Here is a 72,089-nt window from a genome sequence, read left to right on the forward strand (position 1 = left end):
ATAAAAATCATTTTTACACTTTTTTAAAAAGACAAATTGGAAGTAGAAGACGATCTAAAAATAATTGACAATGAAGTAATAACAAATGGAATGAATAATACTACATACCTTAAAGAAAAAGAACTCTTATTAAAACTCAAAAATCTTCTTACAAAAGAAGAATTTTTTTGGAAACATAATCCCAAGAAACTAGGCTACTAGAAGGGGACCGCAATACTAAATTATTTCACAATAGCACTATAAGCAACATAAATACAAATAAGATCTCAAAGTTTAAAAATGAGGATGAGACATGGGCAGGAAACTTGACACAAATTATAGAAACATTCATGAACTACTTGACAAGAAGATTAAATAACTATGGATATTCAAAACACTTAGCTCAAAAAACTATGCTAAACATTGTCCTAGAAATGATAACTAAAGAAGATAAAAATTTGTTATATTTGTCATTCACACTATTGCCCCACTTTTGTTTTGTAACTAGTTGAAAAAAGCGAGTATTGTTTAGAAAGAGAAGTGATTCAAATCCTTGATCATGTTTGAGTCTAGGTCTAAGTCCCTAAGGTTAGGTGATCTCTATCAGAATTTTCCTTTTTACCTTCTCTTTTCTTCTTGGCAGGTGGGTTTTTATTTTACCATGTACTAGTTAGTTAAGTTAGTACCTAGTATGATAGAGATCAAATTTACTAATTTGATGATCAATCATGTCTCATATTCACTCACGAAGTACCACTCTTTGATAAATAGGCATTGGTAGAAATTTGAAAAAACATCTTCTCCTCGACGGGTTCTATACCCACAAAGATGATTTCCCATAATAACCACTTGAAGACATGTATGTATTAGAAACATGAAAAGGCAAAGGGTTCTAATCTAAATAAACATTTGAATCTACGTTTCCTCAATAGAAAAATGAAAATTGTCTTCTCCTCAGCGCATTTTCAACCCATGAAGACATTTTTCTACAAAATGGTTTGAGGTGAAAAAAAAGATGTTTTATGACTCTTAAACAAGTCCTCAAACCTCAACCAAGTATTCCCAACTTCTAGAAATATTGATGTCAAAGATTTTATTTAGAAGGAAGCAATGGTGGAAAAATGGAAAACATCTTCTTTTTAGAAGGTTTTCAACCCATGAAGATAGTTTTTTGATTTTTCAAGGAAATCAAGTTAACAATTAAATCCAACCCCAATATTGGATGCGGAGGATGTCAAGATGATATTGGAATGGATCAAATCATTAAAAATGAAGAAACATAGCAAGGATCTCATCTAGTGGATTTTCTTCAATAGGGTATCCTAGTGGTAACTTTTCGAAACTTAAAGGAAAATGAAAATGTAAGTAGTAGAAATATAGAAAGTTATCATTGAGCTCAATGGAATAGTGAAAAGACCTCTATATGTCTATTGAACTCTCACATTTACTATCCAATGGGTATTTTCCTAAATTCATTTGTGTGGCGTGAATTTTGAAGATCAACGGATGAATTGAGGCTCTCATATAAAGATAGATAAGCAGTTTAATAAATTACCACTTTTCTTTGATTTTTATTTCTATCCATACATATAACTTTTGAAAAACCAATGACTATTGGACTCTTTGTCTCATTCACTTTCTCAATTTGAAATCTTGTTCACAAACTCATGGCAACCAAGTTTGCAGGTTTTGATGGGTTAACTAGGATCAAGTTTGGATTGGAAAACTTCATAGATACTTCTCTTCACTTCTTTGACATGATCGACTTTTAGAAAAGGTTGAGAGTTGAATGAATTCATCCCATTACTAAGAAGCTCTGATGATGTGGTTTAGTTGAGGCAGCTGGTTTCCTAGTTGTGGTCCAAGCCCTTAAGTTGATTTCTGAATGCATTTATCACTATAATCTAGAAACCAGAAAAATTGTGCTACCTAATGATACAATGATAATCTCAATAGATAGGAAAATAGTAGTGAACTACTTTTAGATGCTAGAGTCAGAGGAGTTCTCTAATTTACATATTGGCAGAGTCATCTTAGATTTTTAAGCTAAAAAGATGATCTAGAGGAAAGAAATCATGAGGACATGGTTCCAAAAACAATGAAGTTATAAGAGTAAAGTTCCCAAAACCTTGTTCTGGACAATCCTCAAGCTAGAAATCATTGATATTTTGGTCCTATTGCATAGGTTGAAAGGTGAGGTAGAGGCTTTGAATTTCATCAAGCAGTATTTCCTTTTAGTTCAAGTAATTTTCTCAAATACCCAATACATTAATTGGGCTCAAGAGTTATAGAATAGTTATTCAAATTATGTTAAGGTGAATGATGCATTTGACTATAGAGATTGCTAAGCCCACTAAGGAAGGGAGGATTGAAGACATGTCTGTAGAGGACTTCACCTTACATTATGTGGATCTCAATGAAGTTAGAAGTGACACTAAGGTGGGCCTGTGGAAGTCAAAAAATTATGTAATAGAAGGACAACTCAAAAGTATCAAGCTAGCTAAAGTCAAAATGAAGGCAAAGATTCTAAACTTAATTGCTTTATCAGGTAATTAGTCACCCTGCTAGAAAGTATCTTGGGAGTGTCAACCACCAGCAACCCTATGACCACAAACAATCAAGCTATGATTTCCTAGCTACAAGAACACAAGCACTTTGGGCAGATTGGTAGGGAATTGAGCAAAAAAATCAAGTTTGAAGTTCTTGCAGTCATTGAGAAACTCACTAATGCAGTATTGAGACTTAAAATGACCATCCACATGAAGGCTAAGGAAGCTATAGAGGAAATGATTTTTCCTAAGGGAGACAAGCCCTTATTTGAATGGCTACAGAGCATGCAACTCAAATTTGAAATAATCTTAGTAGTAGAAGAAGGATTAAAGGAAATTGAGGTCAAAGATTAGAAAAATTAAGATAGAGACTATGAATTACTAAGAGGCCCACATACGGATTCCCAATCAAGTGGACAAGGAAAAGGGATAGTTGGATTTTCTATGATGAAAAAGAATTTCTCAAATTATCTAGGTAACTTAACAAAAAAATCTTCTAATCACCAGAATAGAGTGTCAAAGCTCCAAAAGCTTGGTGGGTGTGTACAAATGGCTATGGAAGAAATGTAGGAGATGTTGAATTGCATCAAAGATATAGCTAGAGAGTATTCCAAGTAGCTTCTAAGATTCACTAATATTCATGTTCATAGGCATGAAGAGTTGATCCCAATCATTGTTGCTACCAAAGCCTATGGGGAAAAGTTAGAAAAGGGAGAGAAGACAAAGTGATTCTTATCCTACCCTTTCATATTTTGATGTAATGATTGTAACTAACAATTGACTCCTTGCCATTTGTCAATTTTGAGGAGATGAACCAATTTGAATCTCACTTTTTAATTGTCATCTCAGAATTCTATATGTACCTAATTGAAAGATTAATAGAAGGTCAGCTAATTTTTGGCGTGAGATACTTCATATTGTAGAGACAAGTTGAATGTATTTTGTTTCGATTATTTACTGTTCCATAGTTTTGTGATAGCTTAGGATATCTCTTTCCATTGAATTGAGTTGAGGAATAAATAGAGCTTTGTTCAATTGTTCAATGCAGCAAGCTGTAGATAATAATAGTATTATTGAAAGTTTAAAGAGATTATGTTTTGTGTTTTTCTTCAAATTAGTCTCTTCCTTATTAGAGTTAGAAGCTTTTAGTTAAGTAGTTAAATCATAAATAGAATTCATTAGCATTTCATCAATTTGTGTGAGTTCATAAGATGTGAGTTGATGGACTTGATTAGTTTTAAGACCCAAATCTTCACCTAAGTTAGTTCCCATCTAGACCTAACTTTGTTTCCCTCTCCTATTCTTTGGTCAAGAACAAACACCATTTAGATTTAGGAATAAACGAGATTCATTTTAAATCACAAAATCTGAGGGAGTTGTACCTAAGAATTCGAGGGAAGTTAATCACTTAGCTATGATTTTCAAAATTTCGTAATCAAATATTTTTTAGGAGTATTGGGCATTCAAGAGTAGAATAAAAGAGCAATCTGTTTACCAACAAAATTTTGGCAACTCTACTAGGGAGTTGAATAGTTGCTAGACGAATAGACCTGTAACATGAGGAAAGATGGTGCTACATCATGAAAACATAGTCCAAGTGCTCCCCAGGATTCCATGATGATCAGGAAGATATAATCTCATCCTTTAATACATTCATTTGGAGGAATAGGAGAAATACAAATCACTACAAAAATGCTAGCCAAGTGTTAGAAGAAGAAGAAGCTAGAGTTGAAGCATTGGAAAGATTCATTCAGAGGAGAGAACTCCATAGGGTAGAAAGGCAAGAAAATCATGAAGCTCAGAGGCAAAATTAACTCAACACCTTAGAAAAAACAATGTTACTTAGAAGCACCAAAGACCAAGGTGGGCAAGACCCTATTTTTAAAAAACTTATAGAACTTGGTTTTCCCATCCTTGAAGTACCTCGATGAAAGGGTGATAAGAAGAGTAGGAGAAGGCCACCTTCACCCCCCAAAAATAAAATTTTTTTGCATACCACTTGCAAGGTATTAGCCTTACATGGCGTATCTACTCCTCTAGTTGTCAATTTTTTGCCATATCTTGCTAGGACAATTATGGCCACCCCCTAGGCCACATCAATGGATCCACTAGTGCTTATGGTGTATCATCCACTCCTGTTTGGTTCAAGAAAGAACATTCCCATATTCTTAGGCAATGGAAGAGTCACCACTGATGAACATATCAAACCCTTTTTCACAGTGACTCACATCCTAGGAGTAGCACACAAAGACATAGCCATAAGATTGTTTGTAGAAACTCTAATAGAGAATGTAGTAGATAGCTTTTATCATTTGGCCAATGCCTCAATCACAGACTAGAATATAATGAGAATGACATTCAAAAAAAGATTCAAAGGGTATGTGCAGGATCATGGTGTGCCAAAAAGTGGCAATGTGAAAAAAAAAGAGTTTGAAGATGCCTAAAAGCGCTTCAAAATCTGCTCTGATTTTTTTTACCTATCTAGGAACCAAACCTGGAAGGTTAAGCCGAGCCTTATCGGATATCCGATTTTAAATCAAATATCCGACTAATAATTAAAATCATATAATAGTATGATATATTATTTAATATTATTATTATAATTATTATTATACTATAATATAATAATAATATTATTATTATATTATAATCGTATAATATTATACTATAATAATAATATTATAATAACATATTATATTATAGTAATATAATATAATATTTCATATATTATAATATATAGTAATGTAATATAATATATATATATAAAAGATATAATATAATAATAAAGAAGTATAATGTATTATAAATTACAATAATATAATATAATAATAATATTTTATATTATAATATATAGTAAATTAATATAATAAATATAAAATATAATATAAAAATATATAAAATGTAATATATATTATATATTATATGTTATATTATATATATTGTAATGTCATGTCAGATATCCGATGTTATATCAGATATCCGATACCTGTGCATTGGATTAAACAAAATCACAGACCCGCGGCCCTTATTTTACACAAATTTGGGCTAGTATTGCAATCGCGGATCGGATATTAGATACCAAATCAGATATCAGATATCAGGTATGTTTTTTCCCCCCTGACTCATTTTTAACCTAAATTTAATAGATTTTAACATGATTTTGTTTGTTTTAGTTGAATCTAGGGTTTTTTTGACAAAAATGGTTAAAATTTAGATTTTTTTTTAAATATATATTACGTTGTGCAATTCAATAGGAATGGCTGATCAAAATGATGACACTGAGGCAGGGAATAATATTCCTCGCAACCCACCACCAAATGATCCAGTATCCCCACAAAACCATCCACCAAATGATCCTCTACCTCCTCAAAACCCTCCTCGAATCGAGGATTTGATAAATGAAAATCTCACTGAGTTGAGAGGCCTGCATAGAACATACAATAATGTACCTGCACTGGCTCCTATGTTATCCACGTTAAACACCATAGTGGATAACATTGAAACCCTTACAAACCAACAAAATGCCGCTCTTTGTTGGTGTGATGAAATGCACCAGATGTTTGATGATGGTTTGGATTATAATGAGGTCGCGGCCCTCAACATAACCAAAGACAATTTGGCAAGCCTTTTTGCTAACCCAAAAATGAGTATACCAGTTGACCCAAAATAAACCAAACTATCGATTAAATGGTGCACAAATGATGCCATACGTGCAAATTTTTGGGACCGTTGGTGGATGGTCTTTGATATCCCTCCACATGGCAATTTAGACATACCATTTTATTTCCTTAGAAAATTATATGCAGAATTTGTGTTGAAACTTAAAGTGAACTATTGGAGCATGAAGCCCAACATGGGCTTAGGACTAGGAGCTCCTTAGGATAGACCCTCTTCCCAATGGAAGAAACTTGGCACTTTTTTCCCCCCCTCCTCGAGTGCAACATCCAAATATTATGGAAGAGGCTAGCTCTCAGACCATCAGAGCCATTCATAGGCTGAGTAGCCTAATGATATCTTAGGCTAGGTCAGTCCTGCCTCCTCGTATTGATGATGTTGGTGCCAGTTCATCATTGGCTAGCTCATCACACGTTTGTGTGCCTCACACTTGCATTACATGGAAGAATATTTTCCTGGGTCCCATAGGTGATCTTCCTGAGTATCATTTTGTATTAGACAAGGATACACCAGATGCACGTGCAGAGGCTACAGACCCTGATGTGAGAGAGGAGGGGAATGCAGAGGCATGGACTCCTTTGATGTCGGTACATGTATACATTTTTTTGTTATGACATATGTGATTTAAAGTTAATTTTTATAATAGAGTAATTTTAATTTTTAAGCCATACTGACTTTTACATGTATGTGATCTTCATTCATGTTTAGTTGATGACCGAGGAGGAGCTCAGACAGATAGATGATGCTACACTCTTGGCCATTTCATTTGGCCTTGAGACATCTATGGTACATTATATTGTGTTCGCATTTCTTTTTTCTACTTGATATTGTAGCATATATGGTTGCTAATCTTTCTTTTATCTTGCAGATACCACTTATCCCGAGGGGACAAAGTGTGGGGGGTGAGCCAGCATGCATTGACAAAGGAAAGGTAATTAGATGTTTTCTAATTGATTAAATATTGATACATTATTGTAAAATGTTTGTGGTAATCTCATTTAATTACATTATTTATTGTATATAGGGTGTGGCTACTGGCGATGAGCCTGTACAGATTCGGCATCCTAGATCATCAGGGATTTTCATTCGCACAGAGAGCCCCATTGTATGTATAAGTATCATTTATTTTTTATTTTTTTAATTGATGCAGAGGAAAGTATGATTGTTGTTCTATACAATTTCTATGATTTTTACTGTATCAATAATGATTCATGTCTTGCATATGTTCATTACAACTTAAATAGGCTTATATGCACCTGTCCAACCGACCAAGTTGCAAAGGTTTATTTAATCAAACAAATACCAAATTACTACTTTCCCTCCAAAACTAATATGACCGTTTGAATTTGAAATTCAAATTTCAAACTACAGTTTTTATGCATTCCCTAACTTTCTAAACTATTCCATTGACTCAAAATTGGTCATATGGATTTATTAAATGCAGCTAAGTAAATTTCCAGAAAATTGAAGTTTTTATTGTTTTTTCTCCAAACCATCGTACACTATGATCTCCCCCTTTCAACTGAGATCACATATGACATATATAAAGGTCTACATGACCGTTGGAACAACCATATAGGCGTTCCCAACCATAAAACAAACAAACAACCACTTTTTGCTAATACTGTTTAGACTCTAAATACCCTATTCTAAGGCCTTTTGGTCCCATGGAGTCACTTGGTTTATAACCACACCAAAATTCTTTTTGGCCTTACATGTGCCTTTATTACAAAACATAGACCAACTTGTAAAATATGGACCAAACCTTTATTCCAACTTCCTAATCTACTTGAATCCTTGCTTTCATGGAGTGGCAAGGTGTCCGACAATAGAGATACTTGTTCCCCCCTGCCACATAGGTTAGGTGCCCTACACCACCTTTCCTCTCTCTCATTCTGAACACTAGTCCACCAAGTGAGTGATGTTCCTCTTAGTCTTGTTGTTGCTACTTTTACCTTCTTATCTACCTCTATGTCTTCAAGATCAAAGTAGTTCTCAAGGGCCTCTATCCACCCTAGCACTTCTTCACTATCCATTTTACCCTGGTATATTGGAAAATCAATATGGTTCTTCCCACCATTACCTTGTATTGCCTTAATGATTCTCATAAATCTCCTTTCTTCAAGATCATCTGTTGTCTCATGCTCTTGCCTTGCATTACCAACCTCTTCTTCTTCATGGTTCTCTCCATGATTTCTTCCTCTAACCTCTTCTCCTCTAGGTTCTTGCCTTTCCTTTTCTAAGGATTCTATCCTTACAATAAGCTTCAACCTCTCTCTTCTCATCTGTCTTTCTTCCCTCACTCTAGATGCTTCAAGTTCTCTCCTCTCTCTTTTCTCTTTTGCCAACTCTTCTCTCAATTCTTCAAGTTCTCTAGCCATTTGATTTTTAGGAGGCATTTTCACAACAAGTTTTCTTCCTTCCCAAGGGCCAACTCATTGATTCTCTTTCTTTCCTCACCAAGAAATCTCTGGACACCACTTATGTACCTTTCAACTCTGGGACACACAAGGAGGAATTAGACACACCAAGGCTTCAACAAAGGGACTAGCACACTAAGGATTTTCAAGATTATAGGTCTTGGTCACACTCCTAAACACCCAAACTTCAAAACCCTCCTTAAAATGGCTTAAAAACTAGGGCTTGCTTGTTCAAACCCCAAAACTCAATTCTAGAACGTTTTGGCTTGTCTAATGACAAGATATGATCATGACAACCTACATGAACCTATCAAATGACTCATCTACCATATGAAATCCTAAAATCCTATCTCATGCCCAATTACTACTTTCTTCCACATATGAGTCCAACATTATAACTTTGTATGCTTCCATGAGCCATAATTGGTGCAAGGGTTTCCCAATTGACTTCAAGAGATGTTCCATGACCTCTGTAATGCCTTGGATCTTCAATGTTCCCCTGATGAGCATGGGATGCTCTTGCATCACTTATCTTCATAAATAAATTCAAAACTAATTTCCGTGATATTAACAACTACTATTTTGTATCTCATAGGAGACTCCTAGTGCACATGAGGTTCGATGGGACAGTTATGTAGATTTGATGACACAGCCACTCACTCCTGAGGAGGAGCCTACAATAGTAAGTTGTAGTTTGAATTCATGATTAAATATGTTATAAATTTAGCATGCTATGAATTATAATGTTATAGTTTAAATTGTAGATTCATCTAACAAAGGTATTTGAACATATACAGCCCACAATCATAGAGGTACCAGCATTTTCGAGGGCATACGAGAGGACTCCTGACCGGCGTAGGAGGTCGACGAGAGAGGTATTTATTATGAAATTTTGATAGTATTAATCTCCAATATGGAAAAGATCATTATGCATTTGAGTAATTCAATGTTAGATACGTAGAATCATATAAATTTAGTAGTCTAACTTTGGGTTTTCCTTTTTTGTTTATGTAGGAGGCATCCGATCCACCTAACACATTTTGATGGCAGGATCAACCACATTTTGTATATGGATCTATGTATTTTGATATATATATATATATATTTGAGTACTTTGTCTATGGATACATGATCTTTGATATATATTTGTGTAAAATTTTGTCTATGGATACATGTATTTTGATATATATTTTTGTCATTTACGTGCACAATGATATACATATTAATTTAGTATCTAGTATTGTTCAATTTATCATGGATCATGTGTCATGCCCTAGATTTTACTAGTAAAAAGACAACAATTTTTTATTTTTTTTGTAGCTTATGAAGTCGCATAAGAAATTACATATTGTAAAACAAGATTATCATTGAATAGGAGTTAAAGACTCATGTGAATAGTGTGAAGGTGTTAACATTTTAGTCACAGGTGGTTTTCAAATAGATTGGATGACAGTCTAGTTCAAGTTAGTGTCACGAGTCAAATGAGCAAGTTCAAGATACAACACTCATAAATTAGTGAGGTAATTCATATCCTAACAAGCCTCTGATACTAATATTCTATTAGGGTCTGTCGGTTGTATCATATGGACTAGGTCATGATTCTAGCATGTAAGGGAAGGGGATCAGAATTACTTATTATCCTCATTACCAATGTACACACATTCATTAATCATTACAATATATATTAATGTGAAAATTACTATATTACTATATCCTCATTATCTATCAACATTGCTTCCTCACCAAACTAGCACTCACTATAGTTTTCTAAACACAAAAATTACTATTTCAATACATAAATTAAACTCACTCTAACAAAAGACAATTACTAACTATCTAGCTCATCAACTACTAACTAATCTAGCTACATTGCCATGCTTTTACATTTACTATTTTAATTACTATAATTACTATACTATTACATTTACTTTTTACATTAAATTACATCTAACTATTCACCATAAGCTCACTTTCTCACTATCAATATTATTATTATCAAAGCATGTTAAGATTCAAAGTAGTTTCATAGTACGAATTAGTAAGCACATAAAATGAGGAAATCTTAGTAAGTCTAAGGGCCAATTCAAAGTACTTAACTAAATAATAATTCATGATCTATATTTAAACACATCCTACTACACCATCGTATTGAGTGTGTCAATTTAAATTTGTTACATGAATTGTTTATGCAAGGATTAGGTGCAAGCATATAAATAAGGTTTGTATATAACATACCTTGTCATTCTGACATATATGTATCAATGTATCAATGTGCTTTATTGACTAGATAAAACTAGATTTGAGTTATTATTTTAATCCACCATCTATCCTTATCCTTGATTCTCCAATCCCATCATCCCGACAACTTACTTCATATTAAAACCCTATTATATATACATCCAATCAATCTTGGCTTTTATTTTATTTTTGAGTTAAATATTTAAATTTGCCATATTCTCTAACATGCACACTAATATGCCTTTATTTATTTAATTACTAATTTATTATTTGAGTGTTGGATGTGACTTAGAGGTCACAAGATTGTAATGTGTACCATTCTGTCACTTAGAAAATATATTAGTCTAGGACACTCATTAGTGTCTATATGCTATTATTATTTTTATTTTTATTGGATAGCAGTCTAGAATCTAGGAATATTCTTTAATATTTTATTGCTCTGTATTAAGGAAGGGATTTATTTTCCTTTACCATACATTTTCTACAGAGGAAAATGCATGCCTATAGCAATGTATCTCATAGATTTTATTATGTCTTCTCTTAAAACAAACTTCATTTTGTTATATCATAAAATTAATTTGATGATTTTCTTACTTAGAATTGCATTAAGCTTGGTAATTACAATCAATGTTATCCATGCATGTGATATGAACATAAAAATTTCCTTCCAAATTATTTAGTGCACAACAAGATTGTAAGCAATCTACTAAGTTTTAAATTTATACAATCAATGGTATCACATAACATCTATGGATTGTTATTATCAACTAGTCATTTACAATACCACAAGGAGAAAACTTTCTTTCACATTTTCAAATGATAACAATGATGTCAAAGCAAATCTGTGACTCATACCAATGCTTTCATAACAATATAAACTCCAAATGGAACATGCATATACAACCTTATCAATTATTTCTTCTACACGTACATTAGGTAACAATGATACAATCTCCTTCCATCACAATGGGGCAACATAAGAGACTTTTCAAAATCATAAGGAACATGGACATTGAAAGATATGGACAATGAGTAGCATGAGCATTGTCCAACATGATCGTTGAGAACATGAACAAGCTGGTGAATCCTCCTTCACAAATGAGGGCAAAATGTCAAGTTTTCTCATCCAACATCAATCTGCAAGATGATCATTCCAAGCCATTTCCATTGCTCCCTTGGACACAAATCTGCATATGCAACACAACAAAATAAGAAGGACCATGGGTGCTTTCCACCCAACCATAGGCCTCAAAGAGACCACCCCCGCGCTAGGGAACAAGGCTCAAACTGGGATACACATACAATCTTTTAATGCATAAACATTACATTTCAAACTTGAACAATTTCCCCCCAAGACTATTTCACAATGGCTTCACAGATGGAACCATTAACATAGGGTGAAGGTGTGTTCTAAAATGGAGACTTGCCATACCAAACCATATTTTCAATAAAAAAATTTCATGCCCTCTCGGGGCTATCATAAATGAACCATTTAATGCCCTCTCGGGGGCTCCACATTTCCTCCAAACCCACTACCATCAGCTGTAACTCCTCAAACTTCCTTTCTACACCATACTTTCCTTATCACCCCCAGCAAGATATGAAATGTTATGGCATACAATGGAGCCCATACTCCAAGGTTCTCAATACATTTTTCGAACCCAACTTAAGCCCTTCACCCTGGACTTCTCTTCCCTTCCCAAAAGGGTGAGTGTAAGTCCCATGCCCATAACAATACTCAAGCACAAAACAAGAAAACAAAACCAAGTAGAAATAAAACAAGAAATTTTCAAGAGCACATCAGATTTTCACAACACAATATCAACACCCATAATACAACAAGGAAATAGATGAAATCCAAACCTCATACTCACAATACTCCACACAATACAACAAGATGCACAATGGTGTCACACTAACCTACATGGAATGAACACCATTCAAGCACTCACATGAATGCTACTCCACAATGCAATGCAATGCATACTCCATTGATAAACTCCACACTTGCATATTTGGTTAACCATGCTAAAAGAAAGAAATGGAAAAGAAGCAAATTTGAGATACCAACCTTGATCCAAGCTAGGGTAAGGATAGTTGTAGTAGAGCTCCCCTAATCTCCCTCCAAAACCTACGTGTCTCTAAAATTAGAGAGTGGGCAAACACCCAACTAGTTTGGCCAAGACCCTCTAATAAAGCCTTCCCACTAACTTATTTTAGCAAAATAACTAAGCCACTCCATCCTTACAAACTGGTCTCCTCTAACAGGTCATCGATAGCCCTCACGAGCTCTGAGTTATGACCCTCGAAGGATCGATCTCAAAATGCACTTAGAGCACCTTGAAGACTCCTCAGTATGGGGTGGCCGCAAATGATGGATGGTCTTCGTGGCTAGAACAAGGGTGTGACTAGGGTTCACCCACCCATCTAGAGCTAATGGTATTGACGATTCAATGCCAAGATCAGTGGTTTCAAAGTTACGCTGTGGTGCACCTATGAACTGAGGCACACTACGAGTTTTGGCATCGAGCGAGATTGCTGTGTTGAATCCAAAGAGAATATGATCTCTCAAAAATGAGATAGGTTATTTTAGGCCTCAGTATCACCGTCTTGTAGCATTTGACAGTTCATTGATATCCCTCACGAGCTTTGAGTTATGAACCTCGAAAGATCAACCTTAAAATGCACTTAGAGCACCTTGGAGACTCCTCGGTACGGGGTGGCCGCAAATGATGGATGGTCTTCGTGGCCAGAACAAGGGTGTGACTAGGGTTCACCCACCCATCCGGAGCTAATGGTACTGATGATTCGATGCCAAGATCAGCGGTTTCAAAGTTACGTTGTGGTGCATGTATGAACTGAGGCACACTACGAGTTTTGGCATCGAGTGAGATTGTTGTGCTGAATCCAAAAGGAATGTGATCTCTTGAAAATGAGATAGGTTATTTTAGGCCTCAAGATCACCGTCCTATAGCATTTGATAGTTCATCAATAGCCCTCACGAGCTCTGAGTTATGACCCTCAAAAGATTGACCTCAAAATGCACTTAGAGCACCTTGGAGACTCCTCAGTACGAGGTGGCCGCAAATGATGGATTGTCTTCGTGGCCAGAACAAGGGTGTGACTAGGGTTCACCTACCCATCCAAAGCTAATGGCATTGACAATTTGATGCCAATATCAACAGTTTCAAAGTTACGCTATGGTGCACCTATGAACTAAGGCACACTGCGAGTTTTGGCATCGAGCGAGATTGTTGTGCTGAATCCAAATAGAAAAATGAGATAGGTTATTTTAGGCCTCAAAATCACCGTCTTGTAGCATTTGACAATTCATCGATAGCCCTCACGAGCTCTGAGGTATGACCCTTGAAAGATTGACCTCAAAATGCACTTAGAGCACCTTGGAGACTCCTCGGTACGGGGTGGTCGCAAATGATGGATGGGATTCGTGGAAAAAACAAGGGTGTGGCTAAGGTTCTCCCACCCATCCAGAGCTAATGGCACTGACAATTCGATGCCAAGATCAGCGGTTTCAAAGTTACGTTGTGGTGCACCTATGAACTGAGGCACACTACGAGTTTTGGCATCGAGCGAGATCGTTGTGATGAATCCAAATGGAATGTGATAGTTTATTTTAGGCCTCAGCATCACTGTCTTGTAGCATTTAATAGTTCATCGATAGCCCTCACGAGCTCTGAGTTATGACCCTTGAAAGATCGACCTCCAAATGCACTTAGAGCACCTTGGAGACTCCTCGGTACGAGGTGGCCGCAAATGATGGATGGTCTTCGTGGCCAGAACAAGGGTGTGTCTAGGGTTCACCCACCCATCCAGAGCTAATGGCACTGATGATTCGATGCCAAGATCAGTGGTTTCAAAGTTACGCTGTGGTGCACCTATGAACTGAGGCACACTGTGAGTTTTGGCATCGAGCGAGATCATTGTGCTGAATCCAAATAGAATGTTATCTCTCAAAAATGAGATAGGTTATTTTAGGCCTCAGCATCACCATCCTGTAGCATTTGACAGTTCATTGATAGCCCTCACGAGCTCTGAGTTATGACCCTCGAAAGATTGACCTCCAAATGCGCTTAGAGCACCTTGGAGACTCCTCGGTATGAGGTGGCCACAAATGATGGATGGTCTTCATGGCTAGAACAAGGGTGTGACTAGGGTTCACCCGCCCATCTGGAGCTAATGGCACTGATCATTCAATGCCAAGATTGGTGATTTCAAAGTTACGCTATGGTGCACCTATGAACTGAGGCACACTGTGAGTTTTGGCATCGAGCGAGATCGATGTGCTGAATCCAAACGGAATGTGATCTCTCAAAAATGAGATAGGCTATTTTAGGCCCAAGTATCACCGTCTTGTAGCATTTGATAGTTCATCGATAGCCCTCATGAGCTCTGAGTTATGACCCTCAAAAAATTGACCTCAAAATGCACTTAGAGCACCTTGGAGACTCCTCGGTACTAGGTGGCCACAGACGATCGAGGGTCTACGTGGTTGGAACAAGGGTGTCACTATGGTTCACCCATCCACTCGGAGCTAATGGCACTGACTTGTAGCCATTAGGAGTTAGATTTTGAAAAGTTGTCAAGAAAGGTTGACCCCTTTGACTTGTATCATGAGAGGTTGTTTTGTGCCTTGCTTGATTGTTTGAAGACTACTCCATGTGTCACTATCTTTCTTGAAAAAAAAAATTCTTTTGAAAATCAAGCTTGCAATATTATCAATTATTATCAAACTTTTTCAACCAAGTCAAAACGTCAAATGCAAATATTTGTTTGCATTTTGCTAAGGGGAGTTTCATAAATTGACTTTGATTTTCTATGTCTCTAGTGCTTGAACATGCTTAAAATGGCTCTTTGGTCTTAGAGCTATTGGTATTTTCTAACTTCATGGTCTATGATATGCATACTAAGAATTTCTTTCACTAAATGATTTCCTTGATCTATTGACTACACTTAAATTTGTTCACTTGTCATCTCTCTTTCTATATGTTCAATACAAAGAGCTAGAAGAGAGAAATAATCTTTCTTACCTTCATCTCTCTAAGAACATGATAGAAATCAATTCTAAACTTGAGAAAAGGTTAGAGGAGAATATTGCATTCTTAAATTAATCTCCCTTAAGACCTTTACATACACACGGGGCATTCTTAAATTAATCTCCATGGAAGAAAATTTCATAAAACTAAAGATTCCATAGTGTTGAAATATAAAATCCAAGATCTCATTTATGATGGGATTGTTGATACCTCTAATGACTCATCCACTCATAGCCTTCATGTCCAACTTCATATCATGTCATTATGCATGTGCTATCTTGCGTATTGGCTTTAATTGCTTATCCTACATGCTATCTTCTTTCATGGATTTCATGGCTTATCCCAAATGTGCTTCATACAACTTTTCAATATGAAAGTCTTTCAAAACATTATACAATATTATGACTCTTTATGCTTTCAAATGCTATGATTGGTTGCAAAATGGAAGAAATCAAGTATTCTAATTGTTCATCCGTACTTACTAGATTTTTCCTATTTGATTAGTTTGATAAAAATAGTTTTAATAATCATAATGTCAGCTTTATGTCAAATAAGGAAAAAACCAAATTTGTAATAAGATATCTGCATGCAATTATCTTTCATATAATTATAAATGCTCTTAAAATTGTCATTATAGCCTTGTATCACATGCAAATATGATTTGGAAGAACTTGTTCAATATCTTCCTCTTATAATTCCTTACAAAGAACCTACCAAAATACAAAAACCATATACAAAAAACTACACATTTTACATCATAATACATCATAAATTTTAGAAATTCTCCCCAATACCACCCCCCTCCAACTCTTCATGATGTACCTACATTCCAATATCATACAAAAATTAGTAACTTATTGTATTAAACAAGATAATCATCAATTCATTAAATCATTATGAAGAAAATAACATAAGAAGTATATATACCTAGTCGAGTATTCCAATAGGGTCCTCTCTCTATTTTAGGGTCTCCAACAAGGCTTCATGATCAGCATTAGCAATGATAAAAAGTTCTTTTACTTTTGGTCTTCCTTGATGCTTCAATAACTTTACGTTTGTTGCTATAATAAGATGCAAATATGTATGTATGTCCGCAACCATGTTGCAGCAACAACCACTAAACCAGTAGGATACGTGAATCCATCATCATCTGTGATTGGTTGTGCAAATTTTTGTTTGCCTCTTACACAATGTGCTAACCAATAATCAGATTTCTCATCATTCCCCTGTGGTGCAACCAATGCAAAGACATGTCCTGGCTGAAGTAGATCTGATAGATGGTTATGCTCAAGTGAACTTTCCATGTTATCATTTTTGATAGAGGGTATCATAGACAATGGAGTAAGATAATTTGGAGCCCATGTTTCCACCCACTCACTTGACTCACAGTGATCCCAATCACACTGAAAATAAGTATGACAAAAACAAGCTAGTTGTCATGTCCAAATGGTCCATGTACTAGAATTAGAGCTCCGAAATGAATGCATTTTTGATGAGTCTCTCACTATAGCACAATCTGATCTATCACCCATGGACCCTTCCTCAACCAACCAAAAGAACCTGCGTACCACTAAATTAAGAGTCTCCCCCTGTGATAATGCTAAACTACACCAATCAACAATGCTACGAGCATCAAGAAGCTCTGTTGTTGAAATCTTCAGTTGCTCCTTAACTAGAGCTCTCTTCACACATGCCCCTGCTCCATCATGTTCCCATTTTCCATGGCCAGACTCAAAAAAACTCAAAATATGAGACACCCCTCTCTCTACGTGCATCCTACACAACTAATAAAACATGCGAGCATTCTTGAATTGACTTGTACAATTATCTGACCAAATGATATGTCTATCCATAGCAATTGCATGCTTGTGTAAGAAATCAAAAAAATTCTCGATACAATGTTGCACAAACTTGTGAGAGTGAGATCTATCATCACTCATATAAAAATGATACTCTCTAATAATATTTCGATTATCTTTCGCACTATCAAGGGCATGTCTATATGTTATGTGAACAAAAATTGCAATCTGAATAGAGTTGTAATATTGAGATTGTGTCTCATTTTGAGGTTGCAATGTGTAGTTCTCAGTAAAATCAACAACTGATATAATAGTTCCAATGGGAAAAGTCTCCTTACACATTCTAAATTGTTGATCCAACCACTGAGACCTATGACTATGTCTTGCATACTTGTAAAAAAGATTTGCCTTGAAATCTAAAATAAAATTAGCCACATTGATATTTTTTCCAACCAATTCACATCTAGAGCTCTCACTCCCACTCTTCAATGTGTATTTCACCATTTCATAGACCCTTTTTTTTCACTATTGTCTTTCCAAGATCTTGTTCACACCCCTCATGGAAACATGTGTCAAACTTGGATAAGCCACCACATTCTGAACACTTCTCATTTAAGCAAGCATTTTTATAAAAGGAACAACCTTCAACTCTACAACATAAGAGTTGATCTAACAAGTCTCTTGATGATTTTGGAAGCCCACTAGCCCCACAATCCTCCAACATTTATTTACTATGCAAAGTAGAACGGATGGAGCGTAATAGTTTATGGTGCATAGAAAACTCAACATGATATTTGCAACAACATGTATTTCAAATTTTGAGTGGCACACATTAAAATGGCTTCAAAGATTCAAAAGCCCTTTGTGATCTTTGAACACTTGGATGACTCTCTCTAAATTGTTTGAACAACATAGTTTGACTTACCTCCAAATAGTGTTTAGGATGTGGCGTGCGGTCTCTGATGCCAATTCTCAACTTTAAGACATCTTTAGCATTGGATGATACTCATGAGTTAGAGTGCCAAAATTGTATAATTTCTTCCTTCACATCGTCAAATAGCTTCTTGTCAAAACGTGGAAGTCTCCCACCAAATGCCCATATTTCATTTTGAAGAGGATCATCAATTTTCTCTGGTCGACTAAGTGCTCTTCTTGAAGTAGTACGATTTAGATTCAAATCAATACAAGTTTGTCTCATATATCTACCCTTTCTCAAATGATGACTTACCAAAGAGGTTGTAATAACCCTTCGAGCAGCTCTATTATCCTTCTCTCTGCTATTTTTCCCAACGCTATTGAGAGCATTAAAAAGATTCTTCACAATAATGGCATTTCTTTCCAACTTTTTATTGACACAAATTTTCAATTTAGAAAGCATAGGTCTCATCTTTTGCATCTTTAACAAGTGCATGAAAAGCTGACATTGCTCTACCACTGTCTTGTTGCCGAAAAACATCTGATATAGTCTTGAAGCCCATAACTGAATGGTTCTTTCTGATTTTTTTCCTTCCAAACTAGTCATAATCATTTCATCAATTTCAATTATCCATTTTGGTGTTTTAGAACCTTCATGTCGATTATAATTAGGAGATATGTAAGGTTCTTCTGCATTAGGTTCCTGTGCATTTTCATCTTCGACATGGTCAATTATGCAATTTGGATTATGACTTGGTGGCATTTCTTCTTCAAAATTTTCAATCTCTACATTTAAAATTTCTGCATTATCATTTTCAATAGGTAGATTTTCATTCCCCAACTGTACATTTTCATTATCTGACTCTATGATTTCACCTTCTATTAATTCATAGTCAACTTGATTGATATTTAGCATACCTTATCTTTTTTTTCGGTGTTTCATTTTGTCCCTTTCCCTATATGCTGCAATGTCTTCATTGGATATCTTCCTTTTACGTTTATCCTTTCGACAACTGCTGCTCCCCATTCAGATGACAAATTTGAACACCTAAGGTTATATTTTTGAATTCTTTTCGATTGGTTGGACCCCAAAACACGACTTTTTACAAATACCGTGAAAAAAAAGGTAAAAAAGTAATGTTGTCCAGTCTGTAGGGACAGTCAAATATTGGAAATTGATGCCAGTAAAATCGAATATCCGATATAGGAAAAGGACTTTTGGGGGGAAAACTTGCTAAGGTTTTTCACCTTCGCCACAATAACATTAATATTATGAAAATATTTGGAGGCAAACGACTTTCATTTATAACTAAGTTAATAGTATATTGGTATTAGTATAAAGTATCAATAATATTAATATATAATAGTATTAATATACCTATAGTATCAATATTATTATACTACCTATAATAGTATTAATATTATTAATATAGATATAATAGTGTAAATATATAGTGTTTATTTATATTAAGCTATAATATATAGTATTAATATATATTATTATTATAGCTATAATAGTATTATTATTATTACTATAGATATAATAATATTAATATTTAGTGTTTATTTATATTATAATTATAATCCTAAAACAGTATAAATAGTATATCCTAAAATATTATGTTATTATATAGATATATTAATAACATACATATTAATATAATAATATTTATAATATATATTATATTTAATAAAAAAATTACGTTGTTATATATATATATATATATATAATATTATTATACATATTAATATAATAATATATAATACAAAGAGGGTCATCGTTTAATGGGTCAAAGAGGGTCATAGGTCACCCTATGACCCCATTTGACCCATATGAACGATTCGACTATGTCCCTAGGGGTCCTAGGACCCCTAGGGACATATGTTGTAGTTAAATGGGTCAAAGGGGGTCATAGGTCACCCTATTACCCCCTTTGATCCATATGAACAATTCGAATATGTCCCTAGGGACATATGTCATCGTTTAATGGGTCAAAGAGGGTCATAGCTCATAGGTCACCCTATGACCCCCTTTGACCCATATTACCCATTCGAATATGTCCGTAGGGGTCTTAGGACCCCTAGGGACATATGCCATCGTTTAATGGGTTAAAGAGGGTCATAGGTCACCCTATGATCACCTTTGACCCATATGAACGATTCGACTATGTCCCTAGGGGTCCTAAGACCCCTAGGGACATATGTTTTCGTTTAATGGGTCAAAGGGGGTCATAGGTCATAGGTCACCCTATCACCCCCATTTGACCCATATTACCCATTCGAATATGTGCCTAGAGGTCCTAGGACCCCTAGGGACATATGTCATCATTTAATGGGTGAAAGGGGGTCATAGGTCACGCTATGACCCCCTTTGACCCATATGAATGATTTGAATATGTCACTAGGGGTCCTAGGACCCCTAGGGACATATGTCATTCTTTAATGGGTCAAAGGGGGTAAGAGTTAACCCTGTGACCCCCTTTGATCCATATTACGCATTCGAATATGTCCCTAGGGGTCCTAGGACCCCTAGAGACATATATAATCATTTAATGGGTAAAAGAGGGTCATAGGTTACCCCATGACCCCCTTTGACCCATACGAACGATTTGACTATGTCCCTAAGGGTTGTAGGACTCGTAGGGACATATGTAGTCGTTTAATGGGTCAAAGGGGGTTATAGGTTACCCTATGACCCCCTTTGACCAATATGAACGATTAAAATATGTCCCTAGGGGTCCTAGGACTCCTAGGGACATAAGTCATCATTTAATGGGTCAAAAAGGGTCATAGGTCACCCTATGACCCCCTTTGACCCATATTACTCATTTAAATATGTCCCTAGGGGTCCTAGGACACCTAGGGACATATGTCATCATTTAATGGGACCCATATGAACAATTCGACTATGTCCTTAGGGGTCCTAGGACCCCAAGGGACATATGTCATTGTTTACTGTGTCAAAGGGGGTCATAGGTCACCCTATGGCCCCCTTTAACCCATATGAACGATTTGAATATGTCCCTAGGAGTCCTAGGACCCCTAGGGACATATGTCATCATTTAATGAGTCAAAGAGGGTCATAGGTCACCCTATGACCCCCTTTGACCCATAGTACCCATTCGAATATGTCCCTAGGGGTCCTAGGACCCCTAGAGACATATATTGTTGTTTAATGGGTCAAAGAGGGTCATAGGTCACCCTATGACCCCCTTTGACCCATATGAACGATTAGACTATCTCCCTAGGGGTCCTAGGACCCCTAGGGACATATGTCATCATTTAATGTGTGAAAGGTGGTCATAGGTCATCCTATGACCCCCTTTGACCCATATGAACGATTCGAATATGTTCTTAGGGGTCCTAGGACCCCTATGGACATATGTCATCATAATATGGGTCAAAGAGGGTCATAGGTCACCCTATGACCCCCTTTGACCCATATTACCCATTCAAATATGTCCCTAGGGGTCCTAGGATCCCTAGAGACATATATCGTCGTTTAATGGGTCAAAGAGGGTCACGGGTCACCCTATGACCCCTTTTGACTTTTATATATTAATAATATACATATATATTAATAATATGCATATTAATATAATTATATATATATATATTACATTATTATATTTAATAAAAATATTACGTTATTATATAGATATATTAATGACATACATATTAATATAATAATATTTGTAATATATATTATATTTAATAAAAATATTACGTTGTTATATATATATTATATTATTATACATATTAATATAATAATATATAATACATATTACATTTAATAAAAATATTACGTTGTTGTATATATTAATAACATACGTATTAATATAATAATATATAATACGCATTTTATATATATATAAATTACGTTATTATATTTAGTAAAAATAATAATAATATAAATTATATTTATAGATTGTAATAAGATTAACATAAGATATTATTATATATTACTAGATTATATCTTGTATTTTTACATTACGTTATTATATATATAATATATTAAAATATGCCTTTACATATTAATATAAGTGAAATAATTTTAAAATAAAAAACTAGAACGGTTAAATCGAATTTCCCTCCAAAATTTGAAATTTTTTGAAATTTGACTAGTGAGCTATATCGGATATCCGATTTGGAATCGAATATTCGATCAGGCTTGGTATTTACCAAGCTTGCCCGGTCAACCCCAAGGATGTGTTTACAGAGAGTTTTAGTGATACTCAGACTTTGGGTAGCCGTCTGACAATGTTATTTTGATCGAAATTGAATGAAACGAAATGAGTTTCTTAATATCGCTCTCTAGATTCCATCAATATAATTTCTGTCAAATTCTGAGTTTGATAAGTATTTATTAGTTAATTATCAATGAAGATTATTGTGAAGTGTTGATTGACATACTGAATGAAAAATAGCTATAACTTTCAAACTGTATAACATTTTTTAAATCTAAAAGTTGTGTCACATTCTATACTTTGCCTAGTATAAGAAAAAAGAAAAAATTAAATTTGGTCAAATTTTCTATTAGTTAGGGTGGTCAAACACGGGACGTTTTTTAATCCAAAATTTTTTTGGTAGAAAATTCATATTTAATTATTTATTTGGAATAAAAATATCAAAAAATTTGCGTCACATCTGGGCATGAGTCTAGCTTTCATATCTATAATTATATTGAAAAAATATTATGATTTGATTTTGATTAAGGTGGTTAGACATACACCTACTTTTATTTTTGCCCTAAAATTTTCTTAGTACTACATTAAAATTCAAACTTTTGACCAATCAATTATTTTTTTCTCTTGATAAGGCCTAGTAGTTTAGAAACTACATTCAATTTTCTACAAATTATTTTCTTACAACTTTTTGATATAAAGTCCATAACCACTTCAAAATTATGTATCAAGTTGACATAAACCTGATTTGCTGATTTTTCACTGCCACTTAAGGCCATAGTTTGGTACACCATGATCCTGTACATACCCCAAAACTGTAGAAGATGAAAACATCCTGTTAACACAATCGATGTCTATAAAGAAGCAACCTATTGTAAGTATGAGGTATTTTGTTGGTAATTTCAAAAAGATCAATAGTAGAATCCCTACTACTGATAGACCTACTATGGGTAATTTGAAATTTTTTACCATAATCTTGATGCCACCAGATATCAACTATGACCTAGGGAGATCCTATCCCATTAACTTGGAAGATACTCAAAAGAAGGCAATGGAACTAGAAGATGACTTAACCTCCGCTAAAAAATGGAAACAAGAGCTCCAACAAAGGTCCCCTAGGGACATATGTGGTCGTTTAATGGGTCAAAGAGGGTCATAGGTCACCCTATCACTCCCTTTGACCCATATGAACGATTCAAATATGTCTCTAGGGGTCTACGGACCCCTAGGGACATATGTCATCGTTTAATGGGTCAAAGAGGGTCATAGGTCACCCTATGACCCCCTTTGACCCATATTACCCATTTGAATATGTCGTTAGGGGTCCGAGGACCCCTAGGGACATATGTCATCATTTAATAGGTCAAAGAGGGTCATAGGTTACCCTATGACCCCCTTTGACCAATATTACCCATTCGAATATCTCTTTAGGGGTCCTAGAACCCCTAGAGACATATATCGTTGTTTAATGGGTCAAAGTGACCTGTGACCCCCTTTAACGCATATGAACGATTTGACTAAGTCGCTACGGGTCCTAGGACCCCTAGGGACATATGTCATCGTTTAATGGGTCAAAGGGGGTCATAGGGTGACCCATATGAACGATTCGAATATGTCCCTAGGGCTCCTAGGACCCCTAAGGACATATGTCATCATTTAATGGGTCAAAGAGGGTCATACCTCACACTCTGACCACCTTTAACCCATATTACCCATTCGAATATGTCTCTAAGGGTTTTAGGACCCCAAGAGACATATATCGTCACTTAATGGGTCAAAGGGGGTCATAGCTTACCCTATGACCCCCTTTGACCCATATGAACTATTTGACTATGTCCCTAGGGGTCCTAGGACCCCTAGGAATATATGTCATCATTTAATGGGTCAAAGGAGGTCATAGGTCACCCTATGACCTTCTTTGACCCATATGAATGATTCGAATATGTCACTAGGCGTTCCAAGACCCCTAGGAACATATGACATCGTTTAATGGGTCAAAGAGGGTCATAGGTCACCCTATGACCCCTTTTGACCCATAATACCCATTTGAATATGTGCCTAGGAGTCCTAGGACCCCTAGAGACATATATCATCGTTTAATGGGTCAAAGAGGGTCATAGGTCACCCTATAACGCCCTTTGACCCATATGAACAATTCGAATATGTCCCTAGAGTTTCTAGGACCCCTAGGGACATATGTCATCATTTAATGGGTCAAAGAGAGTCATAGGTTACCCTATGACCTTATTTTAACCATATTACCCATTTGAATATGTCCCTAGGGGTCCTAGGACCCCTAGGGACATATGTCGTCATTTAATGGGTCAAAGGAGGTCATAGGTCACCCTATGACCCCCTTTGATCAATATGAACGATTCCAATATGTCGCTAGGGGTCTTAGAACCCCTAGAGACATATGTCATCGTTTCATGGGTCAAAGAGGGTCATAGGTCACCCTATGATCCTCTTTGACTCATATGAACGATTCGAATATGTTCCTAAGTGTCCTAGGACCCCTAGGAAGATATGTCATCGTTTAATGGGTCAAAGAGGGTCATAGGTCACCTTATGACCCCCTTTGACCCATATTACCTATTCGAATATGTTCCTAGGGGTCCTAGGGACATATGTCATCGTTTAATGGGTCAAAGAGGGTCATAGTCACCCTATGACCCCCTTTGACCAATATGAACGATTCAAATATGTCCCTAGGGGTCCTAGGACCCCTAGGGACATATGTCATCATTTAATGGGTCAAAGAGGGTCATAGATTATCCTATGACCCCAATTGACCCATATTACCCATTCAAATATGTCTTTAGGGGTCCTAGGACCCCTAGGGACATATGTCATCGTTTAATGTGTCAAAGGTGGTCATAGGTCACCCTATGACCCCCTTTGGCCCATATGAACAATTCGAATATGTCCGTAGGGGTCATAGGAGCCCTAGGGACATATGTCATCGTTTCATTGGTCAAAGAGGGTCATAGGTCACCCTATGCCCCCCTTTGACCCCTATGAATGATTCAAATATGTTTCTAGGGGTCCTAGGACCCCTAGGGACATATGTCATCGTTTAATGGGTCAAAGAGGGTCATAAGTCACCCTATGACCCCCTTTGACCCATATTACCCATTCGAATGTCCCTAGGGCTCCTAGGACCCCTAGAGACATATATTATCATTTAAATGGTCGAAGAGTGTCATATGTCACCCTATGACCCCCTGCGACCCATATGAATTATTTGACTATGTCGCTAGGAGTCCTAGGACCCCTAAGAACATATGTCATCATTTAATGGGTCAAAGGGGGTCATAGGTCACCCTATGACCCCCTTTGACCCATATGAACGATTCGAGTATGTCCCTAGGGGTCGTAGGACCCCTAGGGGCATATGTCGTCGTTTAATGGGTCAAAGAGGGTCATAAGTCACCCTATGACTCCCTTTGAACCATATTACCCATTCGAATATGTCCCTAGGGGCCCTAGGACCCCTAGGGACATATGTCATCGTTTAATGGATCAAAGAGGGTCAGAGGTCACCCTATAACCCCCTTTGACCCATATTACCCATTTGAATATGTCCTTAGGGGTCTTAGGACCCCTAGAGACATATATCGTTGTTTAATGGGTCAAAGAGGGTAATAGGTCACTCTATGACACCCTTTGACCCATATGAATGACTCGAATATGTCCTTAGGGGTCCTAGGACCCCTAGGGACATATGTCATCGTTTAATGGGTCCAAAAGGGTCATAGGTTACGCTATGACCCCATTTGACCCATATTACCCATTCGAATATGTCCCTAGGGGTCCTAGGACCTCTAAGGACATATGTCATCGTTCAATGGGTGAAAGGGGGTCACCCTATGGCCCCCTTTGACCCATATGTAAGATTCGAATATGTCCCTAGGGGTCCTAGGACCCCTAGGGACATATGTCGTCGTTTAATGGGTCAAAGGGGGTTATTGGTTACCCTATGACCCCCTTTGACCAATATTACACATTTGAATATGTCCCTAGGGTTCCTAGGACCCAAAGAGACATATATGATCATTTAATGGGTCAAAGATGGTCATAGGTCACCCTATGGCCTCCTTTGACCTATATGAACGATTCGAGTATGTCTCTAGGAGTCATAGGACCCGTAGGGACATATGTCGTCGTTTAATGGGTCAAAGGGGGTTATAAGTCACCCTATCACCCCCTTTGACCAATATGAATGATTCCAATATGTCCCTAGGGGTCCTAGGACCCCTAGGGACATATGTCGTCATTTAATGGGTCAAAGAGGGTCATAGGTCACCCTATGACCCCCTTTGACCCATATTACTCATTCGAATGTGTCCCTAGGGGTCCTAGGAACCCTAGGGACATATGTCATCATTTAATGGGTCAAAGGGGGTTATAGGTCACCTATGACCCACTTTGACCCATATGAACGATTCGACTTTGTCCCTAGGGCTCCTAGGACCCCTAGGGACAAATGTCGTTGTTTAGTGTGTCAAAGGGGGTCAGAGGTCACGCTATGGCCCCCTTTGACCCATATGAACGATTCAAATATGTCCTTAGGGATCCTAGGACCCCTAGGGACATATTTCGTCGTTTAATGAGTCAAAGAGCGTCATAGGTCACCCTATGACCCCCTTTGACCGATAGTACCCATTCCAATATGTCCTTAGGGGTCCTAGGACCGTTAGGGACATATGTCGTCATTTAATGGGTCAAAGAGGGTCATAGTCACCCTATGAGCCCCTTTGACCCATATGAACGATTCGAATATGTCCCTAGGGGTCCTAGGACCCCTAGGGACATATATCGTCATTTCGTGGGTCAAAGAGGGTCATAGGTTACCCTATGACCCCATTTGACCCATATTACCCATTCAAATATGTCTCTAGGGGTCCTAGGACCCGTAGGGACATATGTTGTTGTTTAATGGGTCAAAGGTGTTCATAGGTCACCCTATGACCCCCTTTGGCCCATATGAACAATTCGAATATGTCTGTAGGGGTCATAGGACTGCTAAGGACATATGTCATCATTTCATTGGTCATAGAGGGTCATAGGTCACCCTATGACCCCCTTTGACCCCTATGAACGATTAGAATATGTCCCTGGGGGTCGTAGGAACCGTAGGGACATATGTCATTTTTTAATGGGTCAAAGAGGAACATAGGTCACCTTATGACCCCCTTTGACCCATATTACCCATTTGAATATGTCCCTAAGGGTCTTAGGAGCCCTAGGAACATATGTCGTCATTTAATGTGTCATAGAGGGTCATAGGTGACTCTATGATCCCCTTTGACCCATATTACCGATTCAAATATATCCCTAGGCATCCTAGGACCCTTAGAGACATATATCATCATTTAATGGGTCAAAGAGGGTTATAAGTCACCCTATGACCCCCTGCGACCCATATGAATGATTTCACTATGTCGCTAGGGGTCCTAGGACCCCTAGGGACATATCTCGTCGTTTAATAGGTCAAAGGGGGTCATAGGTCATGCTATGACCCCCTTTTACCCATATGAACGATTCAAATATGTCCTTAGGGGTCTTAAGACCCCTAAGACCCCTAGGGGCATATGTCATCGTTTAATGGGTCAAAGAGCATCATAGGTCACCCTATGACCCCCTTTGACCTATATTACCCATTCGAATATCTTCCTAGGGGTCCTAGGAACGCTAGGGACATATGTCATCGATTAATTGGTCAAAGTGGGTCAGAGGTCACCCTATGACCCCCTTTGACCCATATTACCCATTCGAATATGTCCCTAAGGATTCTAAGACCCTTAGAGACATATATCATCGTTTAATCGGTCAAAGCGGGTCATAGGTCACCGTATGACCTCCTTTGACACATATGAACGATTGGAGTATGTCTCTAGGGGTCCTAGGAGCCCTAGGGATATATGTCATGATTTAATAGGTCAAAGGGGGTCATAGGTCACCCTATGACCCCCTTTGACGCATATGAACAATTTGAATATGTCCCTAGGGGTCCTAAGACTCCTACGAACATATGTCGTCGTTTAATGGGTCAAAGAGGGTCATAGGATTTGACCCATATTACGGACCTCTGACACATATTACCCATTCGAATATGTCCCTAGGGGTCCTAGGACCCTTAGGGACATATGTCATCGTTTAATGGGTCAAAGAGAGTCATAGGTCACCCTATGACCCCTTTTGACCCATATTACCCATTCGAATATCTTCTTATTGGTCCTAGAAACCCTAGAGACATATATTATCGTTTAATGGGTCAAAGAGGGTCATAGGTGACCTATGATCCCCTTTGACCCATTTTACTCATTCGAATATGTCCTTAGGGGTCTCAGGACCCTTAGAGACATATATCGTGGTTTAATGGGTCAAAGAGGGTCATAGGTTACCCTATGACCCCCTTTGACCCATATGAATGACTTGAATATGTCCCTAGGGGTCCTAGGACTCCTAGGGACATATGTCATCGTTTAATGTGTCAAAGAGGGTCATAGGTTACCCTATGACCCCATTTGACCCATATTACCCATTCAAATATGTGCCTAAGGGTCCTAGGATCCCTAGGGACATATGTCATCGTTTAATGGGTGAAAGGGGGTCATAGGTCACCCTATGACCCCCTTTAACCCATATGAATGATTCGAATATGTCCCTAGGGGTCCTAGGACCCCTAGGGACATATGTCGTTGTCTAATGGGTCAAAGGGGGTGAGAGGTCACCCTATGACCCCCTTTGATCCATATTACACATTCGAATATGTCCCTAGGGGTCATAGGACCCCTACAGACATATATAATCATTTAATGGGTCAAAGAGGGTCATAGGTTACCCTATGACCCCCTTTGACCCATACGAACGATTCGACTATGTCCCTAGGGGTCGTAGGACCCGTAGGGACATATGTCATCGTTTAATGGGTCAAAGGGGGTTATAGGTTACCCTTTGACCCCCTTTGACCAATATGAACGATTCAAATATGTCCTTATGGGTCCTAGGACCCCTAGGGACATAAGTCATCATTTAATGGGTCAAAAAGACCTATGACCCCCTTTGACCCATATTACTCATTCAAATATGTCCCTAGGGGTCCTAGGACACCTATGGACATATGTCATCATTTAATGGGTCAAAGGGGGTCATAGGTCACCCTATGAACCCCTTTGACCCATATGAACGATTTGACTATGTCCTTAGGGGTCCTAGGACCCCAAGGGACATATGTCGTCGTTTAATGTGTCAAAGGGGGTCATAGGTCACCCTATGGCCCCCTTGAACCCATATGAACGATTTGAATATGTCCCTAGGGGTCCTAGGACCCCTAGGGACATATGTCATCATTTAATGAGTCAAAGAGGGTCATAGGTCACCCTATGACCCCCTTTGACCCATAGTACCCATTCGAATATGTCCCTAGGGGTCCTAGGACCCCTAGAGACATATATCGTTGTTTAATGGGTCAAAGAGGGTCATAGGTCACCCTATGACCCCCTTTGACCCATATGAACGATTAGACTATGTCCCTAGCGGTCCTAGGACCCCTAGGGACATATGTCATCATTTAATGTGTGCCATATGAACGATTCGAATATGTTCCTAGGGGTCCTAGGACCCCTATGGACATATGTCATCGTTTAATGGGTCAAAGAGGGTCATAGGGTCCCTTTGACCCATATTACCCATTCAAATATGTCCCTAGGGGTCCTAGGATCCCTAGAGACATATATCGTCGTTTAATGGGTCAAAGAGGGTCATAGGTCACCCTATGACCCCCTTTGACTTTTATATATTAATAATATACATATATATTAATAATATGCATATTAATATAATTATATATATATATATATATATATATATATTACATTATTATATTTAATGAAAATATTACGTTATTATATAGATATATTAATAACATACATATTAATATAATAATATTTGTAATATATATTATATTTAATAAAAATATTACGTTGTTATATATATATTATATTATTATACATATTAATATAATAATATATAATACATATTACATTTAATGAAAATATTACGTTATTGTATATATTAATAACATACGTATTAATATAATAATATATAATACGAATTTTATATATATATAAATTACGTTATTATATTTAGTAAAAATAATAATAATATAAATTATATTTATAGATTGTAATAAGATTAACATAAGATATTATTATATATTACTAGATTATATCTTGTATTTTTACATTACGTTATTATATATATATATATATATATATATATAATATTAAAATATGCCTTTACATATTAATATAAGTGAAATAATTTAAAAATAAAAAACTAGAACGTTTAAATTGAATTTCCCTCCAAAATTTGAAATTTTTTGAAATTTGACTAGTGAACCATATCGGATATCTAATTTGGAATCGGATATCCGATCAGGCATGGTATTTACCAAGCCTGCCCGGTCAACCCCAAAGATGTGTTTATAGAGAGTTTTAGTGATACTCAGACTTTGGGTAGCCGTCTGACAATGTTATTTTGATCGAAATTGAATGAAATGAAATGAGTTTTTTAATATCGCTCTCTAAATTCCATCAATATAATTTCTGTCAAATTCTGAGTTCGATAAGTATTTATTAGTTAATTATCAATGAAGATTATTGTAAAGTGCTGATTGACATACTGAATGAAAAATAGCTATAACTTTCAAACAGTATAACATTTTTTAAATCTAAAAGTTGTGTCACATTCTATACTTTGCCTAGTATAAGAAAAAAGAAAATATTAAATTTGGTCAAATTTTCTATTAGTTAGGGTGGTCAGACACGGGACGTTTTTTAATCCGAATTTTTTTTGGTAGAAAATTCATATTTAATTATTTATTTGGAATAAAAATATCAAAAAATTTGCGTCACATCTGGGCATGAGTCTAGTTTTCATATCTATAATTATATTGAAAAAATATTATGATTTGATTTTGATTAAGGTTGTTAGACATACACTTACTTTTTATTTTCGCCCTAAAATTTGCTTAGTACTACATTAAAATTCAAACTTTTGACCAATCAATTATTTTTCTCTTGATAAGGCCTAGTAGTTTAGAAACTACATTCAATTTTCTACAAATTATTTTCTTACAACTTTTTGATATAAAGTCCATAACCACTTCAAAATTATGTGTCAAGTTGACATAAACCTGATTTGCTAATTTTTCACTGCCACTTAAGGCCATAGTTTGGTACACCATGATCCTGCACATACCCCAAAACTGTAGAAGATGAAAACATCCTGTTAACACAATCGATGTCTATAAAGAAGCAACCTATTGTATGTATGAGGGATTTTTTTGTTAATTTCAAAAAGATCAATACTAGAATCCCTACTACTGATAGACCTACTATGGGTAATTTGAAATTTTTTACGATAATCTTGATGCCACCAGATATCAACTATGACCTAGGAAGATCCTATCCCATTAACTTGGAAGATACTCAAAAGAAGTCAATGGAACTAGAAGATGATGTAACCTCCGCTAGAAAATGGAAACAAGAGCTCCAACAAAGGGAGTTCTAGTAATATTGCTTCATTAGATGATATGTTGCAAAAGTTGTAAACAAACATGTTGCTATGAAGAGGCAACTTCTCGAATTCAACCATTCTTACCAATGGAATTACAAAACTTAGCCAAGAAGGAAAATCGATGGAAAGTTTCCATAGCTTACTAGTCCACCACAAAGATTAGCTATAGAAGTTGCATGTGAGAAAGGAAACATGTTTGTTTTCCACTTCACAATAGATCATGATAATGAAAGTTGTCTCAAAATAGCCCGTATGATGTAATTGTTTTTTACTAATGAGTTGAATATTGCAAATTCTGGTTGTAAGTTAGATTTGTACTGAAATGTTGACTCTAGAAAACTATTTTTAGAGTATTAGTCAAACTTAGAAAGACAATGTGAGTGTTATGCAACAATTAATGGAGCCTCATACACAGTACTAACTAGGAGCCAAAAACACAAAAATCAGTCTTCCAATCATAGCCCAAGAAGTGACAGTGCCTCTCCTTTGGGCACTAATCATATTGATGAAGGAACCACAACCTCTTAATCAGGTAAGGAAAAAAATCCTTTTGATTTCATTAAATTTTGTAAAGACTCTAGGATTCAAATTTCACCAATGGACTATTTGAAATCTCATCCTTCCAAGTGAAAAGATTGGTAAAGCATTTCAAAGAAGATAATTTGACCTTGAACCACAATGTTATCACTGAAAAGGAAGATGAGTCATTAACATCTAGCATTTTTTTATCAAGAAGAGTTCATATTTGTAGTGACTTTCCCTAGATAGAAACCAAATCCATTCTATGTATCAATATATATTAATAGGTGCAAGTTAAGAAATTGTATAATCGATTCGAGTGCCTCAAACAATGTAGCTAAAGGTCTAGACATCACTCTTACTAAAGTGCATGGGAGATATTATTCTATGGATGCCAAATAGGTCCCCCTACTTGATAAAATCAAGGATGCTCAAGTAGCAATGGCCTCCCATCCAAAAAAGAAATTACTACTGACTATCCTTGTTGCACATATTTTAGCCAGCTATAGATTGCTTCTAAGAAGAAGTTTCTACAGTAACCTATGAGGAGAAATAAAAATGGATTGGTCTTAGGCAGTCATACCCATAGGAATCAAGAAAATAAAGTTAGAACTTGAGGAGAAAGCCAAGTTTACAGTTCTAAAGTTAGATGACCCCAAAGCTGAAATTCTCTACTAGGAATTAGAATTTGGTAACTATATGTTTTTCACTAAAGATGTATCAAGTGACCAAAAGGTTGAAGACCAAGAAGATCAAATTCTTATGGAAGGAAAAGAATTATCACTAGTATGGATGCTAGAATTTGATGGAAGTTTTTCCTTATCCAGTTTCTACACAAGGGTGGTATTGATATCACCTGAAGGAGAACCTGAACCCATGGTGTTCAAGTTAGAATTTGGAAACACAAATGACATGATACAATATGAGGCCCTTTTACTTGGGATAATAGCTGCAAAGGAAAAAGGTGTAAAAATACTAAAAGCTTGAGGTGATTTAGAGATGGTTGTGTGATAAATCAAGGGGCAATACTCTGTAAAGAATCACAAATTGAAAAATTAGAAAAATAGGGTCTCAGATGAAATCAAAGGGTTCAACACATTCTCAGTTGAATAAGTCCCAAGGGAGATAAACTATAATGCAGATTCACTAGCCATTTCTGCCTCCCTACTACTTCCTCATCTACAATTCAAGAACAAAATGTAACAAGTAGAGATTGTGTAGAGACCTTCCATCCCTATTAATGTTGAAGCTTGAAAAGTGTTCGAAGACAAAAAAAAATGTCCACAGTTATTTCTAGAAGATTCCAAAACTATCCAAGAAAGTCATCGTAATGAAATCAAACAAGAAGAGCCTCACAAGAAGAAAAAAGAGGAGGGGACTAACGTAATACAACTACAATGTAATATCATTCCCACATACTTTGTGTCATTGGAAAATTTGTTAAATAGGCATGATAGTTACATTAAAGAAAAGAGAAAGAAAAGGGGCCTACTACTAGTGAATATGAGGGAGTAAATATTGGAGATCTAAAAAGTCCCAAAATGATCAACATTGGAAAATATTTCTCACTATAGGAAAAGGAAGCTGCCATACAACTTTTCATAGAATATCGAGATGTATTCACTTAGAGCTATGAAGATATAGAAAGTTACAAAAGGTGGGAAAATGAAACATCAGATCCCCTTGATACTTGATGTGACTCCTTTCCAACAAATGCAAAGAAACTATAACCCAAAGGTAGCTAACACCATATTTTGGGAGGTTAAAAAGTTGCCGAAGGCCAGAATCATTTACCCTATTCATCATTCTACATGGATGGAAAATATAGTACCAGTTAGAAAGAAGAATAAAAAGATAAGGATCTGCATGGACTTTAGAAATCTAAACTAGGCATCTTTGAAGGATAATTACACCCTTCCTAACATGGATTATCTACTATGAATTGTAGCTAGAGTTAAAATGATGTCCATGCTTGATGGCTTCTCAAGATACAATCAAATAGAAGTGGAAGAGAAGGATCAACACAAGACAACTTTTACCACTCGTTGGAGTACGTTTGCATACCATGGAATGTTATTTTGTCTTATCAACATCAGTGCCACTTTTCAAAGGTGCATGAACAAATATTTTTCTAACTTAAATGATATAATCATCATTATATACCTAGATGACCTTATTGTATTCCCAAAGAAGAGAAAAAATCACATAGAGGATTTGAAGAAGGTGTTGCAAAGGTGCCAAGAGCACAGAATCTCTTTGAATCCTGAGAAGTTTGTTTTCTACATGACATAATGAAAATTAATTAGTCATATAGTATCACAAGAGGGTATTAGAATTGACCCTAAATGAATTGAGACCATCCTAAGATTAAGTCTACCTATGAGCAAGATGGGAGTTAAGTCATTTTTCAGACAAGTTAATTTTCTCAGAAGGTTTGTACCTAATTTTTCCAAAACCACTAAGTGTATTGTAGACATTATGAAAGGGAATTCAATCTTTAAATAGAACAAATCCAAAAAAAATCCTTTCAAAGTATAAAGACCACCATTGCTAATGCTCCCATCCTATGTCATCCTAACTACAAACTAGACTTCATGATCTATTGTTATGCATCTAAACACACCTTGTCAACTATCCTCATGTAGGATAATAAAGAAGGAATACAAGCTCCTATATTCTTCATGAGTATACCATTGAAGAACCATGAGTTGAAATAATCTCAAATTGAAAACATGCTTTTGTTGTGGTCAAAGAATTGAAAATTTATAGATTGTATATCCTACAATCTCATTCCATAGTTCATGTACCTAACATAGTAGTGAAAAGTGTGTTGACTCAACAAGATGTAGGTTATAATACCAGAAGGACATGGGTGGCTAAAACATAAGAGTATGACATTGAAATTAAGCCTACAAAGTTAGTAAGAGGTAACACGTTATGTAAGGCTATAGCAAAGAATGGAAATGTTGAACAAGAAAATGAAAAACAATTGGTTTTGGCAGTGAGTCTACAAGACCCTTGGTTTGAAAATGTTACATACCTTTTAACATATGGTGAATGTCTTGAGGGATTGATAGAAAAGAGAAGAAGAGACCTCAAATTAAAGGCCACTAAGTACGTGATTTGGGATGATAAGATTTTTCAAAAATCCTTAGACAAAACTTTCCTTAGGTATGTAGATAAAAAAAAAAACAAATATTATTGAAAACATTTCACAATAAAGTGTGTAGTGGGAATTTATCATCCTCGGTTACTACTTTTAATATATTGTAAAATTTTTATTATTGGCCCAAAATATTTAAAGATGCCTACTATTGGGTTTCCAAATGTGAAAAATGTAAAATGTTCATAGGTAGCCCCCAGTTAGCTACACTACCTCTCAGACCCATGGTAATTGAAGGTCCTTTCCAACAATGGGGTCTTGATTTCATTGGCCCTATTAATCCAACATCTAGTGTTGGTCACACCTACATCATTATTGCAACTGATTGCTTCATAAAATGGGTGGAAGCAAAGGACAAAAAGAAGACCACTTCAAAAGTAGTCTATGAATTCATAAAAGAAAAGATACTAGTCTACTTTGGTGTACCCATTAAACTGGTAATGGATAATGCAACATATTTCTCATCCATCAAAATCATCAAGTTTTGTTTTGAATATGGTATAATAGTCCCAAATTAAAAACATGTAACCTATGTATTGTATCATAGTTTCATTTAGTTCTCATTTTTTTTTTCCTAGTTTAATTTCCCTTTCTTTTTCTTGCTTTAGTTTTGTTGTGTACTCACCTTTTCATTTTTGTGAAACTAGAGATCTTGGATTCCTTGCTTGGACATGGATTGCCCATGACCCCAGATAGAGCCAACTGTTGCCCCACTTTCTATTTTCTAACTAGTTGGAAAAAGTGAGTATTGTTAAGAAAGAGAAGTGATTGAAATCCTTGATTGTGTTTGAGTCTAGGTCTGAGTCCTTAAGGTTAGGTGATCTTTATCGAATTTTGCCTTTTTACCTTCTCTTTTCCTCTTATCAAGCGGTTTTTTATTTTTCCATGTACTAGTTAAGTAAGTTAGTACCTAGTCTAATAGAGATCAAATTTACTCATTTGATGATCAATCACGTCTCATATTTTCTCATGGCATACTGATGAAACTCTTTGATAAACATGCATTAACAAAAATTTGAAAAAAAATCTTCTCCTCAGCAGGTTTCATACCCATGAAGATGATTTCCTCTAATAACCACTTGAAGACATGTATGTATTATAAATATGCAAAGGTGAAGGGTTCTAAGATAAATAAACATTCAAATATAATTTAAGATCTCCAAGCATGGCTCAGATTCACTGATACTCTAATTTTTAAGCCTCAGCGAAAAATGAAAACTATCTTCTCCTTGGTGGGTTTTTAACCCATGAAGATAGTTTTCTGCAAAATGGCTTGAGGTGAAAGAAAAAGATGTTTTATGACTCTTAAATAGTTCCTCACACCTTAGCCAAGCATTCCCAATTTCCAAAAATTTTTTTCTCAAAGATTTGATTTAGAAGGAAGCATTAGTGGAAAAATGGAAAGCATCTTCTCCTGGGTGGATTTTTAGCCCATAAAGAAATTTTTCAATTTTTCAAGGAAATCAAGTTAACGATTAAATCCAACCCCCATATTGGATGCAAAGCATGTCAAGATGATATTGGAATGGATCAAATCATTAAAGATGAAGAAACATAGCAAGGATCTTGTCTAGCAGATTTTCTTCAATAGGGTACCCTAATGGTAACCTTTTGAAACTTAAAGGAAAATAGAAAAGTAAGTAGTGGAAATATAGAAAGTTATCATTTAGTTCAATGGAATAGTGAAAAGACCTCTAGATTTCCATTGAACTCTCACATTTACTATCTAATGGGTATTTCCTTAAATTCATTCGTGTGGCACAAATTCTAATTATCAACAGATGAACTGAGGCTCTCATATAAAGATAGATAAGAAGTTGGATAAGTTACTACTTTTCTTTGATGTTTCTTTCTATCCATCCATAAATTTTGAAAAACTTATGACTATTGCACTCTTTGTCTCATTCACTTTCTCAATTATAAATCTTGTTCATGAACTCATGGCAACCAAGTTCGCAACTTTTCATCCATTAACTGGGATCAAGTCTACATTGCAGAACTTCATAGGTACTTCTCTTTGCTTCTTAGACATGGAAGACTTCCATAAAGGTTGAAAGTTGAACAAATTCATCCCATCACTAAGAAGCCTAGAGAATGTGGTTTAGTTGAGGTTGTTGATTTCCTGATCATAGTCCAAGCCCCTAAGTTGATTTACAAATAAATTCATCACTATAATCTAGAAACCAAACAAATTGAGCTACCTAATGATACAATGCTAATCTCAATAGATAAGAAAATAGTGGTGAATAGCCTTCAGGTGTTAGAGGAAGAGGAGTTCTACAATTTAGATATTAATGGAGTAGTCTCAGAGTTCTTAGGTAAAAAAATAATCTAGAGGAAAGAAATCATGAGGACAAGGTTCCATAAACCATGGAGTGATAAGAGTAAAGTTCCCAAAACTTTGTTTGGGACAAACCTCAAGCTAGAAATCATTGATATTTTGGTCCTCTTGCATAGGTTGAAAGGTGAGGTAGAGCTTTGAATTTTTTCAAGTAGTATTTCTTTCTAGTTCAAGTAACTTGCTCATATACCCAATACATTGACTAGGCTCAAGAGTTATAGAATAGTTATTCAGATTATGTTAATCTGGATGATGCAATTGACTATGGAGATTTCTAAGACCACTAAGGAAGGGAGGATTAAAGACATGTCTAGAGAGGAATTTTCCTTAAATTTTGTTGATCTTGGAGAAGTTAGACATGACACTAAGGTGGGATTATGGAAGTCATCAAATGATGTGATAGAAGGAAAACTCAAAAGTCTTAAGCTTGCTAAAGTTAGAATAAAGGAAGAGATTCATAAACTTAATTACTTCATCAAGCAACTAGTGACCCCACTGGTAAGAATCTCAGGAGTGTCAACTATTGGTGACCCTATGGCCATGGATAATCAAGCTATCATTTCTCAACTACAAGAAGACAAGAACTTTGGGAAGATTGGTAGGGACTAGACTAAAAAACTCAAGTTTGAAGGTCTTGCAATCATAAAGCAACTCAGTAATGCAATACTTAGACTTGAAATAGAGAAAGATAATATCTTAACTAACCAAGCTACCCTGGTAGCAAAGAAAGCCAAGAGTGAGGATTGAATTCCCTTGTTGAAAATGATCATCCACATGGAGGCTAATGAAGCTATAGAGGAAAAGGTTCTTCCTAAGGGAGACGAGCCCTTATTTGAATGGTTACAGATCATGCAATTCAAATTTGAAATGATCTTAGTAGCAGAAGAAGGGTTAAAAGAAATGGAGGTCAAATTTTAGAAGGATAAGGATAGAGACTATGAATTACTAAGAGGCCTACATACAGATCCCCAATCTAGTAGACAAGGAAAAGGGATAGTTGGAGTTTCGATCATGCAAAAGAATTTCTCAAATTATCTGGGTAGCTTAATAGAGAAATCTTTTGATCACCAAAATAGAGTGTTAGGGCTCCAAAAGCTTGGTCAGTGTGTATACATGGCTATGGAAGAAATGTAGGAGAGGTTGAATACCATCAAAGATATAGTCAAAGAGCATTCTAAGTGGCTTATAAGATACACTAACATTCATGTTTATAAACATGAAGAGTTGATCCCAATCATTGTTGCTACCAAAGTCTATAGGGTGAAGTCAGAAAAAGGAAAGAAGGTGAATTGATTCTTATCCCACCCTTTCATATTTGGTGTAATGATTGTAATTGGCAATCAGCACCTTGTCATTTGCCAATTTTGAGGAGATGAACTTATTTGAAACTCATTTTGTAATGGTCATCTCAGAATCTTTTATGTATCTAATTGAAAGATTAATAGGTTGGCTAATTTTTGGCTTGAGATACTTCATATTGTAGAGACAAGTTGAATGTATTTTGTGTTGATTATTTACTGTTCCATTGTTTTGTGATAGCTTAGGATATCTCTTTCCATTGAATTGAGTTGAGGAATAAATAGAGGTTTTTTCCATTGTTCAATGTAGTAAGTTGTAGATAATAATAGTATTATTGAAGGTTTAAAGAGATATTGTTTTGTGTTTTTCTTCAAGTTAGTCTCTTCCTTATAAGCTTTTAGTTAAGTAGTTAAATCATAAATAGAATTCATTAGCATTTAATCAATTTGTGCAAGTTTATTAGATGTGTGAGTTCACAGACTTGATTAGTTATAAGATCCAAATTGTTACCTAAGTTAGTTCCCATCTAGACCTAACTTGGTTTCCCTGTCCTAATCTCTGGTAAAAAATAGATACCATTTAGATTTGGAATAAACAAGATTCATTTCAAATCACAAAATCTGAGGGAGCTGTACCTAAGAATTTAGAGGGAAGTCAATCACTTAGCTATGATTTCCCAACTGTTATAATCAAATTTTTTCAAGAATATTGGGTAGTCAAGGTTAGAATAAAAGAACAATCTATTTTCCAAAACACACAAAAAAGAATCAAAGAATCCTTGTTTAATATGAACCTGGATAAATCTCTAGGGCCTAATAGTTTCCAAGCATTTTTCTTTTTAAAATGTTGAGCAATAATCAAAGAGGATCTTTGGAATGAAATTAGAACCACCTAAAATTTAGGCTTCCTACTACCTGAAATACATAATATCTTCATCACACTCATACCAAAGAAAGTAAGTTATGAAGGCCCATGCAACATTCAACTAATTGCACTTCACAACCCAATATACAAAATTTTAACCAAAGCATTAGAAAACTACATCAAAATTATCCTTCCAAAACTAATTTCAAAAGAACAAATGGGTTTTCTGCCAAATAGATCAATTCTAGATGGTATCATAATAATTCAAGAGCTAATTCACTTAGCCCAAACCATAAAGGAAGCTCACATGCTTGTAAAACTAGATATATAAAAATCATATGATAAAGTTGACTAGATATTCCTATGTAAAACATGAGAAGATTTTGGCTTGTGAAGACAATGGATAAACCTTATCTTTAATTGCATCTCAACCCCTAAAATTTGGCTCCTAATAAATGGAAATTAGGAGGCTTCTTTAGCACCTCTAGAGGGATCAAGCACTATAACATTTGGGGTCAAATTGAGATGTTAGTGTAATTTGTGGTGATTTTCATGTTTTTTTTGCAATTATCCTTGACTTCATCACAATACCAACATTAGCATTGTAATAGTGACATTCACATGAGTATAAAAAAAAATGACATAAATCATTCCCCATTTGTTTTGATTATGAAGAGTTGTGCACAAAAGGTGGAGAGCTTTGAACGAGGATGTAGAGCTCTAAACATTATTGTGCCCTTGCGATTGGTACATTTCATTGCTATGATCTTTTTATTTTGTTGTTGTGCCCTTTCTCTACAATTTTGTTGCAATGTCATGCCCTTGCTTTGTGATTTTGTTGATGTGTCATGCCCTAGCTCTGGGATTTTGTTGTTGTGCCCTAGCTTTGTGATTTTCTTCAAGGGCTATGTAAATGTTCATTTCTTTTCCTTCTAAACATGTATATTTAGAGATCTTTTTTAAGGCACTTATTACATCTTAGTACAATAGAAAAATTGATCGAGCTGTATACATATTTTAGAATTCAAATAATAAAACAATAAAACTCACTTAACTCATGTTAAGTGACTTATCTCAAGATCCTCCAAAAAAATAATGTAGACCAAGAAAATTGGTGGGGTTCACAAGAAATTTTACAAAAAATTATAATTATAATTTGAATTTTTTCTCTCTTTTTAAGGGTAATGCCATCCAATTACTTATAATTTAAACCTTCATAGCTAATTATTGCTTCAATTATTGTAGTATTGTGTGAGGAGTACATTTCCTTAACAATTTATAATCTTTGACAAACAACTTAAATTAATGATATTACTCAAATTGGAGTAAAAGTCTCCTTCAAAATCAGTGTCCAATTCTTGCCATGACTTAGAATATTGGATGTCGCTACTCTCAGAATGCCTTTGAAAATTAATAACAACAGGCTGATCTAAATAAGATGCATAAAATAATGGAAATTTAGGTGGTTTTTAGTGATAATACAACCGACGGTAAGGGAAAAGTCTATGCATTTAGTTCATATTTATTTCTTTCTCTTTTTGTTCTCAAAACTCTAAATTTCTTTCTTATATTTTTTGAAACAAGATGTTTGGGCTTTTATGCATGGAAACCCTAAGCCCAAACCCTTATTTTTGGAAAATTTTTGTATTCATTTCATTTTTTATGCACACTGGCTTGTGATGGAGGACATACTGGAAGAATTTTTGGTAAACAATAAGCAAAGGGGAGGCACTACTATAGTCTTAAGGATCTACATAGGGAATTTTAGGTACCACACTAGCTTGCAAATAGAGTTTAGTGAATGGGTTAATTTTATTACCGGCCAGAATGGGAGTGTGTGAATTGTTAATGCCCTTTTTTCAAATATTTCAATGCCTTCTAGTTTATAAATATTTTTTTCTATAGTTTATGAATTTTTGTGGTTTGCTTGTTCTATTTAATCATTTTTAATGTATCATTACATTGTATCAAGTGAAAAAAGTGTGATTCTAATGACATTATGCATTGCTTTTGAAACCAACACAAAAAGTACTTAGAGGGAAACTTCTTTGAAGGAATTTTTCAAGAATGGGTGTAGGTAACTTTGGTTAAATAGTAGCTATTCCTTGTCAAGCTTTAGTTTAATTCATTACAAGAGTAGAAAATTGAATTGTCCATGTAAGAATTTTCCTTAGGGAAAGATTCACCCAAGATCGTAGAACTTGAACACAACCATAAATGTAGACTTAAAAAGGAGTATGATCAATATATTAGAGTATGTCCTCATACATTGCTCTGTATTGTATGTTCAAATACACTAGGAGTGCTTGTATATAAAGGCCTCTCAAGAAGCACCTAGAATGTCTCTAGAAAGAGCTAAGAGATAAGATAAGCATGATAACTAAGCACACGTCTTATCCATCATTCTAGATGATAGGATAAGAATGGAAAGGTGTATCTCAAGTGGAGATGTTGTAGACACCATTTGCATAAAAGAGGTGCAAACTCATGTGTTGTCAATGTGACAACTCACAAGAGTACGCATACTCCTAGGTTACTAATAAATAAATAATAAAAATATGCATTAACCTAAGTAAACTTAAGTAAGTGTAAATAGTGAATAATTATTTACACCAATGACCCCCCTTAAGTAAAACTTAGGGAATACCCTTAAGCTCACAAAAACTAGGATGAAATGCAAAATGGGTCCCCTCTACTAGGCTATGTTAGGTACCCATGTACATAATGATATGAAATCTCTCATAAAGTGGAGAAAGAGGGAAAACCTCATGTTAAAAACCCTCCTCGAAAAAGAGAGATGAAAAGGGGTACATGGATGGATGGAGTAATTAAGACCTTGCCATTACAACATACATCAGGTATATACAATAATGAAATGGGGGAAGGACAAAAACCCTAAGAGGAAGAAGTCCCCCCCAAAAAGGAGAAGAAGGAGACCAAGGTATTTCCCCCCACCCCCTCTCCCTAAAGGTAGTGTGTTGACTAGTGAGAAATACTCTAATGTAGAATTTGATCCATGACCGTTCAATGATGTTCCTCCCCTTTGGAAGAAAAAATGGCAATGATACTGGTGAGATGCTTCCCCTATGTGTGGAAAGAATCTCAATGATGAATAGTGTCTTTGGAACTGCTCAAGTGTCTCTGTGTCAATACTAATGATGGTTCCTTCCAAAACTACTTAGAAGAAGTACAGATTGAGAAAAAATGATATAGAACTTGTTTCAAGAAACCAATAGTCTTCTCAAATGACAAAGAGACCATGTAAAATTGATGTACATAAGTATCCACAATCATGTCAATCAATGAATATTGATCATGTAGAGAATGGACATGAGGGTCAAAGTGGTCCCTTGCAAAAATTGTAGAAGGATCATCCTCAATAAAGAGAAGAAATAGATTATCAAGGAAGTCCTCCAAATCTATTGTGTGTGACTCTACGAACATATCTATAATGTTTGTCAAGAAGTCATAACCTAGAAGACAAAGTCTACCCTGTTGTGGTGAAGTACATGAATCTATCACTATAGCAGAATAATTCACCTCAAAAAGAAGCCAAATATCATCTAGGATGTCTCCCACATCTTCAATGTGAGACTCCATGAATAGCCCTGTAATGGTAGGAAGGAAGTAATCACATGAAGGTAAAGTAGGAAGACATAAAGGGTCTTGCTACACTAAATTTGAAGCATCTGTGGCTAGAATAGGATCAATAGGAGCAACAGGAACATCTATAGGTGTGATTGTATCTGGAGTTGAAGAAACTGTAGCTGGAGTGACTAGATGTAAAATGTCCTCTAGAGATGGAGGAATGCATGGATCCTCATATGCTTACCAAATAGACATCCAAATATGATGAGGAAAACTTGTCATTCTAAGAGGAGCAAAAGATTCCTTACTCATACTATTATACAAAAAGTGACAAAGGTGCACTAGATGTGACCAATTAAAATGTGGTGGCAATGAATAGAGATAAGGAAGCAATTCTTGATGGTCTCTTAGATGATCAAGTATGAAAGCACTCCATTTGTGATAGTTTGTTGTTGTCAACTATGGTCTAATACTAGACTAACATATCTGACAAGACTCCATGAGATTAATCAATGAACCCCCAAAGAATTAAAGAAATCAAAGAACCCTCGCAAGTATGATTTGGCACTTAGTGTGATAACCACATGCTAATTTAGGGCTTATTTCTAAAAGTAGTATTTCTATCCACAAAACCTATAATATGATTGTAGATCAAGAAAGTAGATTAAAAAAATGCACTTTCAAAAAAAATGGAACTTGATTTGGAGTCTAGATGAGCCCATACTAAGCATTTTAAGTGGCAAAAATTAGGATTTGTGAGTTGCAAAAAAATTCAGAAAAAGAGATGTCAAACTACCTACACCAATGTGTAGATCATGAAATTCTACCCCAAAACAAAAAATTTTGCTCAAAAAAATGAGTCCATATGAGGGAGATATTGCTATTTGAAAATTACCTCTGTTGTTATTTTTCTTGAATTGTTGCCACACCTCCAAAAATTAAATGACTCTAGATTTCACCTTGGATGTCCGATTTTGGTGAAACAAAAGTCAATTTGAGTTTTTTGACCTTCTAAATGTGATGCAAATATCTGATTTGCACAAGCAACCACCAATCTTCACCTCTAAAAAATCTCTTCTACAGGCCCAATGGCCAATTTTTCCAAAAAAAATAATGTAGATCCAAATTTTTTTTGTAGAGATGCACATGAAAAAAATGAAGATCTAAAAACTAAATATACAGATCTGAAATGATCATACCAATTTGGAAAATTAGTCCTACGGGTGTCAGTTTGCAAATTTTTTTTGCCTCATGATTGAGTTATGCCTAGGGTAGGAAACTTTATAGCTGATTTTCACTAAATCAATGTTCTAGACGTAATAGAAAGGTCAGATTTGGTTCTAGACACTCCCAATTTCTATGATACTCTAGATTCAAGCCAAGGTGCTAAAGCAAGAAGATGGTCTCAAATGGCTATGTGAAGAGAGATTCTCCAAGAGCTTTGATACCATGTAAGAATTTTCCTTAGAGACAGATTCATCCAAGATTGTAGAACTCGAACACAAGCACAAATGGAGACCAAAAAAGGAGTATGATCAATATATTAGAGTATATCCTCATACATTTCTCTGTATTATATGTTCAAACACACTAGGAGTGCATGTATATAAAGGCCTCTTTGGAAGCACCTAGAATGTCTCTAGAAAGAGCCAAGAGATAAGATAAGCATGATAACTAAGCACACATCTTATGCATCATTCTTGATGATAGGATAAGAATGGTAAGGTGTATCTCAAGATGAGATGTTGTAGACACCATGTGCATAAAAGAGGTGCAAACTCAAGTGTTATCAACATGACAACTCACAAGACTGCGCATAATCCTAGGTGACTAATAAATAAATAATAAAAATATGCATTAACCTAAGTAAACTTAAGTAAGTGTAAATAGTGAATAATTATTTGCACCAGTAGTCTAGAAGTATTTAGAAAATGCCTTGCTATGGAAAACTTAGATTTTAAAGTTGTATTAAAAAATGCTTTTATGATTGTGCCACCTTTATGTTTGTAAGTCTAGGTATGAAAATTCAGTTCAATTTTTTTTTGTTATTATAACACAATCTCTCACAAAATAATAGCCTTAAATTTTAATAGCAAATTCAAATAAATAAATCAACAAAAAAACATAAAAGAATAAAATAACTTATAAATGAAAAAGCATAGAAGTCATAATGTATTTTGTATTTTCTATCATACTAACTTATTAAATGATTTTTTTGATAGTTATTAGATTATTTAAGACAAAAATCAACAATTTCTTTTGTTTGGTTTTATTTATCAGCAATATATTTTGTATTAATATTGTATCAGAAGTTGAAACTTACATTTTTTTTGCCACTATTTCTCTTTGCATATTCTTCTTTCCATTACACTAGTCTCCAAAATTTATCTCCTATGTGGAGTATAGTAAACTTCACAATTTTCCTTGTAGGCTACCATAGTTTTCTATCTACCTTGGGGAACCATTACAAGTACATTTCTAAGCCCACATTTCTACCAAAATTGGGCAACATTTGACTTGAGAAATATTAATAAATGAAAAGAACACACATTTGATGACACCTAGATGCTGATTATCCCAACCATTTCTTCTATGTCTTCTCCTTGCTCTCATTTGGAATGACCATTCCTCCTGTGGTGTTGATTCACCTTTTCTTATTCTTCCTGGTCTATTTTTCTCCATTCTCATCACCTTCCACACTCTAATCTCTTACCTTTGATTTCTTCTTTGTTCTCCTTATCATCTTTTACCCCTCTTCAACCTTGCATTTTTTTTTCTCCATCAACTATATGTATATACATATGTATGTATGTGTATATGTATCTCTACATCTCATTGTCATGCCCCTATGATCTTTGTATATGTATGTTTGTATGTATGTACATATACATATGCATATGTGTATATATACATACATACACACATGTATGTTTGTCTATGCATGTATATATGTATATAAAGGGAGAGATCTCTATATGTATACATACATAGACACACACATATGTGTGTGTATGTATATATACACATACATATACATAAAGAGAAGCTTCTCTAATCACCTACTAGGGGAAATATAAAGAGATGCACATTTAGAAATGACAGAAAAGAATATTTAAATAGGTACCTCTTCTCTCCTTGAAGAAAGTTGCAGAGCAAGCACTGCTACATTTGGGGCTGAATACACCACAAATTACACTGCTATTGCAAATTTCCATCACAATGAAATATCCCTTTTCTGATTTTGTATGATATTTACAACCTCTAATCAGATCTTTAAGATCAAACAACTAATATCACAAAGATCCACCAAATTTCTCCAAAAACCCCAAATCGGGTATGCTGAAAATAGTGCCAAAAGCTTCACAACTTCACAAATTATTAATAAATCTGAAAATGGAAATTTTTACCAAAATTTCAGCAGCATAACAGCCTAAAAAATGACATTTAAAGATTCATATAGCTTGTACACAACAGTTCACAAATGTAGGACAAAAACTATGCTCATCGGGCTCTTGAAATTAACACAAAAATGCCCGGAAACACCACAAAAACACTAATAATATATCTTAGAAGTTTAATCACATCCCAATACATATATTCAACTCTATTTTAACACCTTAAAGTCTGAAATACAGAAGCAACCCAAACTGATATGCAATACTCAATTGGAAACACCAAACTCATACCAAAAACACACCCGAAAACCCACAAATCTGCACTGTTCAACACAAAGGCAAACTCTGTATGAGCATGCACATGGAATGGCTTCAAACTCCCATCCTTAGCCTTCCTAGAAACCTGCAAACTCCCATTCTTGGGTCTCCTTGGAAACCTGCAAACTCCTGTTCTTGGGTCTCCTTCTCCACAGGTTTGGTAGCCTCTGAAGAATAACAAAGAATGAGCAAAAATCAACTTCTGGAATCCCCCCAAAATGCCTCCAAACCCCTTAAAAGAGGGCATAACTGTAACTCACATCCAAGAGAGGTTAATGAAACATATTTTAATAATAATTTTCATTTATTAGTCCAACGGTTTCCAAAGATTAACCCCCTTTTTCCGAAACTTCACTTTCTTGGGCCTGCCTGCCTTAGCAAAGATTATTATTTTTTAATTATTTGAAAAGGGGACATGACAAGTCCTCCCCTCCCAAACATTTCTTTTCCTCAAGCAATGGCTGAAAAATAAACCAATCAATCCACTTGGATCCCAAATGTAGTCATGAACTATACTACTACCAATTAACATAGGCTCCTGCAATATCCTTTGCAATATGACCAAGAGGAATCCATAATCAAACGAACAATTATAGCTCCACCAAACTCCAAAATCACAACTTCCACAGTCAGAAACCCATGAGACACAAACTCTTAGAACATCAAAACCCAAGTAAAGTGGACCACCAACATAGTAAATACCATCAATGCATTCCACTGGCCTATACAGAATGTACAATCCAACTCTGCAACAATGGTGAATGCTCTCGAATGAAACTGTACCAAGTATGGAGAATCCACACACTATACAATGCTTGTAGTCAACACAACTCTATAGATCACCGACCACTATCTCATAACCATAACTACCATGCACCCCTAATGTTGAAAAGCCATCACAAGATAAATAGCAAGAATTGGAACCCAAACCAAATTTTCCTGCCATCAACTCCTCAACACAAGGATCAAATGCTAACTGATGTACATACCTTGCAATATAATGTTGATAAAAAAAACCAACCTTAGTCAACAACTCACCATTAACAAGTGATACAACCCACTATGAATGATCACCAGCTAAGTTAGGAGATATCATAGCCAAAGGAGTAGAATCAATAACAACACCCGTTGAAGCATCACTCTGAAACTCCTGCTCTAAGTCATGTATTATCAAGCTGTCAACTGTAGAACCTATTTCCATGTCATGCCCATCACAACCCTCATCCTGAGGTGTCAAACTATCCCATAACTGATGACAAGCACTAGGAACCAAATTACATCTTTGTATCATCATCTCATCAATATGGTCATCAAAGGTAAATTGATGAGTGTACCTCATAGTGTAATGCCGATAGAATGTGCCAATCTCAGTCAGTGGCTCAGACTATAATCTAGATGAAACTAAGTACAATTGATCATTAACCATGTTGGAACTAACTACTACCTCCGAAGATATCACCAAGGGAGTAGTATTACTAGCAGGAACCATGCCAACTGCTGACTCACCAACATCACACATGATCTTTGATACATCTCTAGTCTCTGTGCCTTCAGTACTAGAGGCCACCACCCTGTCAGGCATACAACAATCTGCTACAACACCCAACTCAACTAAACCTGACTCTAGTGGGAATGAACCTAATATGCCAATGTTAGTATCAAGGATGGATGCATCCCCATCTCCACTGTCTCTGACAATATCGGCCATCGACATCCTCGAATCACCAAACACCATAGCTTGTGACTGTATAGAATCAGGTAAAGACTGTAGTCGCTCTAACTCCATGGTCACCTTAGCCAAATGAAATTGTGACTCCTTGAAAGCCAACTGTGTACTCTCGAGAATCTCAGAAGTCACCTCAAGCTGCTCAGTAAGCTCACTCACCTCATCTTCCTTGGCCAAAAATGCATCATATGCTGTACTACCCCACTCCATAAGATAATCTCTATTGGCTACCAACTGCATATAATTTTGTCTCAAAATCCGAATAGCCTCCCATAAAGAGTGGATCTCTGTCAAGGAAAGATAACTTCCTTCTTGCTCATCACTAGTAGGAGAACCCCATCCATAAACTACTAACAACTGACGAGCAGCATCAAAATGTTGGCAAGTGATAGCAATGTCTCAGTCACTAACTCTCAACTGATTAGACACATGATGGCACTAGCTTGACTATCTCCTACAAACCTCCTCTGATGCACTGTCTAAAGGAGTATAATCAAAGTCACTAGTCTCTAGAGTATTACAATCCATATCACGTGAATCAAATCTAAAGCTCATATCAACATACAGAGTATCAAAAACATTAGCACTACTGTCCAACTCCTCTGCACCCAAGGAAACTAAGTTTTCAAAACTGCCCACTACATCCTCCTAGATGTCATCAATGCCAATATGATCCTGGGACTCATTTGTACACACTGCCAAATATGAAAGATCATCAACACATTCCAGCAAATATGGTCAACTGGATATATGAACAAAGCCCAACATCGGTGTATAAAAACTAATACCAACATCAGACAAGATACTGGCACAAGAAAAGACAACACCATGTAATCTGCTAATCAAATCCATGATAGCACCCAACAAACACTGCTACCAAAAAGTGTTAAAGATCTCCAGTCAACTGAATCCCAAATTCCACTATAACAATCTCGAGTCCATATCTGTAAACTAGAATCAACTGGTAACTCAAGCAAACTCCTCACCTGAGTAATATGACCAATACCAACTAACTCCACATACCTGTCATGATGAGATAATGAAGTAACAATACTATCTTTGTTCACCTTCAGCTGGCTATACAAATCATGTGAAGTACTACCAGCCTCAACCTCATGTGGTGAAGCATCTAACTGTGCCTGGTACTCTTTCTTAGCAAAATCATGAATGCTCAATGTCTGCTCATCTCTACCAGGTATCTCACCATCCTGCACAACAACATCCTCATAATCATCATCTGAACCCACTACACTGTAGTCACTACCTATTGTAACTATACCATCCTAAATACCTGTGGCATCACCCTTTGACGACCTGTAAACAATTGTCTCAATTTGAGTATCAAGTTGACCATTACTATCAATCTGTGTAATATCCTTTCCCACCACCTCTTGTGGCAGAGTAGAATCTGAGACCTCTACCTGGCTATCAGCTAGTTTCTCAAACTCTTCATGTAAGTTCTTGGTAATTGTGTCATCTACCCTATGAGAAAATCTACCAAATAGAAATCCAGTCAACTTATCCACCTTAGCTGGGTCGAAAAACATGTCATTCATTATACGGTGGTGCTCAATCAACTATTCAGACATGTCATGGCTTATTTTCATAAGTTTATCTTGAATGTCTAAATAACCATCCTTTCTACTGTTTTGACTCTGGATATCAATTGTCCAAGATCATGTCCTCTGAGACTCTGTAATATACCTGTCCATTCTGGATAAAGTAGAGTGTAACCCCAATAGGATATAACTTCTTCAAACACCAAGAACTAACATGCAAATGATTAGAAGTAGCATGTAACCATAGATTTTGACATGCAACTGATTAGAAGCAACATGCAAACACCAAATTCACCAAGAACTAACATGCAAATGATTAGAAGTAGTATGCAACCATAAATTTTTTCATGCATCTAATTAGAAGCAACATGCAACCATCAATGATGACAGGCAAGATCTGGGTAGTTGTCAAAACTGACATGCAAGTTCTGGGTAGTTATCAAAACTGACGTGCAAACTTCTACAACCACCAAATTCACCAAGAACTAACATGAAAATGATTAGAAGTAGCATGCAACCATAAATTTTGACATGCAGCTGATTAGAAGCAACATGCAACCATAAATTATGACATGCAAGATTTGGGTAGTTCTAAAAACTGAAATGCAAGATCTGGGTAGTTGTCAAAACTGACATGCAACTTCTACAAACCCTCAGGCTAGCAAGATCATGGCTCTGATACCACTGAAACATCCCTTTTCTGATTTTTTATGATATTTACAACCTCTAATCAGATCTTTAAGATCAAACAACTAATATCACAAAGATCCACCAAATTTCTCCAGAAACCCCAAATCGGGTATGCTGAAAATAGTGCCAAAAGCTTCACAACTTCACAAATTATTAATAAATCTGAAAATGGAATTTTTTACCAAAATTTCAGCAGCATAAAAGCCTAAAAAATGACATTTATAGATCCATATATCTTGTACACAACAGTTCATAAATGTAGGACAAAAACTATGCTCATCGGGCTCCCGAAATTAACACAAAAATGCCCGGAAAAACAATTAGTGTAATGTATGAGGATAAGTTGCATGAGAGAAAAATAAAAAATGCATTGAATAAACATATAATGAAAACATGATATAAAAAGGAAAAGGGAGTATCAGATAAATATATTGTAATGGAATCATTAGAGTAACATAAGCACAAAAGAAAGTAGTTTTTAGTCTTACCAACTCCTGATGAATCAATAGTGGTAGCCTATGTTGATGATAGACTTAGACAATAGAGTTTTGGTACTAGAGGAAGATTTTCCAATAAGGCTCATTAGAATAACACATGTGATCGGCCATACAATTTGATGTTTCCCTAACACCTTATAAATTTATTGGGTTATCTTATGGCAATGGAATACCTTATGAACAATGGAATCATATCAAAGTAAGTTGTATGGACTGATTGAAAGGACATCATAATAACCTATAGTAATAAGCTAATTGAAAGAACCTTGTACTATAGGAAAGAAATTTTTTAGTTACTTTGATGGTTGATGATATCATTGGGCTAAGTCACATAGATAGATGAGGAAAGGAACAAGCAGAATATATGATGCCAATGAGAAAATTAAGCAAAGATCCATAGATATATTGAAAAGGCACTTGCCAATTTAAAAAACTACGAATTAGGATGAACAAATGAAGATATTTCAGAAGTGTATCATTCTCCATAGAAATTAATCTCCATTATTCATGCTTTTAATTATGTTAGGCAATCAATTGCATTGTAATTCAAAAACTAGTTATCAATTAGGAACAATTGTGTCATAGTTATGAAAGAGTACGCCCATTTATTTTGAAACTCAAGTCTCATATATATATATATATATATGATCTTCCTATCTAGGGGAACATCATAAAGAAAATAATTGTGTCATCTTTCTACACAATATTTTGATGTTTATCTCTTAGAAATACACAATTGGAGAAGAACAATCATACACTCTATATTTTGTTGCCTGCTATCTTATGCTTATTTCAATACAAGCACAATTGTTTATTTATCTTTTTTGTTATTTATCCTTTGATTTATGTAATCATTTTTTTTTTGTGATAATATATTTAATGTAGATCATGACATTATAATTTAAGTTGAGTTTTAAGTAGATCATCAGTTTGAAGATTGATTCTCAAGTTTTCACTATGTCTTATTGGTGGTTTAGGGGGGATTTGAATTTAGTAAAACTAACTATAACAAAAGAAATGGATTATTAAGGCATATAGATTACTTTGATGTGATGGTGTTATTTCAAGCAAAATTTATTAAAACTATCTCATAGAGGTACATGTAGGACCACTTAATTGAATTGATAATAATCAACAAAGGACAATGACATTAGTCTAATATTGATCTAAGCTAATTTAATCAAGTATATACATAGAAATGTCAATCAAATAATTATAGTTAAATTTATAGAATAATTTATACTACTAAGAAACTATATACATAAGAAATTTATTTTAAGAAATAAATTCACAATTCATAATTTTTCTAAGTGTTGTGGGAATCACAATGAAAGATCATTTGAGTGGATAGATTGCTGAAGAAGACTGTGTGTTTCAATAATTGTTTTGTCATTAATGTCAAACCTGCTACATGCTAGTAAGATAATTCCTTACATGTTTCAAGCATTATAACTTTGTTGATTGATGAGGAGGATTTGATCTACAATACGTAACAAAAGTACCTAGAGGAAAGGTTGAGTTATGATTATGTATTGAAGTGCAAGAATCAATTTTTAATAACATAATATATTGATGATCTAATTGAGGTTACAAAATGACTGGCTATACTCATAAAGTTTTGAAGAATAAAGTTAAATAATGTTCATTTAGTAAGCTTGACCAAGTGGATAGTAGGTGTCGAGTAAAGTTTGTGCAAGCCAAGAAAAAAGTTAGTTGGAGCTGAGTGAAAGCAAATTCTAGTGGATGTTGAGAAAGTTAGTTGATGTCGAGTAATTTTTAGTTCATGCTGAGCACCAATAAAATCCAGTTGATGCAAAGTGATTTTACAGTAGATGTCAAGTAACACAATATGTGTTGAGCATCAAAAGATTGATAATGCTGAGTTTTTGCATTATGACAAAGATCAAAGATTCACCAAACAAAAGCTGACATGTTTTTTTTCTTGAAACTTGTGAATTAGAAGGAAGATAAGATTGATGAGCTGGTGGCATAGAATCTTATGTAAACCATTTTGGAGGTGAATTCAAATGGATTCTAGGAGAAGTTTCTAGAAAAGACAAGATATGGGGTAGATACATTGTATCCTACCTAATCCATCAAAAACCCTAATTTTAGTGATGGATAATGAGCAAGAAAAGTGTTCTAATTTCCTATATCTAGGAATGTTTGGTCATGAAGCAATAGGTTAGAGAGTTTTGATGTGAAAATTTGACAAGAAGAAGGAAAGGGGTTTTCTTCATCAAGTGACCCAAGTTAAGAAGTCTACAATGGCATACTAAGCAAGAAGGCTTAAAGAGGATGAATGCTTGAAGGGTGAACAAGCTTTTAGAGTTATAAAGATTGGAAGCCAAGCAGAGTTGAGGACTGAATAGTGATCTATGATCTAAAAGTAAGGTTGTAAGTTGTATTAGATCAAAGCTCTATTGTTACTTTCGAACAATTGTATCAACCAAGGGTAAATCCTTGGAGTAAGGTTGACTTAACAGTCATTGGAAAATCCTTTAACAAGGTGGCATTCCATGTGAATGGCCTAAAGTCTTCTAACAAACTCACTTTTAACAAGGTGATTGAAATCCCTTAACTAGGTCACATTTAACAATGTGTATTGTAACCTTTAACAAGGTTGGCCTTTAATAGGGCATCACTTCAAAAGAGTGAAAAAGGAGTAGCATGTTATTGGTGGTTTTTCTCAAATTAGGTTTCCACATGAAATCATTGTGTCAAATGTGCCGATGAATATGTTGTGTTTTATGCTTTACTTTTCTAGAAGATGATTTGATAGTAACATATCAGTTTTAGTGAACACACAATGAATGCATGTATGGTTAAGAATGTTTTATGTGTTCATTGAATTGTGAAAAAAATTATTTGTACATCTAGACCTTGAATAACTGATTCACCCCCCCTCTTAGTTATTCTAAAATAATTCCAACACACAATTGAGAAGAACCTCCTTATAGCAATATCGTGAGAATGCTCGAAATAACAGAATACAAAGTGATAGCAGAACTCAGAATGAATCTACTGATCGCAGGCCACTTCGAGGGGGTAACCTCCTTTGAGCAAGCTCAATACAATAAATTCGTCCGTGCCCATCAAGGGCCTCAACCTATTCTTATATACTGGGTACGATCTAGAAAAGTAATACTACCTATGCATGTGGGATAATAAAATATACTCACGGGACGACTTACAAAGCATATGCGTCCAACAACACTACTCTAACAAAATAAACAGAAGGAACACACAGGTTCCTAACATCCCCTCTCCCTTAGAAAAAAAGCTTTGTCCTCAAAGCTTAAGGTGTGGAAATTGTTGTTGAATCTGAAGAAGGGGTTCCCAGGTAGCATCCTCTGGTTGCATGCCATGCCACTGAATCAAGACCTCAGAGATGGAGCGAGAGCGAAGCTGGCGAGTGCGCTGGTCAATGATTGCCACCGGCTCCAGGATAATGGATCCTTCCGTATCCATTTCAGGGAGAGTAGTTTGTGCTCTGACAGTGGTACCCAGAACTTTCTTTAGACAAGAAACATGAAAGACTGGATGAATGCGAGAAGAAGGAGGAAGTTCCAGTTTATAAGCAATTGAACCAATCTTCTGTAGAACCTTATAAGGCCCATAAAATTTTGGGGCCAGCTTATGACGCCTTTTCAGCTTTAGGGAGGATTGTTTGTATGGCTGTAGACGAAGAAAAACCATATCCCCAACTTGAAATGAGCGCTCAAAACGGTGTTGATCTGCTTGCTGTTTCATCTGATTACGGGCCATGTGAAGATTATCCTGTAAGGTACGAAGAATCTGATCCCTGCTGCGGAGAACTATGTCAACTGCCTGGACTGGTGAGCTGTTGGGAGTGTAGGGAAGGAGCACTGGAGGTGCCTGACCATAGACTGCTTCATATGGAGTCATTTTAGAGGCAGTGTGGTAAGAGGTATTGTACCACCATTCAGCTAAAGGGAGCCACTTGGCCCACTGATGTTGCTGTTCGGAAGTGAAGCAACGAAGATAAGTTTCCAAGCATTTATTGACAATTTCAGTTTGACCATCAGTTTGTGGGTGATAGCCCGAACTCATCTTCAGTTTGGTGCCAATTTTCTGAAACAGTTCAGTCCAAAAATGACTGGTAAAAGTTGCATCACGATCAGAGACAATGGAAGAAGGGAGTCCATGAAGACGAAATATCTGGTCCATGAAGATTTGTGCAACAGAGGAGGCAGTATAGGGGTGGCTGAGGGCACAAAAATGACTATATTTCGAGAGACGATCAACCACAACCAAGATCACTGTCTTGCCGCCGGATTTAGGAAGCCCTTCAATGAAATCCATAGAAATATCAGTCCAAATCCGTGTAGGGATGGGCAATGGTTCGAGCAAGCCAGGAAGGAGGGTCGTTTCACCCTTGTGGCGTTGGCAAGTATCACATTCAGCCACCATCTGTTGAATCATGTGTTTCATCCCTTTCCAAAAGAAGTTTCTCCTTGCTCGCTCATAAGTTTTGAGGAAGCCTGAGTGCCCTGCCGAAGGAGAAGCATGGAGTTCATAAAAAATAGCCTGATGTAGAGCTGGGTTCTGAGGAAGCACTAGCCGACCCTTGTATCGAAGAGAAGCACCATCCCAAGAGTAATGTGGTATAGCAGAAGGATTATTGGCTAGCTGGTGAATGATTTGAGATAAAGAAGAGTCACTATCATAGCCCTGCTGAACAGACGCTAACCAATTGGGAATGGGCATAGAAATAGCGGAAAGGGAAGCTTGATTATCAAATGTGCGAGAAAGAGCATCTGCCATAATATTCTCCTTACCCTTCTTGTAGGTGATCTCATAATCATACCCCATGAGTTTGCTGACCCATTTCTGTTGTGTAGGAGAGGATACCCGTTGTTCCAGGAAGTATTTCAGACTTTGGTGATCGGTTCTGATGCAAAAATGACTCCCTAAGAGGTATGGTCGCCACTTCTGTACAACATGCAAAATAGCCATCATTTCTTTTTCATAAGTAGAGAGGGCTTTGCTAGTGAACGCAATAGGATGGTCATTTTGCAGGAGAACAGCACCCAATCCATTGCCGCAAGCATCACTCTCAATAGTGAAGGGTTTGGAAAAATCTGGCATCGCGAGAACAGGTGTACTGCACATAGCCTATTTCAGTTGTTCAAATGCAGTCTCAGCAACAGGGGTCCAGGAGAAGGCATCCTTTTTTAACAGAGTTGTCAATGGTGCTGCAATTTTCCCGTAATCTTTGACAAACTTGCGGTAGTAGCCAGTCAACCCCAAAAAACCCCGAAGGCTCTTGAGAGTTTTAGGATGCGGCCAAGTTTTCATGGTATCTATTTTTGTAGGATCCACCCGCACTCCATGGTGTGCAACAATATGCCCGAGATACTCCACTTCCTCCTGGCCAAACACACATTTAGATAGTTTTGCACAGAGTTGATGATCAGAGAGAAGTTGCAAGACAAGCTCCAGATGATGGAGATGCTCAGCCCAAGTTTTGCTATATATGAGGATATCATCAAAGAAGACCAGAATGAATTTCTGGAGGTATGGTCAAAATATGTTATTCATCACTGCCTGAAATGTTGAAGGAGCATTCGTGAGGCCAAAGGGCATGACTAAAAATTCATAGTGACCATCATGTGTGCGGAAGGCAGTTTTAAGTATATCCTCCTCATTAACCCGAATTTGATGATACCCAGATCGAAGATCTAACTTGGAGAAAAAATGAGCCCCATGAAGTTCATCAACAACTGGAATGGGAAACTTGTCCTTTATAGTGAGATGATTAAGTGCTCGGAAATCAATGCAGAGTCGCCATGACCCATCTTTTTTGCGAACAAGCAGAACTGGAGAAGAAAAAGAAGTGGTACTAGGGCAAATAATTCCTTGCTTCAGTAAGTCACGGACAAGTATCTCGATTTCGGTCTTCTGATGAAATGGGTAGCGGTAGGGCCTGATGTTGGGTGGAACACTGCCAGGAAGGAGCTGAATACGGTGGTCCTCTGGACGAGAAGGAGGTAATCCCACAGGTTCAGCAAATATACCAGAATACTTGTCCAAAATGTGTTGGAGATCGGCAGGAGTGCTAGAGACTGCTGATGGCTGCATCTGAATGGAATGGAGCTGAGCAATGACACCATGTGAATTCTTCTTAAGAAGTTTTTCCATACGGTGTGAACTGATGATGCTGAGAGACCCTGGTTGTAAGCCTTTCAAAGTGTGTTGGTGCCCCTCGGTTGAAAACTGCATCCAAAGTTCAGCAAAATCCCAGAGAATGGGGCTAAGAGTGCGTAACCATTGGGCACCCAAAACCACATCACAGCCACCTAAGGGTAAGGCAAACATGTCAGAGCACATGTTATAATCTCCAATAGAGAGACGCACATTGCGACATTTCCCTTTACAAGGTAAAGTGCCCCCATTGGCAATCATGGCTTCAAAGCTAGAGCAGGGATGGATAAAGCAATCAGCCTGTTTGGCTATTCGTGGATCAATGAAGTTATGAGTGCTACCAGAATCAATGAGTATAGTAAGAGGGATCTTCTTGAAGAAACCCTGGACCCGCATGGTTTGTGGAGTAGTGACTCCTGCCAAAGCATGGACAGTTATCTCTGGTGGAGCTTCTGGTGAAGGAGGTTCAGGCTGGTGAGGCTCAACCTCATCATCCACTGTTTCCTGAGCATCTACATATTCTTCCAGTTCCGGTGGAGAATCCACATCCAAGAGATAGAGCTTTTGCTGAACACATCTATGGCCCCGAGACCATTTCTCATCACAATTATAACAAAGCCCTTTGTCTCGCCTGACTCGCATCTCTGTTTCAGACAAGTGCTTGATCGGAGTAGTTCTGGGAGCTGGTATGACTGGAGGGTTGTGAGAACCTGTATTTCTGAATGGAACAAAATTAGATCTGGAGCGTTGTAGAGCACTAATCTTGTCTTCCGCTAACTTAGCCAACCCAAGGGCTTCCATCATTGTAGTAGGTCGAAACATTTTGACTTTTGAGCGAAGTGCATCCTTCAGACCACTGACAAAACAACTACGGAAGAATTCATCAGACAAGCCCTCTATGTGATTAGCTAATTTTTCAAACTCTGTCTGGTATTCTCTTACAGTGCCTGTTTGACGCAGTTTAGTTAGTGCTCCTGTGAAATCATCAAAGGAACTAGGGCCAAAGCACTCCAAAATGAGGGTGCACAATTCTCTCCACGTTGGGCCTTCATTAGCCTTGATGTACCAACGGAACCATTGAAGAGCTTCATGTTCCAAATGAAAAGATGCAAGGGGGACTTTGTGGTTATCCAAAGTATTATGCAAGCTGAAATACTGCTCTGCCCTATAGATCCATCCAGTCGGATCAGAACCATCGAAGTGTGGAAAATCAAGCTTTGGTCCACGAAAATTGCTAGAAGAGGACCCAGTATCTCCTGAATGGTTTCGGCTCATGGCTGACTGCTGAAAGTTAAGACGCAAAATTTTGTCATCCAGATCTTGAAGTTTGGTTTTGAGGGATGCAATTTCCTCTTCCATGATTTTTGCTCCTGTACGTGTAACAACCATAAAACAAGGTTTTTTTTTTTTTTTTTTTTTTTTTTTTTGGAATGGGTAGAAGATGAGAAACAAAAACTTTTTTAGTTACGGCAAACTTGGATTTGGGTAAAACTCATATAGGAAATGGGTGTTCGACGGGTGGTGGGAGTCTATCTGGGGACAAGGGAAAAAGAAAAATGAGGGTTTCAAGGGTAGGGAGGCGAAATGAGGCGAACAGTCCAAGAGGGATAAGGGAGCAAAATGAGGAATTGAATCTTGTGGCTCAGTTTGGTGGCAATTGGATGAGAGGTGAAAAAGATAGGGCAAACCCTAAAATTAGATAAATGAGGGATTTAGGGCTTTGATATGTAAAATTTGGGGTTGGGCCGCCAAGGAAGGAAGTATGCGAAATGATATTGCAGATGTTCTGCGGAAGTATGAGCAGAACCAGAAAGCAAACAAGGAAGCTACGACTAAAAAACAAAAAAAAATTTACTCTTTTTTTTTTTTTTTTTTTTTTTTGAACAGTCGACTTAGAAAAATTCAGTCACAGACAGAACAACTGAAAAGAGTTATTGCAATAACAAGAGATATTAGAAGTGAGAGGAACCTGAAGGCCATGACAGAAAAAAATTTGATGTAATTTCCACCCAGCGAGCCCAAGAGAGTGCTCTGATACCAGATGAGAAGAACCTCCTTATATCAATATCGTGAGAATGCTCAAAATAACAGAATACAAAGTGATAGCAGAACTCAGAATGAATCTACTGATCGCAGGCCACTTCGAGGGGGTAACCTCCTTCGAGCAAGCTCAATACAATAAATTCGTCCGTGCCCATCAAGGGCCTCAACCTATTCTTATATACTGGGTACGATCTAGAAAAGTAATACTACCTATGAATGTGGGATAATAAAATATATTCACGGGACGACTTACAAAGCATATGCGTCCAACAACACTACTCTAACAAAATAAACAGAAGGAACACACAGGTTCCTAACAACAATAGATCCAACTCAAGAGCCACTGCCATCTTGAGAGATCAATGAATTTTCAAATTTTTTGTACAGAAGCCTTAAACCAATAGATTGGGTTAGGGGTAAGGTTTAGAAAGGCCTAAAACATAGATGAATTTTATCAAATGATTATTTATTGGCCAAAGATGATTAGAAACTTATTTAGAGAAGTGACATAACTCTTGGATTTCCAATCTATGGTTTTGGGAACCAATATATTGATGAGTCTACTATAGATAAGTTATTCATATTTAATTATATCAAAAAGTGGCTAATAAGAATTGAAATTCTTTGGAAAGACAAATTCTACTAGAAAACAAAACTCAGAGAATTTACAAAGTTCATTCCCTTGTGAAGAGGATGGTGACTCTACAATATTATTGATACAATTTATGATAAATAGTTTGATTTGTATTAGGAAAGAAAAAAATCCCTATGAATTTTTCTTTGAATTTATGTAGGGAAGAAGTCATTACATAAAGGAGATAAAGACCATATAGAATTAATATCAAAGAGAAATTTGAGTAGAATCAAGAATACAATAGATAGGTATTTCACTATATACAAAAGGTTTGTTGATAGAGAAAGATAAACATTTATTGAAGTTGATATCTAGGTGAATTATAAACCTCCTAAAAGTAATGATGAGAATACAAATACTTTCTTTTAGACCAATGAAGTCAATGACACTTCATATAAACAATACATCAATTGGAAGAAGAAGATATTGAATAGGATTATGATGAAACAAATCAAAATTTAGATACTATTTTCTAGAATATATTTAACCTATCCCTGAAGAAAGAAACTAAAGATCTTAGAAGAGTCCTTGATGAAGTGTTAGAGAGGATTGGAATAAATAGAAAGTGAATTGTTACCACTAGAGGGGATAAGGTGGGAAAATAGGAGAGGAAAATTAAAGAAGTCCAGACATCCAAATATAATCACCCTCATACAAAGAATGGTGATCATGTTTTTAACAATGGGCATAATAACCCATTGTTTGAACCTAATACCAAAGACATAAATGGAAGAAATAATAATCATTGGAGACAAGACCAAAATTAAAATAATGCAAATATAACACAATCAAATAATGGAAATTAATATCATAATGATGGCGTTAAGAATTACCAAAGTAAAAATTCTCAAAAACTAGTAGATTATTGGTCATCATCAAAGGGAGGAAAATGAAAATCAATACAAGAAAATGAGAGAACTCATGGTGATAGCTATATATAGATATTTAGACTTCATAAGTATAGTTGGATACCCAAATCCCATCCAAAATGATTTAATGACTACAATCCCCAAGTTTAGTGGTAATAATTCTAATTCCACAAAACAACATCAAATTAATTTAAAGAATACCATTTACGAGTATGAAGTAAATCATGAGGATATACTTATGAAATGATTTGTTTAATCTTTGAATGAAGATGCAATAGAGTAGTATAGGAGTTTAGTGGATATATTAGTTACAAGTTGGAAAGATTTTGTTTCATAGTTCTTGGAAGACATCAAAGTCATAACAATACTTCATTTTCTTCACATGAACTAACTAGAATTAAGAATAATTATAATAGATTAAATATGGAATGTAATAGTAGGTTAAATAAGGTGTTAAATAGGATTCCAAGAGATATAAGGCTAGTTGATCCATTTCTTATTTATTTCTACTTAAGTTCCTTTTATAGTAATTTAGTAAAATACATTATGGAATCAAATTACACAAGCCTGCCACTTTGCAGCAAGCTTTTAAGGTTGCTACAAAAACTAAAAATAATAGAAAAGCATTAGGAAGATCAAGAACAAAAGAGAATATCCTAAATTGTATAGTCATAAATGATTAGGCTAAATAAGGAGGAAGATAAGATTGATAAAATTAGGGGAATGATCAAGGATTTGGAATTAAAGAAGAACTAGCAAAGAGGAAATTGGGATTCTTACTTTAGGAATAAAAAGCATAGATTACATGATATCCCTTATAATACCAATTGGAAGGATGGTAAAATAGAAAAATAATATGATACCAAGTAAACACTAGATTCCCTAAAAGGAAGCAATCACATGGTAGAAAATGGTTTGTGGTGCAATGCATGTAGGTTGCCCCATGATCTTCAAAATTTACATTATAACCCATAGTTTGTTAGAAGAAGAAATTCAAAATGAGGAGTGAAATCCTATGGTGAAAACTATATGATAGAACTATTTTGTGAATACTATATTAATGATGAATGCAAAGGAGATAGTTATATAAGAAAGATAAATCAGCAATGTAATAGTCAACAAGTATTTTAGATGATGATACTCCAACACTAAGGAAGATGAAAAATGAAGAGAAAAGAGCATGCAGTATTGTAGCCATAACACAAGAAAGGAATAATTATCAATTAAAGAATGAAACAATTAATGTTGACCAGGGAAATCCCATTGGAATAATTTCCAAGGAACCAAAGTAGAATATCAGCCAACTAAGTATTTTAAAAAGAGAGCAAGGAGATTCTTAAAACAAAGGACAATAACTAGAATGAAACAAGGTAACAAAGCCAATAGAAAAGCCAACACTCAGTAAGCCTTCTCTATTTAACTATACCTTTATGTTTAGTGCATCACCACATGTTATAAATTTAGTTCCTTTTTTTGAAATAATAAGAATTATTGAATACAAGAATGGATCTCTATAATTACTATTTGATTTAGGTAATAATTTTAAGGAAGAGTCTAATTAGAAGCAAGTAATGAATATTGCACTAGTTGTGTATTTAGGAACTTTTATTACTGATAATGGTACACAAGTAGATCCTTTTTATCTCAAATTACCAATTAATGATAAATTGGTAAGAAACTTTACGATAGACTTTGGAGTACCTATAAACATTATGCCATCAAAACTCATGAAAGAAATAGGAACAAAAGTTGACACCACATATGGAAAATGTTATGCTAGGGGTAATAGATCTATGCATGTGGTTGAGATAGTGGAAAATTAGAATTTAAATTCCCTTCTTGTCATGAAGTATCATATATGATTGGTATTACTATAGTTGAATTTCCTACTAACCAAGGAATACTATTATCTAGAAAATGGTTTAATTTAGTAGGTTCACAGATTCATTTGGATCTATAGACTATGTTATTATATCAGTAAATGGAAGGTATGTAAGGATTGACCAGGATTCTACATCACCATATATAATTGAAGATCTAGATACAAAGTATGTAAACTATTTCTTATGAACCTACATGAATAAATTCAAGGTAAGTATTACCAAAAATGTACTACAAAATCTTGAATTAATTAAAATTTCATGTAAAAGAAATTAAGAGATGATTTGGAAAATATACTTTGATTGTAATTTCACTGCATATGGAAATGGTGTTGGATTAGTCTTTGAATCTCCTAGTGGAAAGGCTTTCAAATATTGGTTTTCTTCTAAATTTTGAGAGTACAAACAATGTTTTTAGATATGAGGCACTTTTGTTAATGGGTAGAATTGCTATTAGATATGCAATAAAGATGCTTAATGTGTATAGATATTCAAAGATAAGTGTGTGTTGGGTTAGAAATAGATTTATTGCTAAACATACAAAATTAAAATATTATATAGGTGAAGTTTGAGACCAGCTAGAGTTCATTCATGCATTTTCAATTAATTGGATTGATTGATCTAGGGATATCCTAGTATATTTTATGGATAACTTGGCTATTAGGAAAAATGACATTCCAATTGAATATATAATAGAAGTTAAGATAAAAAAAAGACTAGCAATACCAAAAAATATTCATAATTCATAAGTATTTGAGGATGAATATGATATAATGAAGTTTATCATGTGCAAAGATCAATATAAGGATCAAATAAAAGATATAAATGCATACATCTAGAGAAGGATGATGTAAAGGAACTTCTATTTGGAAAAGAGATTGTACAACTAATTTTTTTTTTTGCAAAGGGATTGATTGCATGAGAAAGAGTTTTTGACAATAGGGATATGGTACCTTTGAAACTAAATCATGAAAAAGGAGATGATGTTGGAAGGATAAATAGTGGGAATGAACATGTGCCTAAAGAAGTGTACATAGGAAAGAAGAGTACCCTCAAGATCATGTTATAACTAATAAATTTATTAAGGAAATATAAGCATGTATTTTCTTGGTCATATGATAACCTAAATGCATATAGAGGAAACAATTTCTTGCATGAAATCCCTTTGAATCTAGATGCCAAAATATTAAGATAAAGGAAAATTAGTATAAATATAATGTTTCCACACAAGGTAAGAGAGGAATTAATAAAAATGAGGAACATATGAATCATAAAACCCATTAGAAATTATACTTAAGTGTCCAATTTAGTGTGCGTGATAAAAAATGGAAGTGATATCAGATTTTGTGTGAAATTCAAATTTTATTTTTTTCATCATTAGAAAAAAACTATGCGTTTCCTAAAGTAGAAGTACTATTACACAAGATAATTAAAAATTGGCTACCCTATATGATTGATAGTTTCTTAGGATATAATCAAGTGAAGGTTAAAGAGGAAGAGAAATATAATATAACCATTATGTATTGTTGGAAGATTGGTTTGATGATGATATGTTAGATTCATGACTGAGTTTGTCATTGATGTCAACATAGCATGTTTGATGTCTTCTGTAGTATCTGACAAAAGAATAGTGGAAAGATCAAGTTGGTATTGATGTCTAGTTTTGCATGATAACCACCCAAGGTTATGGGAGATATTTGGAGTATCTGGTGTGTGTACAGTTAACATTAAAAGTAGAAAGAAGAAGTCTAGAAGAAGTAATGTAAGTTTTGGTGATGTTTGTTCTGAGATAGAGTTTACAAAGGCATGTTTTGGTAAAATTGTTATATCTCTTAGCAGAGTTGATATCTTGAGGATCAAGGTTGAGGACATGAAGAAGACATGTTGAGGATGATGTGGCTAAGCTCACTTGTCATAATATTATGTGTACAAAAAGTTGTTCAAGTTTCAAAGTGAAAGATTAAGGTTATCACTAAGTGTAACATGTTCTTAGTGAGATCCTATAATAAATGATTAAGAAGGACTAATAGCCAACTCAAGGAATTGTTTTATGGAATCAATATAAAGGAAGTACATTTTCCTTTATCATGAGATAAATGGATTGAAGATGCAAATTGTGAATGTTTGGTAAGTAGTAGAGAGTGTAGAATGCAAAATTGAGAAGAGCAACATAAAAGTGAATGAAACTTCATTGCCAAGGTTTTGCTGAGTGATTAAAGGTTGTATATTTGGATTCAAGGTTTGTGACTTAGTCTACAAGGTTTGATAGCGATTGGTCTAGTTAATAGGATGAAGGAAACAAGATACCAGTAAATTACTTGTTTGAGTAGTGACCTCTTCTTGTAGTTGAAATTACATGTTTGGGTAGTGGGCTCTTCTTGCATACACTATACCACAGCTCTAGCAGGGTTGGTACAACTTCTAACAGGGTCAAAAATCTCCTAACATGGATTCAAAGTCTCTTAACAGGGACTCATTGTACTAAATATTGTAACAGACTCCTAATAGGTTCTACCCTCTAATAAGGAATATTCATATTAGTACATCTTGTGGGCATCATTCCCATTGGGGTTTTCCCTCTGATCAAGGGTTTTTCCTAGTCAACATATCTAGTGTAATTGTCTATGTGCATCTTTGTATGGTTTTTGTTTACTTTTATTGAATGATTAAGTTTGTTTAATGAAGATAAGTGTTTTAATTTTTGAATAACTAATTCACCCTATCACCCCCACCCCTAATAGTTATCTTGGAGGACTATTGTTTCTAACAATTAGTACTAGAGCCTCAGGTCCTTGAAGAAAAAGTTTAACAACTTTGGGAGATCTATGGATAACTTGTTCAGGAAAGATAATCTAAAGTTTGATTTAGCAAACTATGATAGCCAAAAGGAAAAGATGAAGACTCATTTTTTGTGTATGGGTCTGGGATATTGGATCTTAACAATATTAGTCAAGAAAATCATTGAAAAAAATGAGTTACAAAGTTTCTTTGAGGTAGAAAGAGATCTTTTCATGTGTGACTTGAGAGCTAAGGAAGCACTATTGACTGCACTTCCTAAAATTGAGTACAATAAGGTAAAATCACTTCCTACTTCAAATTTGATTTAGAAAGCTTTGGAAAATAGTTTTGAAGGTGATGCACATTCTAAGAAGTTGAGGCTGTAAATTTGGATTTGTGCATTTCAAGATGCTAAGATGATGGAAGATGAATATGTAAGAACATATATAGGTAAGATATTATAAATTTCTGTAGGTATTAAAGCTCAAGGAGGAAACAAAGAAGATGATGAGTGTTATGGAAGATATTGAAAACTCTAACACCACCATTTAAGTTAGCATTTTAGATGAAATAGTTGTTGATATCATGTACCAAAGACTTCACAAAGGAGACATTTCTTGGAAGACTTGAAGTAATTAAGAATGAACATAGGCAGTCTGGAGAATTGACCAAAATAGAGATAGCTTTTAGTACCTTAAATATTTGACCTAACCTATCAAGGAGCAAGAATGGTAGAGGAAATTTTGCTAGGAGTAGTAGATCTAAGGAAGACAGAAAGATTGATGAAGCAATAGCCCTTTTGGTCAGAAGAGAGAAAGGAGGTAAGAAAATCTTTAAGTGTTGGACTTGTGATGAATATGGTCATTATGGATCTAAGTATCCTAAAAGGGAGAAAAAGTATGAGGGAAATTATAAGTCTAAAAGGGATAGAGATTGTTTATATGCAAATGAAGATAATGATTCCAATGATTAAGCATTAAGCGCTAGTGATGATGAAATTAGATTTGTGGAAATTAAAGAAGAAATTACAGAAAAGGTAGCTTTGGTATTATCGGTTGAGAAGAAATATAATTAGATAATTGACAGTGGTTGTTCACATCATATTTTTGGTGATATGAACAAGTTTTTTGACTTCAAAAGTTAGGATGAAGGAATTGTCAGAGTTAGAAACAATGTAGCATGCCAAGTAAAAGGTATTGGATCTATTACTCTTGATGGTAAAAATAATACTAAGAATGTATACTTTTGATGGTTTAACATAGAATATTTTGAGTGTTGGACAACTAGTAGAAAAAGGTTGTTAGCTGCAATTCATAGAAAAGATATGGATGATTAGAGATAAAGATGGAAAGGTAAGTGTAATAGGAACTAGATCTAGAGGTAATGTATTTTAATTGAATCCTACTGAAATGAAATGGTTGGTTGCAAAGGTAGATAAAAATTGGCTATGGCATAAGAGATTCTATAATATAAACTTTGATAGTATTGTGAGGACAAGTAAAATGTTTTTTGTTAGAGATTTTCTAAAGATTGTAAAGCCTACTAACACAATTTGCAAGAAGGGCATTTTGTCAAAGTATAACAAAACTTCTTTTCCTAGCAAGAAGATTACCACTACGATGAAGTTGGAGATTGTACACATAGATCTCAGTAGTCCTACAAAGACTAGAGGATTCTATGGTGAAAGATATTTTATGATTCTAGTTGTTGTTTTTTTTAGAATGATGTCAATTGCATTACTTAAAGAGAAATTTGAGGCATTTGATAAGTTTAAAATATTCAAGAATAGAGTTGAGAATGAATCTGGTGTAAAGATTAAATATTTAAGATTAGATAGAGAAGGAGAATTTAATTCAAATGAGTTTCACATTTTTTGTGAGGAAAATTGAATTAACTGACATCTATCATCTCTGAGAACCCTTGAATAGAATGACATTGCAAAGAGAAGGAACAAGTCTATTATAGAAGTTGGAAGAGTTATGTTAGTAGGGAATGATGCATCCAAGACATTTTGGAGAGAAGCTATGAATACAATAGTCTACACTATAAACAGAGTTCAAGTCAGGAAGTACACAAACATGAAACTTTATGAAGTGTGGTTTGGTCACTCACCTAAAGTCAAGTGCTTTAGAATATTTAGAAGTAAGTGTTACATAAAAAGAGATGATTATATTGGTAAGTTTGATGCTAGAAGTGATGAAGGTATGTTTCTTGGTTATTCATTAAAAAGAAAGGCTTATAGATGTTATAATTAGAGAACTAAGACTATTATAGAGAGTGCAAATGTGAGAATTGATGTGAAATTTAGAGTACAAGAGAGAATAGTTGATCACATTTCAGATGATGGTGTTGTTGTTACTAAGCCAAGGAATAATGAGGTATTTCTTGAGACTAACAATGATTTGTAAAATGAAGGAGATAAAAAGGTTGGAACAAAGCTCAAAACCTTTAGTAGAGCCAAGAGGTTAGATAACAACTCGTACTTTAGAAAGGAACATGTGATAAAGAATCACCCATTTGAATAGATCATTGGAAGTAAAGAAAATGGTGTGATGACAAGAAGTAGAGTGAATGAAGAACTATACTTGATATCTCAAGTTGAGCTTAAGAATGCAGATGAAGCATGTAAAGATGATTATTGGAAACAAGCTATGAAAGATGAATTGGATCAAATAGTAAAGAATGAGACATGGGAATTAGTCCCCAGACTAGTAGATAAGAATGTGATAGGAACCAAATGGGTATTTAGGAACAAGATGAATGCAAAAGGAGAATTTGTAAGAAACAAAGAAAGATTGGTATGTAAAGGATACTCACAACAAGAAGGAATAGACTATGAGCATACTTATGCTCCAATGGCTAGAATTGAAGCTATAAGATTACTCTTAGCCTATGCAACACAGAAAAAATTCAAAGCATATCAAATGGATGTCAAGTCAACATTTCTAAATAGAGAACTTAAAGAAGAGGTATACATTGAGTAGCCTGAAGGATGTCCTTTGACAAATGACAAGGATATAGTATGTAGACTAAGGAAAGCACTGTATGGATTGAAGCAAGCACCTAAAACCTAGTATACAAGGTTGGAAAAGCATTTGACAAAGCTCAGATATAGCAAAGGTACAATTGATAGTAATCTATATTGGAAGGAAACTAATGACAGTTTGATGTTTTTTGTAATATTTGTTTACAATATCATATTTGGAGGAAAGGATGAAGAAAGTAAGAAGTTTGCAAAAGAAATGAAGAAAGAATTTCAAATGAGTATGATAGGAGAGATGAAATATTTCCTAGGATTGTAGATAGTATAGAATAAATAAGGAATCTTTATTTCTTAGACTAAGTACTTGAAGGATTTGCTGAAAAGATTTGATTTGGAAACATGTAAACCGATTGGAACACTTATGGAAACTAGACACAAGTCATCTACTAAGGATGATAAACCTACTATAGAATAAAAGAAGTATAGATCCATGATTGGAGGATTGCAATATCTAACTCACATAAGGCTAGATATAGAAAATTTAGTTGGAATTATTGCAAGATTCCAGGCTAATCCTAGAGAAGAACATTATATAGCATTGAAAAGGATATTTACATATCTGAAAAGAACTTCAAATTTTGGATTATGGTATGAAAAATCTAATGACTTTACTCTAAGTGCTTATACTGATGCAAATTGGACAAGTAGTATGGATGACGGAAAGAGCACTAGTGGAGAAACTTTCTTTCTTAGAAGAAGATTAGTTTCTTGGTTAAGCAAGAAGCAAGATTGTACATCTCAAAGTATAGTAGATGCAGAGTATGTTGCAGGAATAAATAATTGCAATCAAGTAATTTGGATGAAGTAGATGCTAAAGGATATAAGGATAGAAATCAGTGAACCTATTGTTATTATTTGTGACTGCACATGCACAGTAAATATGTCTAAGAATCCAGTATTGCATTCAAAGACAAAGCACATTTCTATTAAGTATCATATGTTGAGAGAAAAAGTTGCAAAAAAACAAATTAGATTGGAATATGTGAGCACAAAAGAGAAGATTATAGATATATTCACGAAGCCTCTTCCTAAAGAGACTTTTGAGTATTTGCAGGGTATGCTTGGGGTTATGTTGCTTCCTACATTAGAGTAGAATATGTAAGAGTGTATTAGTCCAAGGTAATAGAGTACATTACTTGTCTGGATTGGATGCTCATGCTTCCTATATGGGGGAGTATTTGAGATGGATAGAGTCATCTAGGACTCTTGCTGATGTTATTTTGAATAGTTTCTTTTGACATTTGAGCTAAATAAGTATCAATTGTTGTAGAGTTTGATGCAAAGATGTTGGTTGCTAAAACCTTTGACATTGATGTCAATGGGGCAGAATTTTGCACGAAAAAATCATACTATGGAGGAGAAGTTTGGCATCATACTATAGGAGATAAGTATTATAGAAAAGTATTCTACTAGAGGAGAAGTTTGTCATGAATTTTTAATAACAATTTAGTATAAAGCACATTGAGGTATATCAATGGGGGAGTGTGATTGACGAAGAGGATTTGAAGAATGTCTCTTTTGTTGGTATTCTTGAAACTAGATGTTTTTCATCTATGTTGCCATCAATGCCAAATGGGGAGATTGTTGGAAGATTGGTTTGATGATCATATGTTACATTCATTACTAAGTTTGTTATTAATGTCAACATCGCATGTTTGATGTCTTCTATGGTATCTGACAGAAGAATAGTGGAAAGATCAAGTTAGTATGGATGGCTACTTGAGCATGATAACCACCTGAGGTTATGGGAGTTACTTTGGAGTATCTAGTGTATGAAGTTAATGTTGGAAGTAGAAAGGAGAATTCTAGAAGAAGTTATGTAAGTTTTGGCGATGTCTCTTCTGAGATAGAGTTTATAGAGGCATGTTCTAGTAAACTTGTTATATCTCTTAGTAGAGTTAATATCTTGAGGATAAAGATTGAGGAAATGAAGAAGACATGTTGAGGATGATGTATATAAGCTCAATCATCATAATATTGTGTGTACAAAAAGTTATTCAAGTTTCAAAGTGGAAGGTTAAGGTTATCAGTAAGCATAATGTGTTCTTAGTGAGGTCCTATAATAATTAATTGTGAAGGACTAACAACCAATTCAAGGAATTGTTTTATGGACTCGATATAAAGGATATTTTCATTTATCATGAGATAAATGGATATCGATGATACAAATTGTGAATGTTCGGTAAGTAGTAGAGAGGGCATAATGCAAAGTTGAGTAGAGCAGTGTGAAAGTAAAGGAAACTTCATTGCAGATTTTTTTTTGAGTGATTCGAGGTTTGGTATTTGGATTTTAGGTTCATGACCTAATATAAAAGGT

Source organism: Cupressus sempervirens, chromosome 2 (assembly GCF_028749045.1).
Source record: "Cupressus sempervirens isolate cs-2001-9-10 chromosome 2, ASM2874904v1, whole genome shotgun sequence".
In the NCBI taxonomy this organism is placed as follows: Eukaryota; Viridiplantae; Streptophyta; class Pinopsida; order Cupressales; family Cupressaceae; genus Cupressus; species Cupressus sempervirens.